General features: G+C 33.1%; 1 protein-coding gene and 1 pseudogene across 1 annotated transcript in view; both read right to left on the bottom strand.

The window, feature by feature from the left end:
* Nucleotides 1-14,728: 14,728 nt before the first annotated feature.
* LOC134282495 (integrin beta-like protein A) lies at nucleotides 14,729-39,743 on the bottom strand (annotated as a pseudogene).
* Nucleotides 39,744-46,064: 6,321 nt separating this feature from the next.
* The window catches only part of LOC134282496 (uncharacterized), a 17,066-nt gene continuing 10,612 nt past the window's right edge, over nucleotides 46,065-52,518 (bottom strand). The window contains exons 8-15 of the mRNA XM_062764904.1: nucleotides 52,467-52,518; nucleotides 49,713-49,826; nucleotides 49,497-49,610; nucleotides 49,215-49,328; nucleotides 48,917-49,030; nucleotides 47,017-47,209; nucleotides 46,857-46,907; nucleotides 46,065-46,699 (exon numbers count right to left, since the gene is read on the bottom strand). The exon at nucleotides 52,467-52,518 is cut by the window's right edge and continues 68 nt beyond it. Coding sequence (XP_062620888.1) covers nucleotides 46,675-46,699; nucleotides 46,857-46,907; nucleotides 47,017-47,209; nucleotides 48,917-49,030; nucleotides 49,215-49,328; nucleotides 49,497-49,610; nucleotides 49,713-49,826; nucleotides 52,467-52,518 — 777 coding nt within the window. The 3' untranslated portion in view covers nucleotides 46,065-46,674. The remainder of the gene's footprint in view (nucleotides 46,700-46,856; nucleotides 46,908-47,016; nucleotides 47,210-48,916; nucleotides 49,031-49,214; nucleotides 49,329-49,496; nucleotides 49,611-49,712; nucleotides 49,827-52,466) is intronic.

Here is a 52,518-nt window from a genome sequence, read left to right as displayed (position 1 = left end):
CAAAATGCGTTTTGTCTGACCCTCGAACCAAACTGTCTGCATTCGGCCTAACGGCCTCAGACAGACAGTTTGGTTCTTGGGTCCCACAAAACGCATGTTGCCCTCGAACTCGGTCAATAAATCTATATTGTTATACCCCTACTAAACAGTTCCAAGATAATTCCTTACTTTAAAAAGTCCAATTATTCGACTGTTTTTCTCACCTAACAGTCCAAAGAACTGTTAAAATTGACTGTTAAAAAGACTGTTAACCGCTTACGTCCTATATCTTTTCATTCGGCAAACCTCGCTTGATTTTGATAACCATGAGTTAAATATACTTAGCCAAGGAGTGTCGAGTAATTTAAACTAGTCGTTTAGCTTTGACGTCACAGACTATCCGATGACACGGTTCCGGGACTTACATGTATGTACTAAGGCTTTCTGTCGGTAAGAAATGGCCGATGTTTGTTTCATTGAGGCAAAGGAGGGAGAAAGCTGGTCGATACTCGAAACTAGGGACAATTACAATGAAAATAGAATTTTTGGAAATAGTGACAAAGACTTGATTCCAAGTTAATGGATTATAAAATATCTGCAAATATTATATTTTGAATGATAGAGTACATTTTCGTTGAGAAAATATTACCTGATTTGCCTCTTGCTGTATACAAACTGCGTCATGTTATACAAAATGAAGTCACATCAACAAGTGAATTGCGATCCGTGACCTGTTTATAACTTATGTGTTACAGTGTATGTGGGATTTAACAATCAACAAAACTGCATGCTGTAGTAAGTTTGATGTAGTTTAATTGTTTCCTACGGCTTAAAAAAGAAATTCACCTCGTGTTGTGGTACTTCTAAAAATTGTTGTATAATGTCATAGTTAAGTTTTCCCGTACAAATTAGGCCCCGCCCCCTTTTTGTAGCCTTAACTGTGCTGCAAAAGCCAACATTTCCCCTTTTGCATTTTAAAAAGGTAATAAGTGTGTTTCTTTTTAACATAAACATTTAAGATAATCCAAGATACTTACCTTATCGTATAAAAATAAGAAAGCATGCGGACCCTGAGAAGTTATTACTATTGAAAAGCTAATATTTTCTCTGAAAATGTGATATTTCTTTCCGTCTTCTGCCATTCTGTAACTCTCTTTTCCTTTACTTGTCTGGAATTGTCTGTCAGTATTTGAAAATAAAGATCCAATGTATCATCAAAACACTCTGAAAATATTTAAATGAAATTCAGTACCGACTGCTAGGAGGTGTAATATATGAAGTGAAAATGTGGCCGTGTGTTCACACAGGGATAAAATTAAATTCAAAATAATTAACTTATCGTAATAATTTAGAACAAATCCTAGGTATGACACAAGGAGCTGGCAATTTTTATCAAAAATGCGTGTTTAAACTTTATAAATATTATATACAGTACCGACCCGACCCAAACTGACAACCAAGCAGTCCAAGAAGGAAAAATATGGAGATAACGGCTGTATTCAATATCAAAGTCCATAACACAATACAAAACAGTTCAGAGCAAACAAGGACCTCCAAAACATCAGAGTGGGGATCAGGTACCATGGACTAGTGAGCATCCACTGCTGAACGGTCACACCCGCGGCGTGTTGATTGGGATGATCAGAAAATAACGAAAAATCCGTTGTCAATTCAGTGTATAAATAATGGACTAACAATTGGTATGAAAAAACCTGTCAGTTTTTGCCTCAATGATAAATTCTATTTGCTGACAAGGTCATTGTATCGACCACAGAACTTGCTAAATGATGACTTTAAACGAGACTGCTGATATTCTTATTTAATCAACTTGCTTGTCAATAATATACACCGTTGTAGAATTGAAAAAAAAAATTAATTAAAGAGTTCGCAAACTTTTTTTTATCATCTCTCGTACCTCGGTTTAGAAATTGTTCATACGTAAAGGATGATCTTGCGCATTGAATCAACTGAGGTATACACACTCTGAATGCAGTTGATGAAGGTATTTTGCAGCAAAAATAGTGGAAGTTGACGATAGAAAAGTTAAAGTCATTACATTTATCATATAACTTTGTTGTTAGGTTACCATTAACTTCTTTTTTCAAATAAAACATCCAAGTATGAAACAGATGTGTTAGACTTCGTGGTATCTTTTATTTCATGCTCTCCTGAATATATCGTATCGACATAGGAATGGAAATAACCAATGTTAATTGAAATTCGTCGTCGATATATCTGAAGGTCGAGTTGAAGGCCACAGCAAATGTTTTGTTCTTTCAACGCCTAAGATTTTGGATAAATTCTGCTTCATATGTATACAAAAATATGTCTGCTATGTGTATTTATAGGAAATTCGAGTAGTAGTCGTTAACTTGAAATATGGTAGAATACAAAACTAGACCCTTTTGTGATTAAGAATATTACTTATATTAACCGCGGCAATTTCTTTATTGGGACATTCAAGTTTAAGGAAAAAACGGATTGTTTTAGCTACATATTCTTCCGCAAAACGTGCGGATTTAAAAGCCTATGATATGCAATATCCATTATCACAGATCCGAGTTTATATTCTGGTGTCGAGGAATCAAAAATTAGACTTCCCTAGGACTTTTCAAGAAGAATATCTAAACTTTCAAAGGGACAGAGTAAAGTTTGGTGCAAATATGATGTACATCTAATTGTTGATTTACGTAAGGTAGTAATGAAAAGACGTTGTGTATTGCAGGTTTATTGTACGATCGATTTTAATGACTATGCTTACGTCTCTGAGTATGGTTAAAATGTCCCATCACATTTACATAATTACACTATGGACTGAAAAGATTTCCAACACTATCGACATTGCAATTACATCCATAGGAAAAGGCTGTCCCTAGTTTTTTAGTCAAAAATTCTTCTCGTTGTCTAAGCAAAAGTGAAATCCGCGATGGACTATTAGTGTGGTGATACATCTTCTCGAGAATTCTAACTTTCATAGACAAAATAGAAAGATCAGGTAAATTAAAATGTTTTTATTAAGGCTGCTGACCACCGCGATTGAAAGCAGTCCCCAGGACAAAAAGTTTCTTTCTGTGGCTTTCTGTCATATTTCTTTTGACATAATATGTTATCCTTTTTTGGTAAAATTGTTTTGACCATAAATTTTAATGATTTGCATTAAAAGAAATTAAAATTTTTAAAATGCAAAAAGAAAAAAAACGCGGAGCAAGTCAGAACTTAGTAAGTAACAAACAATACACTAAATAATGTAGTCATATTCTCTGTAAAATATACATTGGCACTGCTAGCATTGACAGCTGTTTTTAAAAAAAAAATGAACACGTAAATTCACTAACCTGGTCATTGGTCATTTGGAAAATTATTTTGTTAAAACACGTTCTGATTGCACACACAAGTACTCTGATGTTGACATCAAAAAGATGCTTGCGTTTCAGATTAAAGATATCTAGGCGATTTTTGGAAACCAGGTATTCCAAAAATCTATTGGAATTCCTATAGGAACCAGTTGCGCTCCGATATAAGGAGACCTATTTTTGTATGCATATGATGCAGAATTTGTGCAAAGTCTTATGCATGAAAAAAAGAAAATGCGTGTCGTGATCTTCGACTAGACATTTAGATATGATGTTAATGAAAACAATGCTAATTTCCATTCCTACGTAAATACGATATATCTAGGAGAACTTGAAATAAAAGATACCACAGAGTCTGACATATCTGTTTCAAGTTTGGATATTTTCCTTTAAAAAGAAGTTAATGGTAACCTAACAACCAAGATATATGATAACGTGATGACTTTAACTTACTTATGCAGCAATATACCTTCATCACTTGCATACAGAGTGTTAATATCTCAGTTGTTTTGATACATTAGAGCATGCTTTACGTATGAACAATTTTAAAACGAGATAAATTATTGACAAACAAGTTTATGAAACAAGAATATCAGCAGTATCGCTTGAAGTCATCATTTCCTAAGTTACATGGTCGATACTATGATCTTCTTAGAAAATACAAGTTGTCTTTGAGTCAAAGGCTAACTTACTTTTTTTTTTATATCAGTTGTATTCCATTATTTATACACTGAATTGACGATGGATTTTTCGTTATTTCCCGATCATGACAAGGAGCAAACCAGCAGGTGTGACCGGTCGGCAGGGGATGCTTACTCCTCCATAGCACTTGATTCCACCTCTGATGTTTCGGAGGACCGTGTTTGCACTGCTCCTATTTTGCATTGTTTTATGGACGTTGATATTGAATACTGTTTTCAATCTCCATATCCTTCCATACCCCAAAAGATCCTAAATATTTGAATTTAGAATTGTTAAATAGATTCAAATGCTAAATAATGACTTAATATTTAGCTTCGTTGATAAAAAAATCAACTTGAAAAGATATATAGTCCTCATTGAAAGTGAAAAAATATTATAACGTTGTAGATAGTCACGGAGAAACAGTTAACAATGCAGTTTTGTGTTAAAAATTTCTGAGAAAAAGTCAAAAAATGGTGGAGGAATCAAACAAGAAGTCACAAGTCACATGCGAGTAATGCATGAATGTGTAAATGAGTGAAAGAGACTCTGTACAGCATTATCAAAAATTAAAATAGGCGTTAAAAGGTTATGATATTGTGAAAGCAAAGCTAAGTGACGAAGGAAATGAAAACATTGATAAAGCACAACAAGAACGATTTCTCTGCACAAATGTAAAGTAATACGTTTTTTTTAATTAGTTGGGTATTGGACTATACCTTGTGAAATGATTAGGGATAGGCTTTTTGAGAAAGTCTTGACGCTATATTTTGACGCTACATTGCCGTTAAGTCTGCTACGTGGTCACAAAACATATTGATTATAAAATGAAGTAAATTAATTTATGTTGAATCGAATGAAATAAAACTTCATTCAACAAGAAAACAATATTTTACACATTACATTATTCTTATTGTAAATTTCTTCAATGTAAAGTAAGGAAGAATGACATCCTTCACGAACCTTTAGAACAACACTCGTATAGATCAGGTAGACTAGTATTTCTCATTCCGAAATCAAATTCTCTCTAAAAACAAGGGCTAACAATTGATATAAACCACGTCAGCCATTAAAATACTCAATAATTTATTGTATCTTGTTTAGCGCCCATTTCAAAAAAATTTCACTCAAATGGAGACGCCACCACATGCCAGTGGAAAGCTACAAATTTTGTCCCATGATCGGCACTAAAGGTCATTAGGAAGGGAAAGAACCTTTTCTTACCAGCACAGTCTGTGACACAGACCATCGTCCATTGGACCAGTCTCCATGTCCCACAATTGGATGGATATGGTGAAAACGAACAGTATTCAGTCTCCAAGTACATAAAACAATACAAAATAAGAGCAGAGCAAACACGGACCTCCGAAACATCAGAGGTGGGATCACGTGCCATTGAGGAGTGAGCATCCCCTGCCGACCGGTCACACCCCCGTGTGCTCCTTGTCATGATCAGGAAAAACGAAATAATCCGTTGTCAATTCAGTGTATAAATAATGGACTAACACTTGGTTTGAAAAACGTCAGTCAGCATGTGACTCAATGATAAATTGTATTTGCTGACAAGGTCATTGTATCGACCATAGAACTTACGAAAGATTTCAACCCGCGACGTAAGGATTTACTCTTTGCTGCGCGACTAGAATAGACGCTTTAACCACTGCACCACGCGGGCGACTACCACAGTGTACCTAATGAAAGGTTAAATTTGCTAACAGATTTCTTTTTATAATCTGCACCTACTTTACCATTGAATTACAAAGTTTATTTAACATTTTAAACAACATGAACACCACTTTAAATTTACAATGGAAAGTGATAAAACAAGTTACCATTTTTAGATGTGATGGTCATCAAAAAGATCAGAAAATCGTAGCTGATATATATTACAAGGCCACGGACTCAAAACAATAATTTCTCTACGATTCTTGTCATCCAAAACACACAAGGAAATATTCAGTTTTAAAGAATAAATTCAAGATATTTTTAAACCAAACTTTAGTTTGGCGATACGTATTACTGAGAACTATTCAATTGTATAAATTACTTTTGAACTTAAATTTTCCTGTGACTTTGACCTCACTTGTCTTTATTTAGTATTTTGCTTAGTATTAAAGAAACAATTAATAATTCACCGGTTAGAACGGCGCCTTCAGGGTGGCGGTAGGGCGTGACTCGGGGTAGCGGCACCGAAGCGAGAAAAACACCATCAAGGTGAGTTTTCCTGAATATTTTTATGTGTTCAGACGTCTTAAATCAGAAAATTGTATGTTACTGAAGAGAACAACTATCAACGTACCACTGACTGTTTAAAGCAGCTTTTGAGAGTGCTCAAACACTCCTCCTTTTTCGGGGTATAAACGTTTTCTGATTTCTGACATGCTATTCTGTTTCAAAATTGACCTAAAAGGGGTATTTTCCTCACATCACCAACAGTAATAAAGTTGTACGATAGAATTTTACTTCAGTCCTACTTTGAAAGTCAATATCTGTTACTAATTAAGCCAGTTTAGACTTCAAACTCTATGCGACGATCGTGTTGGTGGTTTTTATGCCTTACAGGGTGGCAGCATGTCCGAGAAATAAGGATTATTTTTCCATTCAGCGTTCTCCTGGCCCCCTTGCAAAAAAGACAAAAAAAAGAACCAGATCTCCTAAAGAAATTTAGATTATGGCATGGCATTATGTTATTTCACTTTAAGGAGGAACAGGACCTGTACCTGAAAAAATACCTGTCAATGAATTTTTTTCGTTTTTTTTATATTACTAATTTAATATGTACTTAACATTTTAAAACGGTCCTGTCGTGGGATTTCTTGACTTATTTAAAAGATATCGCCCCACAAATACCCTCCTGTTTAGAGTTTGTATGGAGTTTAGATACTTCATGTTTATGGGCCCATTACGGAGTCCATAATGCAAATTTTTACGCACAAACGATAAATGTGATAGATAACATTATATACTTAAATATTTCAGAATATGCATAGTGTTTAAATCATCTGAAAGCAAAGAAAATTTTTATACACATATAAACATCTTTGTACTTGTCCCTAAACTATCAAAACAACAACTGAGTGACTGTTGTTAAATTATCATATTGTGATAATCTGTTTATTCGGGACATACGTTCATAGCCGAAAAATATGAAATTAACTGAAATTGTCGATTTATGTGTATCACACTAAATGCTACAAATTGGCCAAACCTTCTGCACTTCAGTTCAAGTTGGCAAATTTGTAGCATATAGTGAAACATTGGAACAAACGTAAAATGAACTGAAATAAAAAGCGTAAAAGTGACGAGAGCATACCGATGTTGTAGAGTAAGATTTCCCCTATAGCCAGCTTTGCCTTTTGAAATCTAGTTGCAGATCAGTAGCTCTCCGAAAAAAATATATTGATAAACCGGAGAGCAACAGTGCCACCCATTGAAAAAAAAACTGTATACTTATTGCGCACAAAAAAGTGTGCTGGATTCTTGATTAATTCTTCCAAATTCTTACCTCAATTGCAAAAAGGGAAGATTTAAAAAAAATTTCCCTTTTTCCCTTCTCCTCTATCAAGAACTCTCGTAGTCGACATTTGAACGAAGAATATTTGACCGAATTTCTTTGAAACCGAAATGGCTGTGTAAGACGATTGCAATATCAGGGTCAGGAGGACTATTTACTACAATTATGAGGAATTTTTGGACGTGGAAACAGTGAAAGAATGTGTTAAGAACATACGGTTAGTAATATTTTGAGATTACAGCTTTAAAAACATGGAGAAATAATTCGAGAACCGAGCGCAATTTTTTGTGCGAAATAAATTTACAGTTTTTTCAATGGGTGGCACTGTATCCGGTCTATCAATATATTTTTTCGAAGAGCTTCAGATCTGCAGCTATTGGAAATTGTACTCTAGAGTAGGATCTTCCACTGAGGGGAAATTCATACCAGAGTAAAATTTCCCCTCTTTCTTTTTCAGAGTAGGATCCCCCCACTCATTTATAGAGTCAATGTAAACCACAGCCGCAATAATCAGTATTTTTGTGAAAAGAAGATAAACGGCAAAATAATTTTCAAAAGGTAAATGAGTGGGTTTAATTACTTATATTGTAAGGCAAATCATGTAATCTCAAATCAAAATATTAAGCTTTCAAATGAAATGTAAATATGCTCAGAATATAATGAAACAAACACAAATGGATGTCTAGGTTGGTACATATTTTTGGACCTATTTTGGTTGTAAATGATTACAATAATAAAGGAGTATATTTGATAAGAGCCAGTTTTGGCCCCCTAAAAATCGAAATTTTAGAATGACTTTCAGATATGATAAATTGATATTTATTTTGTAGAAAAGATTACATTAGAAATTTATCCAATATATTTTTCATATTTATATGCATTCACTAGCTGTAAATATTATTAGAAATGATTCTTTTTTTGCTATCTAGGAAAAAAGCCAAAAATATGCCTTTTTCTTGATGTTTTTTTCTTATGGGAAACATAGAGCGCAGTGTAGAACATACATAATTTTTCTGTCACTAATTAGTATTGGATAGATACATCTTTGGTCAAAATATCAAGCATGTTCTAGGCTGCGCTCTATATTTTCTGGAAGAAAAACTGCTTGAAAATGAGCAGTTTTATACAAAATATGCTAAAATGGCGGGAAAACGTGATTTTTATGATGTCATATTTCTAAAATAACGGCATTTTGATCAAAATGAAAATGACCAATAAAGGTCGCATATATAGCTGTACAAATTAAAGCTATATATAAAGTAACATTAAGATATTCATTTTAAGGGGCCAATTGAGACACTTACCATATATCGCTCTTTCTAAAATATTTAAAAAATTGTAAACTTACTATGATGTTCAAATTTCCACCTTTCTGTAACCATCCGAGCACACTGTCTCGCGTAAATACTCGAAAATAAAGTTCTAGCGAATAAAAAGTGATGTTAGTAGCACAAAAATTGTAATTTTCAAAGTTTGTTTGTATCATCTGTCCTTAAATTATATTTCATCGGGGGAGGGGGGGATTGAATCTGAGGAAATAAAACTCTATAACTACAATACAGATTAGGAACCCCCCCCCCCCAAAAAAAAAAAATTGACTCTGGTGTGGGGTTTCCGTAGGGGAAAGTCTACTTAAGAGCCAGTTTTCCGGGGGGGGGGATTTAAGGGGGGAAAGCCTACTTTACAAAAACGGTAACATACATAATTATGTATGTGGTTGAGTAAAGAACGTCCTTGAGTCCCCCCCCCCTCTCTTAACATGGGGCAAGAAAAATGTTCAGGGATAAATATTATTTGAAATAACATGATTTCCATTCAACTTTTAAGTTTTCACTAACCTAGTTGTGTAACAACACATCAGTATAACAAACCACGTTCTTTACCAATTTTCTTTTTGTGTTTATTATTCTTTGAAGTTTACTATTTTTGTCTTATCTTTTTGCCAATCGCAGATCAGATAATGGGCACTCCAACAATATAATCAGATCACTCGTTCTGTACAAGACATTTGGCAATTTTTTTTTTGGAATAGAATCTTTTAAATTATCTACAGATATTTCTCAATGAAGCAAGGTTTGCTGGAAAATATTCCTAGAAAAACATCGTGAGCCAATCAATGCATTACTATCAAATCTTTTCCTGGACAACCAGAATCGAAATGAACAATGACTTTGTGATGTTTCAAGATTGACATCCTTGCATCTTCCCTGTAAGAATACATAAATTCGAGTTTTCTTTTGAAGAGAAAATTATGGACCACAGTGTGAACAGAACCCCCCCCCCCGATATTAAAATTTTCTTCATAAATGAATTACTTAATTGCTTATACTTATTCATCATGTGTACAATAGGTAAAAATCGTAAAAATCCCAAAACAATCGCTCCACAAAAACACCTCTCTTTTATAATGTATAGTGGTTTAAACTGTTTAACTTGGACTTTTGTTCAAAACTTAAATGAAGCAACTGTATGTATAAAGCAATACGCACTGATCAAGATAAAGTGCCAATTTCTTGTTCAGTTCGGACTTTAAATTATAAAAATAAACTTCTTAAAGTTTGACATAGCCACATTTATAGCGAAATAACATCATGCCATGCCATAATCTAAATTTCTCTAGGATATCTGAATCTATTTTGTCTCCGCAAGGGGGTCAATTTTGAAACAGAATAGCATGTCAGAAGACGAAAACGTTGATACCCCGAAAAGTGAGTAGGAGTGTTTGAGAAAACGGAGCACTCTCAAAGGCTGCTTTAAACAGTCAGTGGTACGTTGATAGTTGTTCTCTTCCGTACCATACAATTTTCTGATCTAAGACATCTGAACGCATGAAAAAACATTCAGAAAAACACACCTTGATGGTGTTTTCCTAGCTTCGGTGCCGCAAGCCCGAGTCACGCCCCACCGCCACCCTGAAGACACCGTTCTATCCAGTGTAATTGATACATTTGAACGTACGCTTATGCACTTGTACATAATTTGAGGGGTAATATATTATCTTTATCCAATTTTTATTCTTTCAATTTCAATTTTAAAGAAAATACTCAAGATAATCTCATGAAACGTCATACACTAATACAGATTTAAATGTAGCATTAATACACACTCATTGGGGCATTCATGTCCTATTGTTGTTTAGATCCAATTGATTAAGTTTTTCATATGTTTAAAAATAAAAACGATAGTCAAAACGAAAGTTAATTTATTAAGATGAATACAAAGACATTAATTTGATAAGATCCACATGCACCCAAGTTTTAGTAGGTGAATGTCAGTACTAGTGTTTGTTTGGTTTGGCATTCACGTATAAAAAAAAAGAATTGTAATTAGGATATAATGATAGAGGTAAAGAGTTGTTTGATACATTTTTGCCCTTTTTATAAGAATATCTTAGAAGATAAAATTTGTTTGTTGAAATAATTGTCTACAAAATTCATCAACAAATAGTGTTTACAAGTGTTACAAGAACGTACCTAATACCAAATTAAAAGCATGTATATCAAACATGTAATGCATGATAACACAAAGAAATCAATCATTGTCTATTCTTAAGATGGAAAGAATTTTCCTCGAATTTGTGATCTAACCATGAGATAAAAAAAATAGAACTCATTTATTTTCTGTATTCTCAAAGAGTAAATTGAAGTATACCTTACCTTAAAATGAAGATTGTAATGTACGAATCGCTGAAAAGCGTATCCTAATATCAGTTTACTTTTTATCCGGTTAACTGAACAATCAAAATAGACCTCGACAATTTGTGACGACATTCTTATAAATAGAATGCCTTTGCCGTACGGCAAATATGATAAAGAACGACAATTCATGTCTTTATATAAAAAAGATTCATATCAAATTCATACGGTACTTTATGTTTTATAAATTAATTGTTAACCTTTCTCCCGAGGATATTATCATACAGATTTGTACATATTCTTTATCACTCCTTTTATAAATGAGGGGTTTCTAATTCATAAAAAAGAGTTATAGAAAATACGTGTAGAATATGATATAGAAAATAATTTATATAAATATCCTTTAAAGGATAAAAATGGAAAAAGAAGGATTGCTAACACTATGATACTTTTACAATCAATCGCCCATTAAAAAGTCAACATGGAAAAATAATGAAGGTTCCAAGATATTGCTTACGACGTGATCAAAGCCAAGGACAGGTCAGCAAAGAAGACACGTTTAGGGTCTTAATTCAACCAAGATGACTTCATAAGTGAAAATCAATTGTTTTATTTAAAGCAGCTACGTCCGATTCTAATCGCGAAAAAAATATACATGCATTCTTGTCCATAAATTGTTTCAACTTATGTCAAATTATATCTCCAAAGTCTTTTTCTTTTAAAAGATACCAAAATTTAAATTTCATAATTTGATATAATCGATAATTTTTTTTTTCAAAGGTGACTTCACAAGAAATCTTAACTTCCCGTCAGAAACTTCTGTTTGACAGTAAGGTTTTTGATCTATGTTTTCCTTATAAGGAGTGTTGTAATAAACTATAAAATCAGTTTTATTATCTATTTTTATATATTTTCTTTGTAATGACGTACTTTTATTGTGTAAGATAATAAGTGCCTGTTTCGGATTAAGCGGCTTTAACCTACACAAGACTAGGAAATTTTATAGGCAATTTCTGAAAAAGCGTTTTAAAAGCCTACACCATTTCACCATTTGTGTATTACCAGTGTTCCTTTTATCAACATTTTAATTTGCTGTTTACCTTTTCTTCTGTAATGCTAGTAAGTTTTAGCATCGCTGAATTATACAAACGCCTAATAGCTGTGTGGAAACACACTTAGAAAAAAAAATTACGCCCTTTGAGAAAGATTTTCAAAGTAATTTAAAATTGGGACAGAATCAACAGACTTTGAAAAAAAAAATTAAAAGTGCGTTAAGGTGTTTTCACCTTCACCGTTTCAATGATTCAAAGTTCAAAAACTGCATTTAAATCTTCCAATTATTGCAAACATTATATAGGTCACCATATTATTTAACATCTCAAACCCAATTCAGCAAAAGTATACATGTATGTCAACATAAAAATTGGACATTTTTTGTAAACAGTATTATGAATGATGTGTAAAACTGGTTAAAATGCATAATTCTGATGCTGAATGTTCCCTAATACTTACTACTTATTGGTTACTTTTGAATATCAGGGAAACTATTTTACATTAGAAGTAAAATAAAAAAATGCCTGAATGAAGAGACCCGAAAGGAGTTATTGCCCTTGTCACAGTTTTTTTAAAGATTGAATAATTGATTAATTAAAGAAAATATGCATTTTAAAAATTCTTTTACTCAACAATATTTATCATTAAACCTTTTGTAAAGCATTCTTCCTATAACAATTTTATATTAGGTATAAATTTGAACTAATTAAAGCTTTTGCAGAAACCTATGATATCATAGGAGGATGGAATTACCATAAATTTGGAACACACTCAACGCACTTTGAACAAAAATTCAAAGTGCGTTAAGAGTGTACATCAACATTTTTTACCATTTGAACCTTTACTGCACTTTGAAGAAAAACATGTACGGAAACAAAAATTATAGACTTAGATTTTAGTAATAGAGAGAATCAATTTGTAATCAATATATCTTTCGAAGAACGTTTTAATTTACATGTATTGATTTACCCTCATTGAAAACAAGGAGAAGATGAGTATAAGAAGGTCGCTCTGTCCAACTCTTTTTTTCATATACAAAGCCGTCAGTAGCAAATTGAAAGTGAACACCCCCACTCCCCCAAGGTGAGCCCCAATTTTTATGCCTGTGTTATGTATATCTTTGCGAAACAATTTGTGTGACTAACCCCCACCCCCACCCCACCCCTTGCGGGTACCGATGCCTACGCTACACTCAAATAAATGTACACATGTAACTGGTATGACGTTGAAAACTTTCAATAAATTTTAGTTTACAATTACGGCATGTAAACTGGAAAAAGAATAAAGTACAGTAAAACATTTAAGAGAGAAAAATTTTTCAAAGTATAGAAAAATCAAAATCACTCATTTTCACATCCTGAAGTGACCTTGTCACCAAAAAAATTATTTTTCATACCTAAGATTTTCAAGGGGCAAGACTTTAGCAAGATTTATGAACCTGTGCATGCCTATATATGTATATCGATTTTGTTTAAAATCTCAATTACGTTTGCGGTTTTGTAAATATAAGATAGTTCTCAAACATTTTGATCGCCCCTCGTTGTTCTACCAAGATAAGTCACTGCCCTCATTTTTCACATAAATATTAACAGCACTGAAGGTAAATGGTCATAAGTATTGTTCACGATCAACATTATATTCGGGAAGTGGTGTAAATCATGTGATGACTTTAAACTCCAAAAGAGTTTTAAACAATCACAATCCCAAATATTTAAAACAAAAGCAATAACATCAGATGGCTGGAATTTTCTAAATTATATCTAATCATTTAACATGATATTTTAAGCATTATTCATTTTTCACTGAAAATGTGAGTCGTTTTACTTAATATATCATTAGTGACTTTTGAAATATTTTCTTAACACAAAATGATTGTAGTTGCCTCCGTGGCGAAGTGGTTAGAGCTTCTGCTCTAGAGTCCCGAAATAAGCTGTTGATCCTTATGTCGCGTGTTCAAATTCCACTGTGGGACTTGGAGACCGATCCTTCGAATGGGACCATAAAAACTGATGCCTCGTGTCGCAAAAGTGGAAGCACGAACAAGATCCCTCCTAATTTACCTTAGTGTTAAGTAAAGTACATAATTTGCAGTTCTTCATCGGAGAGTGGTGGTGTCTCCGTATGAGTGTAACATCTTCTAGAGGGACGTTAAAAAACATACGAACAAACAACCATGCTGATTGTATACACAAGTACTTTGAAGTTGATGTCAAGAAGTACTTAACGCACAAAATGATAATAGTTTTTTTTCGTTTTGAGATCAAAACTTCAGACAATCTTTCAGAAATATTATGGTTATCCATTGTGCTTTTAGGTTTGATAACTTTTTATCTTCATATTGTGTTTAATAGTTTCAATATTTTTGATTATATACTGATATTACTAGACTGAAACAATGTTTGTCAGTTTATTTTCTTTAATCAACAACTATTCGTATAACAGAATACAAAACTTTTGTAAATAGCAGTAAAAACATATATATCAAAGAAAGCTTATAACAGGAGTCCTTTTAACTTTGTGTCGACTCTCTTCGTCTTCTAATCATGAGGTTATTTCCTTATTTAGAATCTTTTAAATGGAATGTCACTTCTGAATCTGAAATAAAGTATTGAAAAAATTCAACACTATTAATGAATATAATGCCACAGCAATACTCTAAATATTCAAGTATCTTATACTTACAAAACTCTAGGCTGGGTATCAGGTCTACGAACGTCAATGAAACTAGACAACCTATATGATACAGTTGACAATAAAAGTTTGCGCGTAAGTATTTCATAATCATTTTGTTTGATTTTTAATGAATTGGGGTACGAAACAAAAACAAGAGGCCCATGGGCCACATCGCTCACCTGAGAAGCTTTGACCATTGTGTTCTTTACCAGATTTCACCCTTGTTATACATAATGCATCCCCACCCTACCCCACTGATCATAATTTAGACATTTTGAAATCTACACTACCCCATGATCCTTCCATGGGCACATATGTTTCAGCTTTTTTGGCCCAGTGGTTCCTGAGAAGAAGATTTTCAAAGATTTTTTACTATATATTTCTATGTAAAACTTTGATTCCCTATAATGGCCCCTGCCTTCCCCTGGGGGTCATGATTCCTACAATTTAGAATTTACACTACCCCAGAATGCTTCCACATAAGCTTCACTTTTTCTGGCCCAGTGGTTCTTGAGAAGAAGATTTTCAAAGATTTTTCCTATATATTTCTATGTAAAATTTTGATACCCCATTGTGGCCCCGCCCTTCCCCTGGGGGTCATGATTTGAACAATTTAGAATCTACACTACCCCAGGATGCTTCAATATAAATTTCAGCTTTTCTGGCCTAGTGGTTCTTGAGAAGATGATTTTCAAAGATTTTTCCTATATATTTCTATGTAAAACTTTGATTCCCCATTGTGGCCGCGCCCTTCCCCCGGGGGTCATGATTTGAACAATTTAGAATCTACACTACCCCAGGATGCTTCCACATAAGTTTCAGCTTTACAGGCTCAGTAGTTCTTGAGAAGAAGATTTTTTAATGACCCCACCCTATTTTTGTCTTTTCTTGATTTTCTCCCCTTGCGAGGGGATATGTCCCTTCATTTTATTATTTAAATTTCCCTTTACCCAAGGATGCTTTGTACCAAGTTTGGTCATAATTGGCCCAGTGGTTCTTGAGAAGAAGTCGAAAATGTGAAAAGTTTACAGACGGACAGACGGACAGACAGCTAGACAGACGGACGGACAGACAGACGGACGGTCGACGGACAAAATGTAATCAGAAAAGCTCACTTGAGCCTTCGGCTCAGGTGAGCTAAAAAGGTCTTACCAAGAATGGTCGACATCTCTGTACGTTCGTCTTTTTGATAGGTAAATCACGATAGAAATAACTGTCAAATTTACAAAAAGAATGCTACAAATGATGATGGCAAGCTTCCATTTGTTTATCCTGCAGTAATATTCGTTCACACGATCTTCACAGTCAAAAATAACTAAGAAGGGATCTGGCGCACATTCATTTATATCTGTATGATAAAATAAATAGTTTACATGCCTTTATTTTTTTCAATTTGTTGGAATAAATTCATAATCTATGTTTTGAAACACAGTTTCAAATAATTATCTGTTTTCAATAGATTTTTCTGCAGATATAATTTGCTATTTTTTTGCTTTTGTTGTGAGTTTTTATCTAAGTTTGTTTATACTCATGCTTATGTCACATATTGTCCCTGTATACCCCGCTCGACAAGAACAGGTGAAGTGGTTAATGAGAACGTTACAGGTACCCTAATTCATACACGGGTTACTGGCACATTTATTGATATCTGGAAACAGAACAAAACATTTTAAACCTAAAAATATATAGTGCTTCTTCACAAATCTTTAAAAGACGTAAGGCAAACAAACAGGTTTTTTTTAAAGTAAATAGATTACCTATTTCACAGATGGAGCCGGTAAAACCCGGAACACATGAGCACCGGAACCGATTAATCTCATCAATACAGGATCCATTGTTCTGACAAGGAGAGCTGGCACATTCATCAATATCTGTTTAAAAAAGACAGCCTGGTCAGCTGACAATATAAATTTCTCCATCTATTTTTACTAAAAGAGAAGTAGCTACTTGTATGACATACTGTACCGGTAAACCCTGGTACACAGGAACATTTAAACCTGTTGATAAGATTGGTACACGATCCATTTTTTTACACGGATCACTTTGGCTTTCGTCAATATCTTGAATGTAAAATCAAAATAATCGAAAATCATTAAGGAAAGGAGAAGTGAATAGATAATAAACATGATGTAATGTAAGAAATGTACAGTGTTCAATAAAGATTATAAAAATATGATTTTGACTTAATTTTGTTATTAAGATATGAATATACATAACGTTTCAAAATGCCATTTACCTGTCTGGTTTGGTTTGAACATATTTTATTGTAATATAATTACAAAGGGATTGAGCACAAGTACTGAATACTTATAACGCTCTCTCCCTATACATGTAAATTACACATTGAAATTGTCACAGTTAAAGATGCTATATAAAGGATTCAGAATTTGCGAAAGTAAACAAATTGATGCATTTTGCATAATTATGTATAAATATATAAAAGTCGAACAAATTCATATATTAATATTGGTACAGTAATTAACAAGGAAATCTACCAGAATGCTTGATAAATGTTTGAACAAAAGAAAAGAGACGTTCATTCTCTGCAGCACTCAGTGATTCAACCCCCCATAATAAGACATGTGTATCTAGTATGTGGATTTTATCAATTTACCTGTCTGACACATCAATCCAGTAAAGCCACCCCTACAGGTACAGGTAAATCTATTGATGTAGTCATGACAAGTCCCACCATTCTGACAGGGTCCACTGGCACATTCATTTATATCTAAAAACAGTAAAACCTTTCCAATCCAACATGCACTGGGAGAGAAATTTTGTGTCGGAATAGACAGAGTGTCGGATTGCACATTGTTATATATTTGTTAAAGATTAAATTAACATGATAATGAGGATAGCATGTAACGAATTTATTTAAAGATCAAAGTAATGTCTACAAATGTAGGGGAAGTGAAACAAGGTACCAAGTTATTCAAAATTTAATTCAAAACTTTGTTAAATTAACACAAGCTCAAAATTATGTAATGCATATTCTGTATTAATTTTCGTAATATTTCTTTTTCAATTATCCAGCTTTTAAAATCATATTTTCTCTTGAGGTAAAACGAATAATCTCCACATAAGCATTGCTTTTAAAATTTAAATTACATATTATTTTATCCAAATGTTATCCAAAGTTTTTTTTAATACTTCTAATAACAGAAACATTTGTATTGCTATGATTCTTTTTATTTAGTGCATTCGATCAAGAACAAAAATCACGAAGGTTTTAGCATTTCTGATGATGAAAACGTTTCTTTTATCATGTTTTATGCGTACTTAAGATTATAAGTTGACAGTTGTGTATCTGTATTTTTTAAATACGAACCTGTTTCACACCTGTGTCCCGTGTAGCCAGGTAAACAGTTACATCTGTAATTCTGAGTGATTCCTTGTCGTACACACGTGCCACCATTTGTACAAGGAGAACTCACACACGGACTCACGTCTGTCATTGATACACGTGTACAGTATTAATACAAGGATAACTCACACACGGACTCACGTCTGTCATTGATATAGGTGTACAGTATTAATACAAGGAGAACTCACACACGGACTCACGTCTGTCATTGATACACGTGTACAGTATTAATACAAGGAGAACTCACACACGGACTCACGTCTGTCATTGATACACGTGTACAGTATTAATACAAGGAGAACTCACACACGGACTCACGTCTGTCATTGATACACGTGTACAGTATTAATACAAGGAGAACTCACACACGGACTCACGTCTGTCATTGATACACGTGTACAGTATTAATACAAGGAGAACTCACACAGGGACTCATGTCTGTCATTGATACACGTGTACAGTATTAATACAAGGAGAACATACACAGGGACTCCTGTCTGTCATTGATACACGTGTACAGTATTAATACAAGGAGAACTCACACAGGGACTCACGTCTGTCATTGATACACGTGTACAGTATTAATACAAGAACTCACACACGGACTCACGTCTGTCATTGATACACGTGTACAGTATTAATACAAGGAGAACTCACACACGGACTCACGTCTGTCATTGATACACGTGTACAGTATTAATACAAGGAGAACTCACACACGGACTCACGTCTGTCATTGATACACGTGTACAGTATTAATACAAGGAGAACTCACACAGGGACTCATGTCTGTCATTGATACACGTGTACAGTATTAATACAAGGAGAACATACACAGGGACTCCTGTCTGTCATTGATACACGTGTACAGTATTAATACAAGGAGAACTCACACACGGACTCACGTCTGTGATTGATACAGGTGTACAGTATTAATACATATTAATTTATCAGGAACTTTAAAATTTAATATGCTATGTTTATCCGAAATGATAAGTCCAAAGCTACTTACCATTTACGTTGATATTTAGGCACCTTGATTCACTTGTTTTCCTGTCAAAATTTAAAGGTTTTCTTTGATTTTCTTTTCTGATTTAAATGTAAATATTCATACATAAACACGATTAGCTAATTTTAAGAAAAAGATAACTAAAAAATATATATATTGAAAGATCAAACTAATATTTAAATGTCAAGAAAATACCCAGACGTTTTCTTTGTTTTTAATTTTTTTTTTTGCTAATTTTTGTAGTTAATATTTAATCATATTTTACGGACAAATGAAAACTATTCATTAAAGCTAAATACCCAAACGTGTCTTCGGCTAGAGCACAAACAATGTGAGATCCTACTTGGTTCTGCTGAGGTATCCAGGAAGTGCTGACAAAGAAGGTTCCAGGTCTTGACGATACGGACTGTAGTGATGTATAGGTCATACCGGCAGGGGCCGTGATGTCCATGTTTGTTATTCTGTTACGGATAAAAACATTCAAATATAAAAATAGAAGATACTTACTCCTCCTAGGTATCTGATCCTAACTCTGAAATTCCATGGCTTTATTTGAATGCCCCAAATAAATCACAGATTTGTAATAAAATGTATTGAATATCCATTCAAATCATTTTCTATTCCAAAGCGTCATCCATTTCATTTGCAATCATTTTTTATTTAGGTTAAGACAGTAAATGATGATCGATTGATTGATTCTATATTGTTTAACGCCAAGTCGGCAATATTTCAGCCATATTTCGGCGGGCAAGTATTAACCGGTTTTTGAAAGTTTTTGGTTTCTCTGGCGGCCTCCAATGAGCCTACTCTTTATCGAACTCCCGAGAAGCGATTCTTTTGCGTGCAAAGGGAGTTGTTATCCTTGACACGGGGCACCATCCGACGGACTTAAAAGACAGTAGTTGAAAAATATGTGTTAGAAATAATATACATGTACAATTATTGCTGTTTTGGAATTCAATACGATGATTTAGACACATGAGGAGTTCAAAATTCACTGAGCCCAAAGGGCAAAATAAATATTGTACTGCGAAGGTAGCTAAATCATCGTATTGACCTCCAAAAATAGCAATTTTATAACTCTTTCATTATATGATTAAATGATAGCGAATTCCTAAAAGACTGTTTTTGCTACATGTATCAATAATTTGAAAATTTTAACGAGAAATTACAACAAGAACACATTGTTAGAGGAAATATGGAATAAAAATAATTACTTTTATTATATAGCTTATAAATAGTCTGTAATAAAATAATACCCAAAAATCTAGAGAATTTTAGCGTTCAATATCTTGACGTTTTATTGAACGCCCCGTTGTAAACAAAAAAAGTTGTCTGGTCAATAGATGGTTTTCCGTTGAGATAATTTAAGCAAGAGTTTTTTCCCCATGGCCGCCATTGTGTAGGGCAACTCTCCCAGATTCCTTCATTATTCATAGTTCAATTTATAATGTTGATAACTGAGTTAAAGCTAACTTTATTTTTCTTACGTAGATACGTTTTTTAAAGACTATTAATTTATAATTTTGAGACTGCAAATATTTTCCCAAATATATTTCTTGCATGCATGTTTAAAATCGGTTGCTCAGATAGGAAAATTCAGTTCTTTGCCCTACAAGATAGAGGCTAAGGGGAATACCTCCTAGATAAAACTTGTCAAAGGAAAACCATCTTTTTCTCCGAGCTAAATTAAAGAAAGGAAGTAGCATCTAGGTAAGATGAGTTTATTTTTCACACAAAAAAGAAATTATTTATCAAAATATAGTACAAATTAGACCCATTAAAACCTTAATCATTTCGCTCGGTAGAGTCATCAGAATGATGCGATATATTGAACGCTAACAGGACAGACGTTAATTTGAATACCGATTCTAAGATATCATTAATTTTGAGGTTTTTTTTTTTTTAATAATTATTACAGATTCTGTGGAAATGTTTTATCAATATAATAAAGGAGTTATTGAACTTATATTTATTTAGTGAATATTGGCACTCGTCGGCTGTTCAAATGCATTCGCAAGCTTGTGCATTTGAACAGCCAACTCGTGCTAATATTTACTAATATAAGTTCAATAACCAAATAATATTGACCTTCAATAATTCTTTGTATTGACATGGAAGGTCACGCTATTCCCTATATTGACCTGCAATGATATACAATTATGGACTCTTTTGGTGTTGAATATGGTTTGTTATTTGGCTGTCCACCGAAAAACCAGGCAATACGTGGCACGTGCACATCGCATGTCATGGATTTTTATTATTTTTTGCATGTAGACTTATTTAAGCAAGTGTTAATACATTGCAACATCAAAAATTTTTTTAGTGGTCCTCTAGTCCTATTTTGGGAAAATGTCTAATTCTAAGTGCAAAAAGGTCAACATGAGGGTAAAAAAAGTACTACGTTTTTATTTTGTTTTATTTGTTACAAATACTTAAAAGCTGGGTGTGTCAATCAATGTTATCTATAGCATAGACTCCTATCTTTTATTTCTTAATGAATAAGACTTCAATTTATTTTTCTTTAGAAAAAAATTATGTGGTCCAAACTTGAGTTTAGGAAGTCACTTTTTGAATTCAGTATCCGAATTTTGATACGTTATAAAAGCCAATACATTACTATGACAACATTTTTTCCTCGTGTTAATATGAATACAAAGTACAGACTTTTGAGTCAATTCATAAAATTGGTGGGAACAAGTATATTGAGGGAAATAAGAGGATTCAAATTCACCTACTATCTATGATTTTTCCCAAATTAAACCGATCCCGATCGGAATTATATAAAAAAGAAAATACTATAATTGTATTGTTAAATTTGGCTCTTTTGTTGTTATATAGTTCAAAATTTACTTTATTTATTTTTATCCATGTCTTATAGGTGGCAGTTGCCTTTAGCTTGTCAACTTTATAAATTTTGAATTATTTTCGATCGGGATCGGTTTTATTTCAATCGGGTATGGTTTTTAGGAATATTTCGTAAACTTGGTTCTTCATTTTAATTTACCAGAGAAATTATATGCCTATCTGTTTCTTTTCTTCAGTAAAATGTGTTTAATGATTTTGTCCATATATTCAAATGTTTATAATTATCTTAATTCCTCATGTCTTTTACGTACATGACTACAGTGATGATTACCGTGTACATGTAAAACATGATTTCTTGATACTCGGCAATTAAATAAGTGTTTGTACATGCATTATGTAGCAACTCAGAGAAGACAGCTTAGCTTCATTAAATATCTTATTCAAAGTAATTTTTTTCTTTTATTAATATTTTCTCAGGAATTAATAAGGAGTTAAATTCTAGTAGTGGTGCACGTACTTACAGTGTAAATTCAGAAAATATTTTTATGTGTATAGTCTCGGGTTTATCCAAGTTTTTCTCAACCTGTCATCTGTTAATCCTTTTCACCTATATACATGTACTCTTCTTTTACAATTTTTTTTATGTAAATAAAAGAAATGCTTTCATATACATCATTATTTAAGAGCCGATAAATCGCAAGCAAAGTGCAAAAGGGGGGGGGGGGCGGCATCATGGCATCATTTTTTTTTTCAAAAACAGGTTTCATGAATATAAAAACATTTTAGAATTGGCCAACATAGCTACATATTTTAACTCCATATTAAACGTGAATATGTCATTATTTCCAAATTATATTTAAAAAAATAATTAAAAAAAAAAAAAAAGAAACGTTTCACCGAACCATCTTCCGTTTTAGATTCAAATTAAAGTGGGGAGTTCAGCAGTAATCTTCCGCAATAAATATTATTAAGGTCTTCCGTTTCCAACGGAAGACCTTCTACTGATTCTGATGGTAAAGATTATTAAGGTCTTCCGTCTTCAGCGGAAGACCTTATTGTTTTTCTTAGGTTTCTTTTCCACTATTTTTATTATTAGGGTCTTCCGAGCTTCCTTCGGAAGACCCTACTGTTATTCTACTGTTTCTTATTATTATTTGCTTTTTTTTTCCCGCCGGATTTTTGACATGCGATTTCTCAAAGACCTTTCGACCGATTTTTATGAAACTTTCAGGTAAGATACCTTGTATTAACACCTATTTACATCTGCTTTCAATTTTTTGATGCATGCCTTACTTTGTGAGTTGTTGCCCTTTAATTGATAATTTTGATGTCTCGTGTCCACTAATAAACTCAAAAACGACATATGATAATTACATGAAAGTTTGAGAACTTGTAGTCAATACATTGTAGATGTGCATATCGATAAAATTATAAGCTGATTTCTTAAAGATCGGAAGCTATGTGACAGCAATTTTTAGTAATTTTTTTCGCATGAAATTTTGCCTCTTTTTGTGTTATAACTTTTGAACCGAGAATAATTTGGTAAGAAATATAGAACAAAAAATGTGCATAATTACGAGAGCTTTCATATAAGATCAAGGAAAACGGGCTGGCCCCTATAATTAGGGGTTAATAGCTCATACAAGTTTTTTTCTGATAGCTAAAAATATTGGTATATTATGAAAAAGTTTGACTGAAATAGTTTTGAACTGATTAAATCTTGTCGTTTGATATAAAGAGAAATAAGCTTCAAGCTATATTTAATAGTTTTTTTTATAAAGCAAATATGTGAGAAACGTTACAGGAACAAGTTGTCTACTATAAGCCAAGCCTTCTGGGCCTCTTGTATAGTTTTCGTTGATGCATATGAAAGATATTGTTTTGATTCGGTGTTTCTCTGTTTTCTTTTTATTCAAATAATTAATATAATGTGATGATGTACATGGCAATAAGTAAAATCAAAATATTTATGCATTAGTTAAGAGGAAGTCTTTTCGGGGCATCTTGTTTGTAAACAACGCGCGGCATTGTGGGAAATGGGAAAGTACTAAAGACCTGATATACTAAAAACCTTATTTGACCTGATTCAAAATCGTCATTAAATATTCCAAACAAACGAATTTTTGTATAGCATTATGCATCATAGTCATAAAGCGTTTAAATAAGTCATTTGAAGTACTCAATATTGTCATTTAATCTAAAATAAAAACATCAGGTAAATATCAGGTCTTTGGTATATCCGGTTATTAGTGTGTCCTAAAAGTCGGACACATGTCTACAAACTGAAAGTTGGAAATCATGTGAAGTTGAGCATTTCTTACCACAGTAGCCACAGGCCGTATGTAGACATTCACGCACATTTAATATGCAGCTACGGAGTACTTTATCAATCCTCTGGAGCATTATTTTCAGCAGAATTATCCGATTTATAAATTTTTGTGTGAATTGTTTACGAGGAAATTCCGACTGTTACATTAACAAGCTGAGCACTCTTGACTCTGGTTCGTGGTTCCCAGTGATAAATGTATCGAGTGATGAAAGAGTCGACGGTGACATTTTAAAGTTTGATTGGCGTGGACTATCGGAATGAAGGTTAGAAATTTATTTTACATAAACATTTAAATTACTATGGCAGCTTAGAGCATTGATATTTTTAGATATACAGACACACCGATAACAGACTGAGAGACATATCTCTGCCGATACATTATCTGTTTTAAGGCTCAAATTCTTTTTGTTAGCCTTTTAAAATCCCAACAGCTTTTTATTTTTTATTTAAATATATGTGAGCATTTAATTTCAACAAGACTCACTTTCAAAACAAAAAAATTCAACACTCCACTATCCATCATTGTGATACTTTTATAGGGCAAAATGATATAGTTTGATGAAATATGACATATAAGTAATTGTTAAATATACGTCATTTAATTATCTCTCAACAAAAACTTTGCCACACGTTATTATTTTGCCCTGCAAAAGAGCAATACCGCAGCAACCATGGAGGGGTAATTCACACTACACTTATTATTTGTTGAATATACACCGTAACAATATGTTGACGGTGTGACTGTTAGGGTGAGGGCAGATACTTATTCAGTTTTAATTTAGATCGGGCTTGTCTAACCGCACTTGATATTTGGTGCATCGATGCTCTGTTCATACGGTGAGTTTAATTCATATTAGTTTTATTAATTCGAATTAATTAAATTTACTGCAAATTAAATTACTTTGCATTAGCTCCATGTGAACACAAAGGGAAGCTTATTTGAATTAAATTTTGAGGCATGTGTAATGGCAAAATTAATTCAAATGCTACATGTTGGTGGTCAGCTTTAAGTAGTTAATTGTGCTATTTTTGAGTGGATAGCCTTACTGACACTTAATTGTAGAAGTAAAATTTTAATTCGCATTTGTTTAATTCGCATTAGCTGTCATGTTAACACAGTTTGATTCCCATTAGTTGGATTCGCATTAGTTTACTTTGCAATCATTAACTGCGAATTAAACTCTCCATGTGAACAGGGCACTAGACTTTGAAGTCACACGATGTCATGGTGTAAGTTAGGCCTACATTTACCAGTCTAAACCTTAAATAGTGCTGACTTTAATGAAGAATTTTTCCCCCCACTATTTATCTGCAATTTATCCATTAAATCAAGGTGAATTTATTTTTTGGACACTTTTGATCAATTCTTGCAAGAATGTATATCTTAACGAATCAAAGCACTGTGGGTCCAAAGTTACTGCGGAAAAGAAATTGTGTGGATTGATAAGCAAGTGATAATTTTCTCTTCGCCAAGGCATTGTCATGAGAGCTTGCACTATGAGCAGCGCTTCGTGCTGCTGTCTGTAATTGCTATTAATAGCTGTTCAAACAAAGTCTTTAGTATCAAAATTTATTGACAAAAAATTTCAAAATTGTTGCTCAGTTAAATCTCAAAAGAAATTTGTAAAAACAATTGTAATAATAGAAAGTTTGCTTATTTTTAGATGACTGCAGGAATGGTTTGTTTGATTATTGCCCTATCAAACATTTTCCAGTCATTTGATGATGCCACCACTTGGGATAGTATTAAAGCTGCAAATATAGACTTGTACTCAGCACTTATTGCCTTTGAGAAGTAAGGGATCCTTTTGACACTGAATCTTGGTGTATGCGGTCTCATTGGAGTAACCCGTCTGAAGCATTTAGCAATGGGATTGGAACCTGTGATGTAAGAATCAGCTTCTTATTGGTACTTTGATTGGTAATGTTATTTGAGAATTTTCACTCATTTAGAGGTGTTAATATATACCGGTGAATAGTTTTTAGCTCAAGTGAGCTTTTCTGATCAAAATTTGTCCGTTGTCTGTCGTCGTTGTTGTCGTTGTTGTCATTGTTGTAAACTTTTTACATTTTCATCTTCTTCTCAAGAACCACTGGTCCAATTTCAACCAAACTTGCTACAAAGTATCCTGTGGTAAAGTGGATTCAAGTTTGTTTAAATGAAGGGCCACGTCCTTTTGCAAGGGGAGATAATTATGAATTAGAGAAAAATTAATGGCTTTTTTAAAAAATCTTCTTCTCAACAACCACTGAGCCAGAAAAGATGAAACTCATGTGGAATCATCCTCAGGTAATGTAGATTCAAGTTTGTTTAAATCATGACCCGGGGGCTAGGGTGGGGCCAAAATGGCCGATCAAAGTTTTACATAGGAATATGGAGGAAAAATCTTTAAAAATCTTCTTCGCAAGAACCACTGGGCTTGGAAAGATGAAACTCATGTGGAATTATCCTCAGGTTGTGTAGATTCAAGTTTGTTCAAATCATAACCCCTGGGGATAGGGTGGGGCCAAAATGGCTGATCAAAGTTTTACATAGGAATATATAGGAAAAATCTTTAAAATCTTCTTCTCAAGAACCATTGAGACGGGAAAGATTAAATTCATGTGAAATTTATCTCAGGTAGTGTAGATTCAAGTTTGTCCAAATCATGACCCGGGGGTTAGGGTGGGGCCAAAATGGCCGATCAAAGTTTAACATAGGCATATATAGCGAAACCTTTTAAAATCCTCTTTTCAAGTACTTCAAATCCATGCTTAGTGATATTTATATGGAATCATTCTCAGGTACTGTAGATTCTAAATTGTTCAAACCATGACCCCCTTGGTGGTTAAATTTCAAGCCCCCCCCCTCTCCCCCCCCCCCCCCCCAACTCAGTAAACTTTCAGTTCTGATCTGATATGTGTTTTTCCTAGCAAATTGCTCAGGTGAGCAATGTGGCCCCTGGGCCTCTTGTTATTTATACCTTTATTTGGAACTCAGTGACATTGTCCTAACATGTACTATGAGGTTTTTAAGGTCTCATTTACTTCAAATGCTGGTTGCATGGTTAAGTAACATTACTGCATCATGTTTTTGTCTTAGGTTTGATCCAGTGAATAATCAAAGTACTCAGAAGTACTGAAAGCTGGGCTTATTTACAGGGTAATGAACAAAGACCTTGATGAGATTTTAATGCCCTGTTCACACGGAGAGTTTAATTCGAAGTAAACGTAAGTTTACTGCGAATTAGATTCGCTTAGCGTTCACACAGAGAATTTAATGCGAATTAGTTTCCTTCGCATTAGTTTACTGCGCATTAAATTACTTCGCATTAGCCATACATGTTAACTCTCCCGATTTAGGCGGGAGTCTACCGCTTTTTCACTCCATCTCCCGCCTACCGATTTAATTCAGAAATCTACCGCTTTTCTACAAAAGCTGCGTCTAAAGTATTTTTGGTCCGCTTGGGTACCATTTTTGAAGCCACTCTCATAAAATCTCGCTAGATATCGCGTGATTTGACTCGGAATCATACAAACGCTTTTTTTGTACATAGATTTCAAGCACGGATTTGACAACGACAACAACATAAGACTACCAGTGATTACATTGGTTACGATAAATTAATCAACATCCCTGCCATGAAAAAGGAGATAAAGCTTTTAAGAATTAGATGAAAACATTTGACATCGTGTTTAAAAGCACAGAAGCTCACAACTTTATCAATAAAGTCAATAGAAATCACTCGATTGACCAAGTCATGTGGCACATCTCTACTTTCGTTTTCGATCATCGCGGGAAATCTGATTTATATAACGAAAGATACGAACTTGTTTTAGATCTAGATTAAACCATGCCATCATTTGTTTTGTTTAAAAACTGAATGAACATTCAGAATTATTGCTTCTAGGCTATTTCAGCAAAGATCACTCTTCAAAAGGCTAAGTAAAGCAGCCAATCCAAGCAAAATGATGAGCATGAAAAATATTTGAATTTGTACAATTTATGTCAAACTTAAGGTGTTTCTGTCTTCTTCTTTGCTGTTGATATTTAAGATTAATTAGTGAAGGTACCTGATTTCATTTAAGGCTTATAATATACATTTATATATTACATGAAAGATATCGATAATCCAAGCGTTAAACAACACGTGCGCAATGCTACCGCTTTTGAGGTCTGAATCTCCCTCTTTTTCATCACAATAGGTTAACATGTATGGCATTAGCTCTGTGTGAACTCTAAGCGAAGCTAATTCGAATTAAATTTTGGGGCATGCGTAATGGCAAAATTAAGTCAAATGCGTCTTGTCGGTGGTCAGCTTTACATACTTGTGCTATTCTTTAGTGAAAAACTAGGAAAAAATGTGTTAATCACTAAAATATGTCTCCAGGCACTGTGGCATTATGTAAAATGCATCTGCTTCTGCATAAGGTGACGTGATTTGTAAATGACGTCATAATAACCTTCCTCACGCCTGACTGTCAAAGTAAAATTTTATTTCGCATCAGTTTACTTCGCATTAGCTGTCGTGTGAACGCAATTTAATTCGCATTATTTTGATTCGCATTAGTTTACTTCGCATTAATTTACTGCGAATTAAACTTTTCGTGTGAACAGGGCATAAAAACAAATTCAGATATTGAAAGGATATGTTATCCACAAAAATATCTCTATGGCATATATATAGTATTAAAAAGTTTTAAAATTAAATAAAATCATTATAGAATTTAACGGTATAAAATATTCATCACATGTATCGTTTGAGGCGGTTTTGGGGATTTATATACCAAAAGAAGTAAATAAACACTAATGCAGGAAGATTAATTAAGGTCAAACGATTATGCACTGATGTGTCCTCAGCTCAGAATTTGCATCAAGGCGTACATCAAGTAATTAATTATGTTTACCGCATTTATGTTAGACTGACAATACAACCTTTATTTATAGAATATGGCGCACACTTCTATACCTGATGAAAACCTTTTGCATATTTTAAACAAATAATTAATCAAAGAAGACTGTAGAAAGTACATTATTATAATTATTTTTTGACAATTTCAATTAACTTTGAAAATTTTAATTTTGTAATCAGTGTTTGTATTGCCTCAATTTTGATAGCACAAATATACTATGTTTTAACGTGTAAATTTGATTAAGCATCAGTGATGAAGCAGCATTTCCTGTTGAATTTCGTAGCAATGAGCCCGGCTAGATATCAAGCTAAACTTCAAGATTATATAAAGGGAATGCCCTATCACTAGGCTACCATAAAGACAAAGATGTATTTTGGTTATACATGTATAGGAAAAAATGCTTTGGCAAACACTTATGATGAATAGAAGCCTATAGAAAATTGAATTTTATTCCTTGTCTTTTTAAAACATATGGAAATCTAAATGAAAAAAAATGATTTACATGTACCCTGGTACATGTACTTTTACAAAGAAACATGGCTAGTTGGTTATGAAAATTATGGTGTCCAGATAAGGCTAATTGTAAAATTGCTTCAGCATGTTTAGGAACAATGTGCTAACACAGTGTTCACAACACTGTCAGGCTAAGGCAACTTAAAATAACATGCAGTTGTGCTGACACAAAATATGCTGCCATCCCAACACAGCTTTACACAATCTATTACATGTAATCTTGACTGTGTGGTGTAAAAGCCTGCTCCAACATTATTACAATGCACAAGTACATTGTCATTGTGTTGTCATAAACACACTAGACCATCGTCATAAGTGTTATAGCACATTTTTACTTCATGCAACCTTGTAAGTGTCTTAAAATGGCCAGAATGTTGTCATAAACTTACTAGCATGGTGTTATAAATGAGCTAGAGCCACATTGTTACTTTGCACTAGCTCTTTGTTCCTTATACAATAGCGTTTTGTCACTTCCTTAGCGCATTGTTTTTAATTGCTGTAACACCTTTACGAATGGTCTTATCCTGACACATAAAAAAACATAACTGGATACCATCTTTTTGGCTAATTAGTCGGTTAACAACTGTTAACCATTATCATTCCTAATAAATTTTGATATGAACAAGTAATGTACATTTTCTTTATTTGAAATCATGAAACTAATATGTTATTTTATAACATCCTCAAATGACTGCCTGTAAACCTATATTTTTAAATAATTATAGACTACTGGAAAATGTGACAGTATTTTTGAACTCAGTTTGATGGTTTATCTTATCTTATAACAGTGTATAAGTTGCACTTTTTAAAAAAAAATCAATAAAAAATTTCAATTTCTGTTTGATAGGTGTGACTGTCATCCGAGTACTGAAATTTAATTCCAAGCACAATCATGATTTGCCAGAAGAGCATCTGTTGGGGGATGACAAGGAATAAACCTAATGAAATTGAAACATTCATGTGAAATAGTCCTAGTTTATGATATTGACTTTAAATATTCATATTTAAATTTTGATTTGAGAAACAGACATAAATCCACAAATATGAACAAATCAATTGCTTTCAGTTTTTCAAGAGAAATAGATTTTGTTACAGAGTCTAATAGTATCTTTAGTTTGGAATAAATATTCTTTTTAAGTTTGTGTCAGATCTTGCATGTTAACTTCTGTATTGAGGTCTTTCGTTTCCAAGAGAAGACATACCAGTTCTAATTGTTAAGGTTATAAATGTGTGTAAATATCTGTATTTTTACAGTATAACTGATTGATTGATTGTTTACTGTTTAACATCCCTCTCCAGAATATTTCACTTATATGGAGAAGTTACCATTGCCGGTGAAGGGCTGCAAATTTAGGACTATGCTTGGCACTTATGGCCTTTGAGCAGGGAGGGATCTTTATTGTGCAACACCTGCTGTGACACGGGACCTCGGTTTATACAGAACCGCCCCATTTAGTTGCCTTTTACGACAAGCAAGAGGGTACTGAGGACCTATTCTAACCCGGAAAGATTTTTGCTCTTTGAGTCAAAGAAATAAAGAATGGTAACAAAGTTGACAATTGAAACATTTCACTTTCTGCTTATCGCTAAGAAGGAAGACCCACTCGTTGCTTTGCAACGAGCTTTGCTCTAGTTATTGTTTTTTTTTCTTACCGATTTTGTACGCCCGATTTCTCGAGAACGGCTCGATCGATTTTCATGAAACTTTCAGGTCTGATAGAACATCAAAAAATCTAGATATATATTTTTTTTATTTTGATGACGTCACTTCCGGTTCGGATTTTTCTGCGATTTAGTGATTTTTAGAGGGTCACTTTGTCCGGCAGTTTTCTCAAAAAGCACTTAACACAGAAGCTTGAAATTTTCAGTGATGCTTAGAGCAACCTTTGGAGATGTGCACTAAGTATATCACAACTACCGGAAGTACGAAGCGCCGACGCTCGCTATAGCCCGAAAATAGTCCTATCAAGAATTCCAAAATTTTAAGCACCTTTTCAAGGATAACTTTTTACCTAGAAATATTTTGTTAAAGCATGCAGAACAAAAAAGGTGTATAATTTCAAGATCTTTCAAATGACATCTCGAAAATAGGGCTGGCCCCTTAAATCAGGGGCCTGGAGGGGCCAAAAGGTTTTCCTTTATATCTCAAAAAGTCTTGAGAATTTGTGATACGTCAAAGAAGCAAAGTTGTTCAGAATGTCAAGTTTAATTTATTAAAGTCGTAAAATACGTCCGGCGTCGTCACTTCCGGTCAAACCGGAAGTAGTCGGAAAACGCGTATTTTTGCCGTTCTTGACAAGGTTTTTGGTAACATATGCCTCTGGGACCTTGAAAATTTATTTTCCGTCCGAAGTCGTCACTTCTGGTCAAACCGGAAGTAGCAAAAATGGCTTATTTTGAAGGTTTTGATGCAAAATTGAAATTGTAAAGTCACTTGAGACTACTTAGCTCATTGCTTTCTTTTGTTCCGTCACTTCCGGGACTTCCGGTCAAAACCGGACGGAAGACCTACTCGTTGCTTTGCAACGAGCTTTGCTCTAGTTATTCTTTTTTTTTCTTCTACTTCCTAGACCGCAACTTTGAGGCTTCATATCTCACTCATTTCTCAACGGGTTTCGCTCAAATTTTCAGAGGTTATAGACGTTTATAAACTCTATCAGAATGATGACTAAAATTTCAAAAAGGCACTTCCGGTTTTGAGTTATTTCCCTTTAAACGAAAATTTATAGGCTTTCGTTTCCGGATAAAGGCTCAGAGACCACAAAAGCTGGAGCAGAAATTTTACTGGTTTTAGATAACAGAAGGATTGAAGTTGTGCACATCGGTTTTTGTTTTTCGATTTCTGTATTCAAAATGGGGCTTTATAGGGGTCAAAAATTAGAACGCCTAAAAGAGTGAAAATTTACACATATTTTCCTTTTTTACTTGAAAACTAAAAATATTTTGTTTAGACATATTGAATGAAAGTTGTGCATTATTGCAAGAGCTTTCATTTGATATCATTAAAAAGGGGCTGGCCCCTAAAATAAGGGATCTAGTGCCCTTGAAAGTTTTTGCTATATAGCTCAAAAACGATTAATATTTCGAATGACTTTTGATAATAAACTTGTGCTTTAACATCTTACTGATCTTATGAAATTGTTATTTTGTTCTAGTCTTGTTTAAAATGAGCTAGATGCATGACCTATATATGTACAGGTAATTCTTTTCGCTCAGCTCGTAAACGAGATCTTCTCATGCGTGTATATAAAACAAACTTACTTTAAATAAAAATCATGGCTACATTGGATGCTAATATTCTTTAGAATAAAGTTCTTGAAGTGTTTTGTGCTTTTTTTCCCAAAATGTCATGCTTATTTACTAAGCGCACGCCTTTACATTCACCTTGTTTGTTTACAATTATATAACGCCTCCCTCGATAACGCGGGGCAAAGTCGGTCACCGGGAATCAATCGGCGGGTAATCCAGCGACCCACAGTTATACACAAATAAAAACACAGAATGGTTAAATTCATTTTTTAAATATAGTAAATTGTTCCTTAATACTATCTCTGTCCTATGAAAATATTATTTTGTTCGAGTCTTACGTATTATAGGAAAGAAAGCTAGACAGTTCTCATCTTGCTATTGAAGGAAAACTCTTTAGTCTCTATGCGTAGAATTGCAGTAAACTTGCCGTAAGTAATAAATATTTTACAACGCTGTATCATATCTTTTTTTAAAATTAGGTTTTAAACTTTTATTTTGGTTCCCGTTCAGAGTATTCAATGGCATCATTTTCATTTTATTAATCAAGATCTTTCCAAGAGAAAGAGTTGTAGAAAAAACACGAGCTAGTATCTTTTCTTTGTTTAAATATAAACACAAACAATATGAACGAAAACGATAAACGCCCGGATCTTATAAAAAGAACTTTTAAAGAGTCAAATAATACAAAAATTATTTACCGCGCGATTCTCACATTCACCTGGAACCCAGATTTTAAGCGTGTGTACCATTGCGTAATCTTACGATTACACGTGTCCAAGAAAATCTAAAGCGACGCACCGCGGCGAACCATTGACCCCGTAGTCATAGGCAAAATAATTGGTGTATTAAAACTATTTTACAATTAATGGAAAATTATTATTGTCGGATATTTGAGATTAATATGTTGGCTTATCTTTGTTTTAAATTTGATCGTGATATATGTTTATCTAAAACAGCTATCTAGGCTTTGTGTTTGTTTACAATTACGCGACCAATCATTCCTTCCATCGCTTGTTGACATTAATTTACACAGCGTGGTCGAATGTTAAATCTAATTTTACAAACTTACGGAAAACATTATTTTCTGTAATTAAATAGAATCTTTCAAAAACATTTTAAAATATCTAAGGTTAGACTTTAGAACAAAACGCTGGGGTATTTATTTTATATGTACATTGCAATCTTCAATTCTTATAGTTCGTTAGTTCAATGTGTAATTTTACTTTTCATTTTGACGATTCATAGCGTAAGGACTGGCGATCTGCGGTTTCTTAACTTCAACCAATATTGATTTAAATGCACAAGCTTAATTTGTGCTTTTAACACACAAATAAATCTGTTTTCAACACAAATTTTCCCAAACACATTTTTTTTCATCACAGATTTTTACCATGGCTATTTCAGTTTTAAACTTTTAAAGAAAATCTTCCGAATTATAAGGATCTAATTAGAATTATACTCAATGAAATGGACTAAACATCGATAAGTATCTCCGCACCTGCAAACTTCATTAGTGACTTCTGTGCTTGCACAATGCCCATTTTTATTACAGGTTGAATAGTCAAGTTGAAAAAATAATTCAAGATTTTAAAGCAATGAATTTAATTTGTGTAATAATTTATTCAAAACCTGTAAATGATTAGTATAGTCAGAGACATATGTCTCTGGTATAGTGTGCTAACATTTTAATTTTGTTCCGTGATTTTAAAAATATCAGTAGCAGGTTATAGAATGAACATGTAAGTAGTAATATACCCGCATCGTATATACAGAATCGAAAATTTAAGAACTTATATAACAATCTGCAGCTACATGTACTGAATATCAGAAATTTATCATGTAATTACACACTTTTATTTCCTAATTTAAACTGTTAAAATCATAACCGGCACCATAGTTAAACATTAATTCTCTTATAATCGGCACTTAGGGCCTTTGAGCAGGGAGGGATCTTTTTTGTGCCAGCACCTAAAGCGACACAGGACCTTGTTTTATACGGTCTCATCGGAAGAACAGGTCCCCACGTCCCACAGTGGGATTCGAAACCACAACGTAAGGAGCTGAGCGCTATGCGGGCAACCTTGGGGGATATAAAATGAAAACAATGAAGAAAACGGTCAGTTAAAAAAAAAGAAGGGGTCGTTTTGAAATATTATTCTTACGAACTTCAGGGCAAGTATGAGAAACCATATTTATGAAAGCTTCCTGATGTAAAAAAGATTACTTTTTTTCAAATAATGACGAGTTTTCCCTTGCAAAGTGATTGTGTATTTTGGGGGGTAGTGTGGATGGGACGGGAATGAAACGGTCTGTTTAACTGTCCATATGTCTGTCTGTCCCTGAAAGTTTTTCCCAGAAGGCCAGGCTATAACATAAAGAAACCAGAAGCTTGTACTCGATACAAAGATTTCAAATGATCCCAGGAGGTGTCATTGTATTTATTCAAGGCAATATTACGGGAAATTCAAAATCACCGGAGAAAGAATTAATGTTTTGTTGCATTCATTTATATGTAATCGAGAATATCTGTAAGCTCATACTTGATACAGAGATTGCTTGTGATAAAAAGGGTTTTTTTTTACGATTTTGACTCAGAAAATAGTATTTTTTCATTCTGACTATATAAGTTCATACTTGATACAAATTGCTTATAGTCCGCCGGTTTTCAGATGACTTAAAATAAGGTCATTTTAATAAATTCAGGGCCAATGACAGAACAGTTGTAAAACACCTGTCAGAGTTATGAATTTCTAAAAGTTGTTTCAGATTGAGGGTTTGTCTTGACAAAGAGCCAAGGTTATTCTGTTAAAATCAAGGTCACTGACAGAAGAAATCTGTTCTTTTCCAGGCTATGAACTAGTTAGTGAAAATCATTGGAGGCTCTTACTTGAAACATAGATGACTTATGATTGGAGGTTGTGTCATGTCACCCTGATCAAAGGTCTTTCTGGCAAATCAAGGTCACCGAGAGAGAAAAAATGTTTAAGCATAACCTTGTAATTAAGATTCACTGGAGGCTCATGATGAGAAGAAAAGGTTGTTTACATAAGAAAGTGCAGTGACCTTGACCCAAGGTCGGTACTTCCTGTCCACAGCTCCAACGGAAGACCTACTCGTTTCTTTGCAACGAGCTCGGCTCTAGTTGTAACTTATTTCAGGGTTTTTTGTTTTATATTTTTATTTGTACCGCTGCTTGTTTATTTTTATTTGACTGCATAGATAAATATATTAAAGATTTTACAAATATCATGAAGTAAACATCTCAACTTCGTAAAATTAAATTTTGAAATATTCACGATTCCTTGATTATCAGAAGAAAAAAACTTTCACATACCAATTACATAAGAAATGTTCAAGAACACTACAAAAATTATTATTTTTGTGCATATCCTAGTATTAAAAAAAGTATAAAATAAAAAAAAATTATTTAAAATTTTGGATATTGTACTGTGTAGAGTAATTGAACAGAAAAGGAGAAATAACTTATTTTTTAATTATTTTTCTGTGCACGTTTACGCAAAGAATTTACAAACTTATCTGGAAGTCTTGTAACTATTTGATTGTGACGCAGTATTAGTCAGGTATATGACGTCACTGATACATCAATGGAAACGTGGATTCATCCTGAATAATACAGCCCATTTTTATCCAAAAATTACGTTTGCAGGCGTAAATGAGCTCTATTTTGAAAATAAAGTAATTATTTTTTGTTTTATAATTTTCTTTTGTTTATCGAGTCTATTTTTTTAAAACTAGGATTCCGATAGTAAGGCGTTTAGCAGATTTACCGATGCCACGGGAGATAACTCTTGCACTGCAAAATTTCATAAAAACGTCTATATATTTTGCCAGAAAACTAATTCACAAGTGTTTTTCCCACCGATTTTATTTTTGAAATAGCAAGATGACATATTTCTTGATTTAGTTCAGCGTGAATTATAGTCCTGTTAAAAATGTATTGGAAGTTACAGTTGTTTGTTTCTGACCTAAATTCAATGGTTTATATAGGGGAACTCAATCACACGAAAGAAACGAATATTTTACTAAATAAGTAATTTTCAAACAAATCTTCGATTACATTATTCCATTTGGACTACATTGATATTGTTTTCAATAAAATATCACATATTTGTCACATTCGATGTGCCGCCTATCAATACAATACTGCCTGGTTTTTCGGTGGACTGCCTCTTAATACATAAGACATTGAAGGCTGTATGACGACAACATTTTTTATTTTCGATCTTCCATTGCTGAAAATGAAAAAAAATCTCCAGATTACTGTTTGTAACCTCCGTGTTTTCCTTTCCGAGTTCTGCTATGTGTAAGACGTCCAAATGTAAAAAAAATAATCCTGAAATAGGTTTGAATAATTGTTTTCCTGCTCAGATACGTAGCTCGCTTCGGCCGTTGCAACCATTGTTTACAACGTTGTTCGATATTTTGATTGTGACGTCACAATGCCGCTGCACGCGCATTGACCCTCCGGTGAATACGGCCTAAAATCCGGTGAATATGTAGTGTTATGAACTGTTTGCGTTTGTATAGATTATATAGGGGCTATATATAGACTATATGATAATTCTTTGTACTGACATGGAAGGTAAAATGCAGTTCAATATAACATAGTATTTTCCTAACATTGTTGGATCTTAGCATATCATAGAAAAGGAAACTATTCAATCATATAATAAGTAAAATAATAAATACCTTCTACTATCTGAGGCATAAAAGGACACACGAAAGGCCTGTAATATGTTTGCCTGTAAGATTGTCCCAGCAGCTAGAGTGGGGCTGACAAACACTGGTTTGTCGTTACATCTCCCGGAGAGTGGGGGCGTTGTGATAAGAAACTGAAAAGAACGGTTGTTATGTACATACGCAGTTTTCTTCATGAAAGCATTATTCAGTTTTTAACAGTGAAAATCAAAAGCGTTAAATCTCGAACGTTTGGAAAATCAGCTATTTAAAAAAAGGTTTCCTTAAAAGTGTGCTTAAACTACATTTTGCTTTCTAATTGAAAAGGTTTGCTCAAATAATTTTACTTTTGTCGGTCAAAAATGACAAAAATCAGTTTGATAAGACAAAGTTTTATTATGTTTACCTGTAATGTAACTGAAGATATTGGAGTGTTCGGTCTGTACGCAGTACTTCCAATAGTTATCGTCGATTTCGGGAAATCTTCCATTGTAACGGCAACAGCAAAGGTCCCATTTTGTGTGTGATTAGATGGAAATTTAATAGTGCAGGTTCTGTATTGTAAATTTAGTACAGGCAAAATCATTGTATTCATTAGACCTTATTTCAAACATGCAAACATTAAAAAGAATTATTCTTACACTATCAATAGTAGCAGCTTGCAGTGCATTACATATAGACATACATTCTGTTCCACTTGACCAGCGACATCGAATGTCATCCCCGTCGGCATCAGCAACAGGTATTCGAATGTCATTTTGACAATTGTATTGGACTCTAGTTAGAAAAAAATAGCGCAATTCATTGAAATGTAAAATTAACAATGATCAAAATAGTTCGAAAATAACAACTATGCAAAGAAAACTATTATTAAAAGAATACTTATGCCCATATTTATAGTTTCTAGTCTTGATATTTTAAATATGTACATACATATACATCGGTTTTCCTGTTGTTATTGGGCTAGTATTTGGTTTGTGAGTATCACTTCTTTGGTTTAAATTAACTATTGTTCCAATAGACCAATCACCCCCGGCTCCATTACTTAATGTCACCCATGCACCGCCAGTGAACCTTCAGGGCATAAAAGCAACCAAAATTAATATAAGCACTCATAAGTATTAGTTTTAAAAATCACTACATCTAATCGTTTTTGATGATACGTTTATTTTAACGATGCATAGGTAATCGAAAAAAAGACTTACTCAACCGTGAATGGACCTGGTCCTGGAAATGTATATGTAAATGTTCTCTCCCCTTGTTCCCAGTTTCCAGACACACTAGCACCAGTGCAGATGTAATTGACACTGTCGAGGTTAGTATCTGAACCACAACCAGACGTACACCGCCAATACATGGTACTCATTCCGGTTACAAGTTGTCCTATACGTGCAGTTGTGCAACCCGGGCCTGCCCCGTACGCCCAACCAAGTCGAAAGGAAAAACTGGACCTATAAACAGAAAAAAAACAACCCGATCCTTTCATCTACCATATTTTATATTTTTGAAAACAATTCATTTACAATTATGCTACACTTTATCCCATTTAAGAATAACATTTCAAACGTACCACATATATGATAAATAAAATATAAATGTAGTATAAAGAAAAAGAAAAAAAATATCTGTACAAGAACACAAAAAGGCTAAAATTTAAGGTAAACAAAAACATGTATAATAACACGCCTCGTATCCATTTCCAGTTGATTTCCAGCTTATTGTGCCTCCCCGAAAATGGCTAGCTTCGGTTACATAAAGTAATTGCAAACTTAAGAATTGGAAAAGTAAGACCTGAAATTGCATTTTCCTTACTGTATAAGTTACTGAAATTGTTACTCTTATTTATACTCGGGTGCTTTTTAAAACACTCAATCGACGTCCAGTAAACACGGAAATCTGAGAATAAATTGTTTACTTACGCTGATTAAAGATTGTTCATTGAGAACAAGGAACAAGGAAGCGTCAAAGAAATGTCCATTTCAGTCTGAATGTCATGTTAACATAACGTAACTAACAAACCTATAACCAACGTGTTTTGGTAAATTTAGTCGATATTTTTTTATCTTCTTTTTATTAATTTCGCTGATTATTCATCGTTACAGTTGTATAACGAGGTAAAATTTTGACAAGCAAGTTGATGAAACAAAAATGTTACCAGTCTCGTTTAAAGTCAGACACAATTTCGAAAGTCCTTTGGACGATACATTGACCTTGTCAGCAAATACAATTATTCATTGAGTCCAATGCTACATGTAACTGACTTATTTCATAATAATTATATGCCATCATTTACACGATAAATTTTAGACAGATTTTCCTATATTTCCCGATTGTGTCAAGGAGCACATGGCGGATATGACCGTTCGGCAGGGAACTCTTCCATAACACCTAATCCCACCTTTAATGTTTTGAATGTCCATGTTTGCTCTGCTTTTATTTTGTATTGCTATCTGGGCTTCTTAGCTTGAATACTATTCGTTATCTCCATATATTTCATGGCAATCAAAAAAATATTGTCTGAGCGGATTTAAAGATGTTCACATAATGGTGCATGCTCTCTGTCATAATGACATTGTTTATAGAATGGTGAAAACATTTATCAAATATAGTAAAAATGTCATGGCATATTTTTGTAAAATCTCTTAAGAACTAAAACAAAGGAAACATAAGGTTCTTTAAAGTACTTTTTAGTATCTTCTTTTTAAAAACAAAAAAAAAATTAATTTGAAAAAAAAAAAAACAAACAAACAAAAAAAAAATCAGGTGTACACGAGGCAGCCTGTCTTTAAGCATTAAATTCATATTTTTGGATGTTTTTAAGTACTATATAACACACCTTGCTGTGCCGAAAAATTGAATATCGCACGTTTGTAGCGCGGTATGTTAATTTTTTGACAGGGCCAGGTGTTTTATATTAGACCAAAGGCTTCCAAAAATATGAAGTCAATGCTTATATATACATTATAAAGGATATGGAAATAACAAACAGTAATCAGTATCAAAGTCTATAGAACAATACAAATAAGGAGCACAGCAAACACGGACCTCATAATCATCAGAGGTGGGATCAGGTGCCATGGAGGAGTAAGCATACCCCACCAAGTGCTCCTTGTCATGATCAGAAAATAACGGTAAAATCCGCTATTAATTCGGTGTACAAATAACTAACAATTAGTATGAAAATCGTGACTCAAAGATTAATTTTATTCGTTTATAAAGTAATTGTTTCGACAATAAAACTTACAAAATGATGACTTTAAATGAGGCTGTTGATATTCTTGTTTCTTCAACTTTCTTGTCAATAGTTTGCCTCATTTTAGAATTGTTCATACGAAGAGCATGCTCTTGCGTATTGAATCATTTGAGATATTTAAACTCCGTATGCAGGTGATGAAAGTATTTAATTTTCTTTCTCCATAATTGTTTATTTTGTTAATCTTTTATGTAAATTTAGCGCCCTTCAAAACTGTTGTGGTTGATAGACGTTAGAGCTCTTTTTAACGTTAAATGACTTTGCCAAGTTACATACCACAATCAAACATTGCGAGCAAAAAAAAAAAAAAAAAAAAAAAAAAGACAAATTTTTTATAAACGCACATGTTTTTTTTTATACCTTAATTTAAGTTTAGTTTTAATTAAATTGAGTCAAAACATTTTACACTTTATTCCTAGATAATAGAAAATGTATATAGTATCTATTTTGTATTCTACCATGCGGTAACAAGGTTTCTCAAGTGTGGATTTCTAATGGATTTTTATCGTTATATGGTTCTAACGAACTACGGATATACTATATACAGGGTTATTTTCGCCCGTGCTATTTTCGCCCTTTTACAGTTCGAAACAGGTTTGCGCTGTTTTAAATTCGCCCAGAAGGTTTTTGTTTAAGAAATTATACTGTTTACTTTGAATTCGACCCGTTTTAAATTCGCCAAATCCCAACGAGGTTGAAAGAGGCGAAAATTAAACGGGGGCGAAAATTTCACTGTATACAGTAGTGAAGTATTTTGATAGATCCCAGCGACGTTACAACCAAGTTTTACTGTATCATTTCATCCTGGATAATGTTTAATTTTAGATCACATTTGAGATGAATACTTTCAATTATAACCAGCGTTTAACCTAGTCAAGTTCTAAAGTTTATTTTGAAAATATTTAGGCTTTCATTCACATTACAATTGCTATAAACCGGTTTCATTCCTTCTTTTAAAAATATGCTCTAAAGAAATTTCTTTCAAGATATAAATTTGTTCAAAATCCTTTTAGTGCTAGGAAATTACAAATAAACTTCTGATCCAAAAACTTTTAAACATCATTTGGTTAAATACTTTCTGGAAAATAAAAAAATGACACGTCAGTCTTTCTTTTTCAACCTTTTGAATTTTACACAGGTAATTGTAGAAAATGTTTTTGATTTTTCTTTTCTCTTATTTGTTTTTTAATTTAGTGTCGCTATTTTAACTTTTGATCGAATGATTATGAACTGAAAGAATTCTTATGAATAAAAAGTATTAACATTGACAGAACATGAAAGGAAAGTTTTTTTAATAAGAAGGTACAAACCACTTAAAGGTTGGAGCCAGTCAGTCCTTATATTGATTTATTTCAATACACTGTATAGATACTAAGTGTATATGTAGACTTAAGAAATGTCTTATCATACATGAAAGCTAAAGCTGTATTTTGTTCTGATGTTTTATAGATTACATTTCATCCAATGATTTCACTTAATCAGGAATAAAAAATAATTTTTAAAAGAATCGACATTTCCTCAAGCTCCTCGTTTTTTTTATAACACGACCTTAAATTCAAAGAAAGAGATATGTTTTTGTGTATAACAATACAAATATTTAAGTAAGAAAAATAGGCAGAGTATCTTTTCTCTCACGTCGTTTTCTACAATTCGTTAAATGGCTACAGGAGTGCAATCTTTTTGAGGTTATAAAATAAATTAGTTTCATTCATTTATAATGAAACACTTACAGAAAACATATCTATTACTTCATTGGAATCAACAAGTTCATGATTATATATTGTCAATAGACATTTTTTTCTTTATAAGGCTCTGCAACAGATTGCTAGAATGCAGCAATGATTACCGACTGGATAAGACCTTGATGTCCATTTAAACAATATAAATTTGGAGCAAAGCAAAAACAGATCTACACAACAGCAGGTTATCTGGAAGAGTAGACCTCTCCTGCCTTTTTTGATGCACCCAATGCGTTTTAATTTTCATGATCTTTAAAAATTGAAAACAGCAGATAAATTAGTAAATGATGGCCTAAGAATTAGTATAACAAATATTAGTTCAGCCAGCATTTGACACAATGATAGGTTGTTTTTGCCATTAAAACCAAAAGCTCGCAAACAGATGCATCCAAACGATACTGTTGTTATCCTTGTTTCATGAACGTGTTAGCCATTCGTTTGTTCTTTTAAGATATTGTTCATACGTGAAGCATGCCTTTGCGTATTGAATCAACAACGGAAGAAAACATACATATGCTGGTGTCAATGGTATATTGTTATGTAGGTAAAGGAAGTTGAAAGTCAATTCTATGAAATTTGCAAAAATAAAAGATAAAAAAATATAATGATATTTTTTTTTTGAAATGTAAGTTCACAATTATCCCGAGGTATAATAAGTTCGTGCGTTTTGAAAACAAACTAACATTTCAATAAATATATAAAGAAATCGAAATTTTGTTAAATTCATATTAAATTATTGTTTGTTCTATGACCAGAGGGTCGTGACTACGATCCTCGGCTGCAACTTATCTAATTTGATATAAGATATAAATGGTATTCTTTGCTAATCGCTCGAAACGGCACTTGGAGGTAAATGTAATGGGATTTGGGGGGGGGGGGCGTCAGACCCTTTAAAACAGAGGTCCCATGTCATGATAGGCGTTGATTCCGTTAAAAGCCCTCACTCTGAAATACCCCTAAATGCCCGGATAAGGTCTAAATTTGAAGCCTTTCTCATGATCATGGCACCATCTCTATACATGAGTACCAGGGACATGAGTTCAAAATATCTGGATGCGATTTTAACATGATTTCATTATCCTCACCACAAATGAGTGCATTTCATGTTGATGTTATGGCAGTTTTGTACATTTTATGATAAGTGTGATTTAACCTTAGCAATGGGTAATAATTTTAACATATGACCTTTTGTATTATGATACTTTTAAAGAAAATTGATACATGCTTGTACTCCCGTTTTTTTTTTTCAAATTTCAATTTTATCTTTTTTTTAGTACCAGGCCTCTTCATTTCAAAATAAATCAATTTCATGCCAAATTCTACATCCATTCAAAATAAATTACACATTGTTTGCATTATTTTAAATGTTTCAGTTCGAACATATGTTTGAAAATTAATAAATTTATGACCAACATCCTCCTCAGAACAACAATTGAATCGAGGAAGATTTTAAAAAATATCTACTTCATTTTCAGGTACATGCGTTTCTTTTTGTTAAGTTGTTTAAAAAACTGATCTCATAATCCTTAACTTCATTCAATGCTTAATGACACTAGGGAGTTATGTCAAAAATCATTCACGTCAAAGACATAAAAATTGCAATTACTGTAGAGATCAACAAATTAGTAATATTGATGAACTACAGAATAAAATTTATGTTTATTCCAATCAGATCAAAGTTCTATTCTCAAAAACACGTAAATGTAAAAATGATCAAGAAGAGGTTTGTAAACACATTTATCGGTAAAGTGACAGCTGACCTAAATCAGTACATTATACATGTATTTTAAGATTGTAGATAAGTATTACAGAAATGTTAGGTATTCAAGATTGAATTGGCCAACGAGCTTGTAGCGTTCCAACGAGTTAATGTTTATACAAAGTTAGGTCAAATGAGTCACAGCTTAATCGAACTAGAATGTACAACGCGATAAAAGGAGGAATATATACAAATGACTAGCAGTTTGTTCAAAAAGAAATTTTTTACATATTTTTCTATAAACAAGTAATTGTTTTCCTAATAAAATTTAATCACTTGCATAAGTCCTACACTAATCCACGAAATTCTAATTTGAAAATAATCAAATTTGCAGGGATTTGCAATTTTTTTATTTCCACCTATAATAAGAAGAAAAGAATCAAAACTTTTCCAAAAAGATCAGAATATAAAATATCCATATTTATGCTACCTTCTTGAAAACATTTTAACGGACGTATAATAATGGACCACATGGCCCTATCTGGACTACGTAGTAAAACGAAAAAGTGTTTCATGTTGTAGAAAGTTTGTTGAACAACCCGTTTAACTATAAGCATAAATGTTTGTACTGTGTTTTAAGCAATACACCAAGTTAAACCTAAAGAGGTCTATCATTTTTGGTCAAGATGAATGTAAAATTTTAAAGTCATAAATTCATTTCACCTGAATGAAATTCCAGCGGCATTTCTGTGATCTCAGCAATACCTTGGGAAATAACGATAAGGGACAATTGATTGAAATTAATGTTACATGTAACTTGTATCCACTCAAAAGCTGTTTATCACTTTTTCTTATACAATAGCGGTCGGGAAAAGTCACGTTTGTAAATATTGTTATTAAGGTTACAGCTCTTAATTGAGTTAATTAACTTTAGATGAAGTTTCTTTCTAGCAGAGAGGCGAATAAAGCGTAAAAAAGGATTACATTTCGAAGAGTATAACATAAATTGTAAACGATCATAGGTAAGAAGACTGGGATACCGCAAAAACTTTTTTAGCAGATATGTCAATACCCTAGTATGAATGTTCAAAATCATGTCTTTTGGTTGTAGTCTTCGAGTCTTCGAAGTGGTGCAAATAATTGTAGTTTTTATCGGTTTTCCTTGATACACAGGCTATGGCATAAATTCATATAAAAGTCGTCACACTGTCAAAGCAGTGACTTGTGTAGCACCAAATGATGCAATCACTTTATGTTCTCCGTTAGATCCATGGCCAGAATCAACATCTGATGTTCCAATTGTGCGTCACAGCAAAATTCTTGTGAAATTTAAACCCGGGACCTGATTTTAGCCGACAAGGGATCTGCAAAACATACCTATGTACTTGATTTAGCAGTACGAGTAGCTACATAATGCCAAAAGTCTTAAACCGAAGACATACGAAAAGTAATACATTTACAGTAAATATTTTGTGCAAATAATAAATAATTAAAAGAAACTCTACACAATTGATTAAAATTTTATTTTAACAATTGATAACATTATATTGTAAAATATTTATATTTCAACCAATTTCAACATAGGGTACTTGGCATTTACCCCCAGGAAAATGTTTAAAGACAAAAAGTACCGATGGACATAAATCATTGTTTGCATGTGTAGGAAAATACATGCTTATAAAGTGTACAATTTATCTTGGTCAATTAAAATTTTAAGAATATAAGAATTGATTAAAAATTATTTAATGCATTGCAGAACACTTCCGTGTGTAGTGTCAATAGGTTTTTTCACTTCTGATTGCTCTTGATTATTAAAGACGTAATTTCAACACATTTATTTTGGAAAAATACAGGAGTGAAGTGAAAGTATTAAAATAAAATTCTATGAATTGTACAATGTTTTGTGTCTTTTCAGTGTCCTTTATAATCCGGATTACTTTGCAGGCCTTGGTAGTCCAAACAATCAGGTCACAGCAGGTCTAAATGCATAAATGTAGCTTGCCTTTATCTGGTGATAATAAGCATGGTTTGACTTGAGGAAGTAAAAGCCCCCTCTGTACTTTAATATGACTATACAAACTAAATGAACTATTACATGTATATCATAGATATTAAATGAAGGAATGTCACCTGAATGCATATAACTACATGTCCGCTTTAATAATTTCTGTATATTTAATTAGCTGAATGTATTTCCAAACACTTGTGATCACTAGACTCTCCAAATTGTCCCTATATAGCTTCTTTGTCTCTGAAACTTATAGAAAAAAACATTGAGTTTTTTAAGCAGCGCACAGAAGGCTTCGTAAAAACCTCCTTAAAATTAAGATTTTCTTTTGCAAGGTTAAAACACGTCATTTCTTTAAACAAATAAATATCGACAAAATATTATAACAAGAGGAAGATTTGCTCACATATTTCTCGGGTGGCAGTCTACCTTGCGAATTTCACGAAAATTTGACAACCTGGTTAAAGGAACAAATGCATTCTCTCAACTGATTCATAAAAACATTAAATACTTTAATATTGAACAAATTGAATAGAGATTTATGTATATTGGAATGAAGTTAATACCATCTGCGGACCAAATGTTGATATTTTTGTCTTGTCAGTAAGTAAATTGCGCCTGTGATGACCCCACTCATTGTAAGCAAAGTCAGTACAATAGCAACAACTTTTCCTGAATTCAGTTTGCAGGAGTATCCATCTACTTCGTCCTCACAGTCAAACATAGAAGAACAAGGCTGAGACGAGCATTCATTTAATTCTGATGGTAAAAGAAAAATAGAAAAATCACTTAATACGTAATTATATAGAAGGATGTTTTTTGTCACTGTTTTTCGAAAACTTCAGGTCAATAAAGATACATGGTCACGCTTGCATTGCCTTTTTAGCTCTCCCGAGCCGAAGGCTCAATTGAGCTTTTCTGATTAAAATTTGTCCGTTGTCTTTCGTTGTCATTGTTGTCGTCGTTAACTTTTCATATTTTCATCTTTCTTCTCAAGAACCACCAAATCAATTTCAACCAAACTTGCCACAAAATATCCTTGGGCGAAGGGGATTCAAGTTTGTTCAAATGAAGGGCCATGCCCTCTTCCAAAAGGAGATAATCATGAATAAAAAATAAAATCTTCTTCTCTAGAACTATTGGGCTAGGAAAGATGAAACTCATGTGGAAGCATCATATGGTAGTATAGATTCAATTTTGTTCAAGTTATGACCCCAGGGGATGAACGATTTATTTATTACGATCAAAGTTTTACAAAGGAATATATATGAAAAAATCTCTTAAAATCTTCTCCTCAAGAACCACTTTGCAAGTAAAGATGAAACTTATCTGGAATTATTCTCCGGTAGCGTAGGATCAATTTTGTTCAAATTATGACTCCTGGAGGTAGGGCGGGGCCACAACTGATGATCAAAAATTTACATATGAATATAGAGGAAAATCATAGAAAATTCTTCTAATGAACCATTGGGCAAGTACAAAAGAAGTTATATGGAAACATCCTCAGGTAGTGTACCGGTAGATTTGAGTTTGTTCAAATCATGACCCCCAGGGATAGAATTAAAAATAAATACATTGGGAATTTTAATCACATTGATATGCATCCTCAGGTAGAACAAAGTCATACTGATTCAAATGAGGGCTCCCAGAAGTAGGGCTGGTCCACAAAGGGGGGGGGGATTCAAATAAATAAATAGGAAAAAATCATTTGCTCAAAAACAGCAAAGGCATTTACAGCATAATCAGGTAGTTGGTAGTTTAAAAATGCCAGACCCCCACTCCTTGTAAACTTCTCAATACTGAAATTATTTCAGCTTTTATTTCCTAACCAATCTGTTCAGGTGAGCGATGTAGCCCATGGGCCTCTTGTTACGATTTCCTATTCATCTTTAAACTGTCATGAATTCAGATTAATGACTTGAAATTAACGACAACTTTTAATATTATTTTACAACCTTATACTTAAAATCAAATAAAACACCCAAGTTTGTAAACAAGGGAACAATGCTCTATTGTATTTAATGGTCATGTTTTAACACGTGTAATCAATTTGCTAACATTTCACACAGCACTAAACACATATAGGGATATGTATTACTAGTGTGTTTGTTTTGCTTTCATTCCTTTCTAAGTGACTGTATATTTACTGTTCCTGATTTTCGGTTTTATTTAATTATCGGTTTTATTTCTAAAATATTATGATGGAAAATTTGCTTCAGAACTAGATATTAATACCTTTAAGACTTTCAGATAACACAAACTCGTGTTATAATATATTGATATACAGCACGTGTAGTTCATGACATTCTACTTAAACTTCCGATGTTTAAAATTTATGTCTTTTCACGACCCTCGGATGCCATAATATTGCAGATATCGATGCTCACAAGATAGCTTTAATAGCAATTTAAGTTTGAGAAAGTGAGTTTATCATTTTTTAAGTAAATAGATAAGCAGAAAACAAACCTTTTTCACAAAGATAACCAGTGTACCCAGATTGACACGTGCACATAAAATGATTCACATGATCACTGCATGTACCCATAGCGTAACAGGGGTTGCTGGCGCATTCATCAATATCTAGAAAAATGTGTAGCTGTATTAAGTCATTATAAACATTTTGAAGCATGTAAATGTTTTTACTTGACTGAAAATTGTGAACATGAATCTTAAGTACAATAACAACAGATCAATAAAAACAAACGTCATTTACTTACAAAATTGTTCTTTGCGTATAATTATTTGAGAAAATGTTAAATCTCACCTGTTTCACAAACCTGTCCTGTAAACCCTAGCAGACATAAACATGAGTACTGATTGATGTCATCTTTACATGTGCCGTTATTTTGGCATGGCTGACTGGTACATTCATCTATATCTGTATTTTGAAATTTTATAATAATCTGACAACATGCTGCATCTTCAATTCTTTTAAAAAATTAAATCAATTATAATTTTTTATTAACAGATATTTTGGAACTTCTTTTCTTCTAAACATGTTTGAAAAATGAAAGACCATTCGAAAACATTAATAAAAATATTCTACCGGTCTGGCACATGGTATCTGTAAATCCACCAATACATGCACAGTTAAAGCCATTTATGAGGTCTGAGCAGGTACCGTTGTTTTCACATGGATTGCTCTGACATTCATCGATGTCTAAAAATCAACATAACTATGTATATCTTTACTTCTGATTGAATATTGTATCATTTTTTAAATGTAATAAATATTGTTACAAAAAATGAATTGTAGAATTACCTATTTGACACATTCTTCCTGTAAAACCACTAGGGCAGTTGCAAGTGAATCCATTCAGTTTGTCGTGACATGTTCCTAGGTTCTGACAGGGTGCACTGGCACATTCATCAACATCTACATTAAATGTTTAAATGAAAATAAAATGAATTTATTTTTTTATTTCGTATTTAGATTCTTATGTTCCTGATCAATAATTGACGCTTATAGTGGATTAGAAAGTCTCTGAAAGTGCTTCATAAAGACTTCTGATTCTGTAGTATGTTGATGCAGTCAGATTGTTCTGCCCTGAGGGCAAAGTTACTAAAATACTACTAAATACTAGACGTCTATTTCTCCATTTGTTATTAATTATAAAAAAAAAGGTTTGTATATCATTGTCATGTATCTTCAATAAAAACGAAACTTACTAGTTTTATTTCCGGTGATATCTTGTGGTCATCAACAAATTCAAAATACTTATTTAAATTTTAATCTGATTCTTCGCCCAAGTTAATGAAATATGAGGAATTGTTTTGAAGCTCAAAGTCAATTTTAACAATACAAATCATAAACAGACTAAAAAAAAAAAAGAAAAAAAAAAGAAGAAAAAAAAACGGTCCTCTGAAAAAACATGAAAGTTAGATCAGGTGTCATAGAAGACTGATCACCCAATGCCGACTTTTCACTCCTGTTGTATGCTCCTGTTCATGATCAGAAAAAAAGATTTATCTGTCGACAATTTAGTAATATAAATACATGTAAAGACTGGCCTAGCAATAAGTATTAAAATGTCCGTCAGCGTTTGACCCAATGATAGATTGTATCTGCTACATGTAACAAAGTCATTGTATCGACCATAGAAATTACGAAATGATTACATTTAACCAGACTGTTGACATATTTGTTTCATTAACTCGGTTGTCAATAACTTATTTAGTTTTAGGAACTGTTTAAACGTTAGGCATATTCTTATGACAACAAATTTTATCAATAATATAAACTTCCACTCTTCTCTCGACTCGATACATCCCAGTAAACTCAAATTAAAGATACACTGACAGTGTTTGTCACTTCTGTTTTCTACACTCAACAAAACTTCTAAGTGTTCACTTTAATAAATGTATTAAATTAAAAACTGCTTAATATATCTGTTTTATATTTTCAAATTATTACAACAAATGAGTGTTCTCAACAATTATTGAAAGAAAATCAAATATCACCGATGAAAACCAATGTTCCGTGACGCAGCTTAAAAATAATAAAAGTGTACTTTGCGGCACGTGTTTTGTATAATTAGTATCTTTTTGTAATCATTATCAAATTAAAAAGAATGGTTTTACTTAAAAACATAAAACATTGGCAAAATGACCATTGAGATGGAAGGTAGAGCCGTTGGAATGTTAATATCTGGACAATCTTTGCACCACGGTTTTCTAACTTTTATTTTAGTGCTTAATTGTACTTGATATTACTTTTAAAATTTAACAACCAATATCAAAACCCATTTAAACACATTTTTCTATAGGCTGGGCGTCATTTTTCATCACCAATTTATCACAATTTGAAAGTTTTTGACAAAATTTAACCAAACCGGAAGTGACCTTGATTTTCATCCGAGGCCAAATTTTCACGTCACACCATGTTAAAAGAGTGTTAAATTGTTGTGAAACAATCTTAGAAACATGAAAACAAACAATTTCAATCGTACGAAAATGTTAAGAAATCGGTGCTTGTGACGGTCTACTTTCAGCTCAAGCAGTCTCAATTTTCCTTCAAGAGGTCACTTACGTGCTAAACACCCTAGGATATTGACCAAATGGCATCTGTGTGATATGCTACACTCTCAAAACCCCGGATCTGAATCCCATCAAACACAATTGGGATTTTATAAAAAACGTCACCCCCCCTTTTTTTCACGCAATTGCAATGGTTTGGAAAGATCTAGACAGTAGGTGTGGCAGCAGATGGGTCAATCTCATATTCAGGGGTTCATGGTATGCAACTGTAATTACAGTGTTGTATTAATTAGAGAGAGTGGTGGTCTTACTCCATAGAGCTTTTTTGTGTGACTTTTCATTTTGAGGGTACTTCGTTTCCTTGACACTTTGCTAAAAATTCTGTCGAGATACTTACATTAAATTTAGACAACATCCAACTTAAATATGCATCATTAATCAGGAATAAAAGAAATTATTTATTGTTTGCATTTGTTCTCTAAAACTTCAAAAATGTTAGGTGAACACTTAGAAGTTTGGTTCAGTGTATATCTAAACGTTTTAATGTTTTACTGAGAACTAAGATGCATGACAAACAAGATGACTACAGCTTTTCAAGAACCGTTACGATAGCTCAGTTGGTGGAGCGCTTGTTCCGTGATCGGAAGTACATGTATTCTTATGACAGCCACGACTGACCTCAATAGATACAAATAAGTAGCAAATGTTCCTTTGCCAAACTCTCTCTATTTTTGTTTGTCCTTTTAGTTTAAGACAAACGTAAAATCAAATTCAATGTAAAATATGAAAAGTATCATGGGCACCAAAAGAAAAAAAAATGTTTAAGGATCTTTTTCCATTTATACAAGATTTGACCCATTCCACAACAAAACAAACTTTATTATCTATACTTTGTTTTGTATTAAATGTGAAGGTAAACTGCATAAATATCTTGATAATTTTATATATAATGATAAGTTGGAAAAATAAGATGGCAAGTATACCGTTACAAACAGCATTACGTCACATTGAAATGTGAATCCTTGATGATGTTACAAACCTGTTTCACACGAGTGTCCTGTAAATCCTGACGGACAAGTACATGAATAATT

Source organism: Saccostrea cucullata, unplaced genomic scaffold, assembly GCF_032062105.1.
Source record: "Saccostrea cucullata isolate Sc308-1 unplaced genomic scaffold, CSIRO_AGI_Scuc_v1 ctg1614, whole genome shotgun sequence".
NCBI lineage: Eukaryota > Metazoa > Mollusca > Bivalvia > Ostreida > Ostreidae > Saccostrea > Saccostrea cuccullata.
This window is presented reverse-complemented; position numbering and strand designations above follow the sequence as displayed.